We start from the raw sequence: 65,392 nt of genomic DNA, 5'->3' as shown, positions 1-65,392 counted from the left end.
TATATATGGACAAAGATGACTATCGACTGACTACATTCCAGAAACAACACAAGCACAAATCCAAGTGAATGCACACATCTGGGTTCTTGTTTGGTGGTACTGTAGGGAAAGCATTTCTGGGTAAGAATAAGCCGTTCAGAGAGCCAGGACTGACTGAATCTGTGGTAAGGACCTTGCTATCTGAAATGTCATTTGAACCTCCTTATAGTGACACATTAACTTCAGTGCTGTTGACCAGGGCACGAACCGGTTTCCTTCACTTCCTGTTATCTCTCTCCCTACTTTATAGTGAGACTCACAGGGTATTTGAGAGGAGGGACCATTGTGGTGCAAAGGTAATTGTCAAACAAGAAAGGCAACCGGCTCACTGGCCACAGGTCGATAAGGACAACCGGGAAATGAGCTTCTTAGACCTCCGTTGGACTGGTCAACTTCCCTAAGGGTCAAAGGGTTATAGGGCAACTTCAGTACAAAGAAAAGTCACTTCTGGACTTAAAATAAAGAAAGAATTCTTGACTAGGTTGTAAACACTGCAGACATGCCATTGTCACCTGGGGTCTGCTGGCTGCGCAGATCAGCTGCCATCTCTGAGACAGAATAGAACTTTGTGAGCCAGGCCATTTTATAGGAATAGTTTGGGGCTGCGAGGAAGAGAATCTTCCGGAAAACTTCTGTAAACTGTATCCTCTCTTTAAATGCTGAGGCAAAACAGGCATTTACACAAAGAATTTGTATGCAAGAGACCAAAGGCGTAATTCATACAAGAAAGGATTCAATTGGTCTTTGTCAGAGTTCAGACTATGTCACAGACCAGAGGAATGGCTTGGTGGTAAAGAACATGTACTGCTCTTGCGATGAACCTGAGTTCACTTCCCAGGACCAATGTTGGGAGAATCACAATAACCTGTGACCCCGGGTCCAGAATCTAAAGATCTCCATGGGCACGTGCACTTATATATTCTATATACTCCACACATACATGAATACTATATGATAAAAATACAAATAATTTTAAAAGATATTTTAAAAGAATAGAAAATTTTGCTTCAATAGAGACTCACTAAAGTGATGGAAAGGTAAGGGGTAGGTTAGGAAATATATATATGCAAATCATGTGCTAGACAGTCTTGCCTCTACAATATATAAAGAACTCTCAAAGTTCAACAGCGGGAGAGCAAGCACTGAATGAAAAATGGTGAACATGCACTCACAATATGTGAACATGTGAACAACATGTCCTTTTCTGTTATATTTGCTTGTGCACCACCATCCTGGAGCTGGGGACATGACCTATCATTCTGAACTGTGTGTTCCACACAGATGTTGGTCATAAAGTCGAAGCACCACTATTGCTTATATAGAGGCTAGGATAAATGGTACTGAGATCTCTTGAACTGTTTCTAATGGAGCAACACTCTTAGACCGTTTCTTAAAAGACAGAGGCAATCCTCTTCAGAGCCCACAGCCTAGTTATGTGGAAAGGGAGCCACTTCCTCCTCATAGTCACTTACTCATGAAAGAGGAGAAGCGGTGCAAGTTGGATTTTGATGTCTAAGATACCAAAAGAAAACAGTACAAGTATGATCCATGTTTTTCTTTTTTGCAAGTTCATTATCTTTAGTGTTCTGTGGTTTGAAAAGAGGTAGATTAACTGTGTGGCTGACCTCAGAGAAGAGTATATAAGCCAGGATTTTGGACCTGGGATCAAGAACTGTAACCATAAATCAGGCATAATGGAACATACTTAAAAATGCCAGCATCTGGGAAACTGAGACAGGAGGATTGGGAGCCCAAGACTGAACTTGGCTGCAAAGTGAGCTCCAAACCAGTTTTAACATCTCGCCACCTTAAAAAATAAAAATACAAAAACAAACAAAACAAAAACTGGCTGCTGCATGTCACTTGTCTAGACCCTCTGTGGCTCTGCACCATCTGAATGAAGTTGTTACAGTAGTCAGAGTTGACTTTAGGGATCACAAATTAGCTTTAAAACAGGAAGTTTATAGTGTATGGGGATCAGTTATTCAGATGGTTGAAGCTATGGGAAGCTTGACAGAACTGTTCATTAGGCAGCTCTGAAATTAGCAATGCTGGAGTCTTTTACCATAGGAACTGGAGGAACAGGAGGAAAAGAGGGTCTCATTGATGCTTAAGTATTGGAATCAATTGATGCAAAACAGACCCCTTGCAGAATACAGAGAAAAATCTTGACCTACAAAAAAAATCAGGTATGAGCAAAGATGAAGGTTATAGTTGAAAAGAAGGCAAAGAGGGAAGCAGAACACTCTGGTTTTCTTTAGTTTTCTATCTTTTACCTTCCAGGATCTCAATAATGCCTCCCATTAGCTAAACCCACTCAAAAACCAACTTTAAAAAACTCACTCAGAAGCCATCTTCAGTGGGTTACTAGAAAATTCAACCAAAATGAGATCAACTTCCTCTTTCTAAGATGAGAGGCAGATCAAGGGGATTGTAAAAAGAAGGGGTCTGTGGGAAACAGGCCTTTGACCATCTGGGTCAACATGACACTGACCACAAATCAGTGTCATGCCTCGAGTTGGGACTGTTGGGCCTAGCACTTAGACTCTTCGTCTCTCTAGCAGAGCACGTTTAATCAGATTGCAAAGCCCTCTGTCTGCTACGCACAGCAGTTTCAATGACGGCCATGGGAGCCTGGTGTGGGGAGCTTTGTAACAGCATGTTCAAATTCCAACTTTGAACTACTTCAAGGAAATGTCCCTCTGTGCTGCCTGCTGCAATCCTGCATTCCCCTGCGCAAGACATTCTCTTCCCGCATTTCCCAAGTGTGTTCCAAGTCCCTCTCTGTTTATGCCTCCCAGTGTCACTCACTTTTACGACCCTACTTTGTCACCCAGTGGTATCTACAATGGGCTACTTGTTGTAGGGCGCCTGACCCTTTTCTCGGTATAGGAAGAAAATTCTAGGAGCTGATGGCTCTGTCTTAGAAGGCTGCCCATTCTACCTAAGGACCGCCAATGCCTCTCCTGGCCCTATCTTTGGGAGATGAAAACCATTCTTGTGGAATTCCTCAGCCCTTCTTCATGTTCTGCTTCCTCCCATAGTTGGATTGGCCAGTGCTCTCTAGTGCAGCAGGGTTGATGGAATGAGTATTTATTAAAAGGGAACGATTAGGTGGGGTTATACAATGCGGTCTGGGTAGTCTAACAATTACTGTCTTACCATAGAAAGAATGAGAACCCATGACTGCTCAGAGCACGAGGCTGCATGACTCCAGCAGCCCCAACATGACCCTGAGGGTCTAGGCGATCTCTGGAGAGCCACTGGTCATCTGTCCCTGTTGGAAGGCTGCAGAAGCTGGGTTCTGATGGTCAGCAAATGGCAGCAGCGGTGGCAACAGGAACCACAGAACAGATGAATTTGCCAGTAGGACATGAAGGCAAGCAGATGAACACCAAACTTTCCTGTTGGGTCTCCTTCCATCTGGGCTGCACAGACATTTAGGGTAGGTCTTCCCTGCCAACTCACCTAATCTAGAAAATCAATGACAAATGTGTCTAGAGGCTTGTCTCTTAGCTGATAACAGACCCAGCCAAGTTGACACAAAGATTAATCGTTAGTAACTTCCGGTGGGAATCCTGGGGCTGCATGGCCCGGTAAACACGCAACATACGGAAGAAGAGGTGCTCCCTGGGTGTATCAGCCCATGTCCAGGCAGGCCATGCTGCGGGCCTCAGTAGAAGGAATTGGAGGTAGGGAACCAGCGGGGGGGGGGGGGGGGGGGGGGGGGGGGGGGGGGGGGGGGGGGGGGGGGGGGGACGTGACAAAAACACCCAAAGACCAGAAGGGGAACAGCTTAAGAATCCCAGACTTCTAACAGGACATGCAGGGTGGAGTGAAGATTGGGCGTTATCAGAACCCAGGAATCAGAACCACCCACGGGGCACAATTGATAACAACAGCAGAGGTTTCCTGTTGGGAGTAAAACAGAAACAAAGAAGACCCAGCTACTTCCAGGGCCCCTGCCCACCCTGGCTTCCTCTCCCATCTCCTTATTGTCTCCGTCCTTTTCATTGACTAAGTTCCCATAAGCAAGTCCAGGAGACTGAGTTTGCAGAGGAAGAGTTTAAGAGCAAATAAGTCACCCAGCATGAGTTGTACCATCAGCAGTTCCGAAGGCCTTACGTGTTCCCCTGTTCCCTATGAAAAATAAAAAATAAGAAGTCCTTACTATTCCTCAAGGATTCCATGAGCCTGGGTCTAGGCATTGATCTAATTTTTTATTCAATGTTAAGGGGACAGCTTAATAATCAGTTGCAGATTTTCTCCTCCAATGCCTACCTCAGGTGTACCATTCCCACCCGATTATAATTCTGTGTTTATGGTCACAGTGTGTGAGAGCAAACGGGCAGTAATGCCTTACAGGGCATGGACGCGACTTGATAGCAAAGACTGTGCAACTTAATGGCACTGTCTTCACGTTTTGTCGTCCATGGGTCCCCCTGAGGTCCTCTTCCACTTTCCTATGTAGATTCCTTCTTTTCCTTGATTTACCTGCCGAGGACGCTTCCTTGCCAGTTCTGACCCACATCTGTGGATCAGGTACGGCCACAGAGGTGATTCATGCTTACTACGAGGACTTACTGTTTATGAATGATTAGTGTCCTCCATGGATTCATGATTCAGCCCTCTCTGTATCTCCTACTCTGAGTGTGTGGCCTTTTCTCCCATCAGCATGGCCTAACCTTCCTGGGCTGATTCTGTTTGCTATTCAGGAGCTGGTTTTTTTTTTTTTTTTTTTTTGACTGCGCTTGTTAACTTCTGCTTAGTCTCTTCCGTGTTCTCTTCTTACTGAACCGTGGGCTTCTCTGGCAGTGTGCCTCCTTCCCGCAGAACAGAACACTGCATTTAGTTGCCTACCAGACAACTCAGGACTTGATCGACAACTTGAGCGGGAGGAGTTAGTGCCAACACAAAGGCTCTCTGACCCCTCTGCTGTTGTCTGGCACTGACCGCTTACTTTCTGCTTTAGCAATAGGAAGGTGTGCAGCCTTGTGTTCTGGGCCCGCAGACTCTTCCTAGGGGAACCACTGGGTTCAGCTGTTCACTTCCATTTCTAGCACTGTGTCTGGTCCATTCTATAAGACACTCCTGTGGCTTCCTGTCGTCATGACACTCCTGTGGCTTCCTGTCGTCACACTGGAAGTTGACTAAAGATTCTTGTCTAAAGAGAATCCAACAGTCCCAAACCAGCCCCTTAGAACAACGTTGTCTCTGCCTTGACACTGCACATGCCGGAAGCCACCTTCTAGGGACCAGCAGCGGCAGTGCCCTTCTTCTCTTTGCTCCGTGTTATTTCAAGGCTTTTGCTTGTTTGAATGGATTTCTATTCCTCGCAGTTAAGCAAGCCATGACTACGGGAGATAACGAAGCATGAAACTGCCCTTCCCAGAGAAACCACAAGTATGGAATAAGGAGTCCCTGCAGAGGCCTTTCCTGTCCTGCCTTCGTCCTGCAGGGACATTCTTTTCACAGTCAGTGAACTCCTGAGCAAGGGCTGCGTCTTGTTGAGTGGCTTCACAGTGTCGTGAGGCAACTGCCTCAGATCCTGGAGCCAGGATGAAGGATGACAGTTTTTATCCTTTCCTGCTCTTTTGTCCAACCTTGGGAACCGTCTCATAACCCTGAGACTGCGCAGATCTGAAAATCTTACACTCCAATCTTTGATTAGCCTGAAGCCATAAAACAGCAACCCTCTGCATGCTGTAGTGTGGAGAGGAAAGCTTGCTGGTTTTTTCCTGACATTCTCCAAGGAGACGCACAGCCTAGAACCATCTTACTTCATTCTGTTTAATATAGTATCCACAAGCATCCACTGTACCACTGCCCGTGTTCCTGTGCATCCAGCTACTATGGAGAACTAAAGTCTTCTGGCCTCCTTTCATAACTAGTTGAAATAATTAAATTGGGACCTGCTGAGGATACTGTGATGTCACTGAGTACCTGCTACTAGACGGATGATTCTGCCTGGTCCGAATAAAAACGTGCAGCTAGGATGCACTTTCTTTATGCACTGCTAGCTCGCTTCCCCTGGCTAACAGCATTTGACAGAGCAAAAGCAGTTAGGAAAGGAAGTTTTACACCAAACAAACCCAGAACCAGGCATGGCGGCGCACACACTTGTGACTCCAGAGCACATGAGGCTAAAGCAAGGGAATTGCATTGAACTTGAGGCCAGCCTGGGCTGCGTACTGAGTTCCAGACTAGCCTGGGCTAACGTGTGAGATCCTGTTTCAAACAAACAGAGCTAAGAAAGGAATTCTTCAGAATGAATGGAGAAGGAGGTAGCCTGCCATTCCCAACGCCACTAGAAATTGAAGATTGGAGCTGCTGTATCGATTTATTAGACCATCGTCTTACACATTTTTATGGTTTCTCTCTCTCTCTCTCTTCCCCCACTACACCCTTCCCTCTTTCTTTTGTAAAAAATCTCCTATGACTGTCACTCCCCTTGCACGATGTGCATTATCTGAGCCACTCTGGCTGGCCAATGTGGGAAATGGACTTTGAGTTACTGGCCCATCCGACCTATGGACCAAGCAGAGTGGATGCAATTCATTTTTTTTTTTTTTTTTTTTTGCATCAGGTATGAATCAGCAAGATGCGCTCAGGCAGACTTCTCTGCTTCTCTTAAGGGAACATCAGAAGGAAATCGTGAATGATCATTTGTCTGCTAAGGAAGGAAAGAGTTTAGGACAAGAAGAAAGGGGAGGGAAGAGAACAATGGGTGGGGCAGATATGGTCAGAATCCATTGTGTACTGTGAAAATGTTATGAAACTCGGTACTTTGTACGATTTATTTGTGCAAGTGAAGAGAAATAATATTAATAAAAAATGTTCTAGACACCTAGACCCTTGGCTTAGGGTCTGTCACAGCTCTAGACAGAAATCTAGAAAGGACTACGCCTGGAAACTGCAGTCAAGATTTCATGACCCCAAATAGTAAGCAATTATTGTAGTTGAAATATATGCCAACTCTGTTGCCGGTCCCGGTTTCATTAGTTTAAAGGTACTGGCCTGCTCTCCTCCCGGAGCAACAGCCAATCAGCTCTCAAGTCATCTTCTCAAGAAAATTAAGTCGAAACAAAGTTACTCAGAGGTCAATGACAAGGGACATTTACCAACTAACTCCTCTGGGGCTGGCCTTTGTCTTTCCAGAGCCATTTTCCCTCCTTTTCTGCTTTTCTTGTTCAGGCTTCCTCTTGCTGCTGCTGCCTGTTTGCGCATGTTCAGATGGGCACATGGATCTTATAATGCTCACGTATGTGTATGGAATTCTCTTACGGTGCTGAAGAAGAGGAAGAGATAGTTATGAAAATGCTGCGAACATGTACTTGACGTGAAAAATTAAATCATCAAAGACTGTAAATGTTAAAAAGTCAAAATTGCAGCATTCATGTAACCTCACCCGGCATGCCTTTGTTTCTGTTTTTAAACACCTTGTTTATTTCCCCCTGCGTGTCTGTTGTGTTTGCTCTGGTTATCTTTTCATTTGACAACTAGGGCTAGGAAGTCAATCGAAATCTTCTTTTATTACTCACGAAATGCACAAAACACATCCCTCGTAGGGGTCTATATACTTCCTTTGAACTGCAGCGAATATATGCCCTACGAACAAGGGATCTTTATGCATTCTGCTTTATCCATTTCCTGTTAACAAAAAGAAAGGAACAAAGAAGGGAAGAAAGAAAGAAAAGAAAGAAAGAAAAGAAAACTCGCACATGGAGCCTTCTCAACTTTACAGCTGGGAAGGAATGTCTTCTGATAACATGACTTTTGCTTTGATAATTTATCTCCATTCATTCCCAGCTCTGCAGACCAGCTTCTAGATTCCTCCGTAGAAGCTTTGTCTCCGCTCCTGGTGCAGCCTTCAAATCCGGAGCCATAGGACCCATTCACATCCTGACCTCCACCATTCCTGGCTGTCACCCTAGAGACCCTGACTGCCACGGTGGTGGGTGCCGGTCGTCCCTATGCTGGGTGGGAGACAGCAATGCACAGCACCCAGTGGCAGAGGCGTTCTCAGGCTTGGGGTGGAATGGTACGAGATGTCCTTAGGTCCAGATGCTGCTGGGGAGATAAATCTGACCACACAGAGAGTTGGGCTGGGTCTGGCCTTTGCAGATAAGGGAGGTGAGACTGATGGCCACTGGAGGTGGAGTTTTGCATGCCTGGTTCTTTCTTTTAGCCCATGGATGAGTGTGAGGGATGGCAGCCAGTGTTTGAAAGTTAGCTGTCCAATTCAAATGGCTAGTACGATTTTCCTATGCATTCACTCCTCAATGTCTCCTCCTCCCTACCTTCCCCCACTCCATTGTTGTGATAAGAAATAGAAATAAAACCTTGAATCCTAGCTTTATAGATACAGCTTAGTGGTGCAGTGCTTGCTTAGCAAGTAAGAAACCATGGGTTTAAGTCCTAGGATTACAATAATCTAACAAACAAATAAGCAGGAAACAAAAATCATGAAGAACTTTCTTTGGGCTTGCGAGATGAGATAGTTCAGCAAAAGTCACTGTCTCCCAAAGCTTACCGCCTGAGTCAGATCCCAGGAACCCATAAGATGGAAAGAAAGAACAGGTACGGATTTCTACACGTTTTCCCCTGATCACCAATACACACACACACACACGTATGAATTTACACAAACAAAAAAAATGTGGCTCCTGGGTTTGCTCTGTTCCGTCCTGCGTAGCTGTGTGCCCTAAGTGATCCTCTAATGCCTTTGACTTTCACTTCCGCCTCCCAAGAGCAAGCATGGCATGCAAACTTGAGTTTCTGGGCCCTAACATCTGGTTTCTCTAAGTCTCGAAATTATGCTAACTTTGTGTATCGTGTTGAAATCGGTGGAGCTTCATTCTAACCACTAAGTCATTTCCACTGAAACTTAATAAACAAATTAATCCATCAAGTTTGTAGAGTAAGCCTGGCTGACAGAAGGCTTAGTGTGCCTAACTTAGGAGGTTTCCCAACAACTAACGTCTTTGGGAAAATGTAGAGATTATTTCAGCTGTTTCAGGAACCATGAGAAACTCCTCCAGCAAAGCCTATATCATGACATTGGGCAAAAGGGCCACAAGACTGAACAAACTCTTCAACTGTGTTCCAGCCAGGGCCTTTGGATGAATAGCTACTTCTTCCTTCTTTAAGAAGAGAAACTCAAGACAGGAAGTTGGAAGGAGCTGTCAGAGTCATCTAGCAACATACATACCAAGCCATAGTCACTACCTCTAACTCTCTCTGTGCCCAGAGGAGCAATTAAACTATTTCCTGGTGTTATCCAGCCCCTAGATGGCAGAGATAGACGGGGATTCCATTGACTGAAGATAAAGGGACCCTCCTGCACTGACCCCACTAACACAAGACTCTTCTCATCTGCCAAGTGTAGCTGGAAAGAAGGTCTCTAGAAACACCTCCTTGCTGTTAGATTTTTGTAATGTTAGAGAGAATGGAAGGGCTGTTTGTATGAAGAACTAGGAAATAAAAAAAACTTGAGATTTTTTTCAGATAATCACTTTATCTTTAAATCTTATTTTTATCTGGTGATATTTCAAAGATTATTTGAGTCAAAAATATCTAGATAAAACTGCTTTCCTGATATCAAAGATAAAATATTCCCTATTAACTGGTGTTGCCTTTGTTTAGGCCAAAGGTATCGCGACGCTCCACCAGGTGGCGCTCTGGTGAAGACATGGTTCTCTTAAGGTTCTCCACCCCCTTGTTTCTATGCTTGGGAATACTTTTTAATAGATCCGGTCATTATTCCTAGGCTACACAGTCAAAAAGAAAACGACTGATCATCTTAGAAAAATAAAAAGATGACTTGTATACAGAAAGATGAGACTCAGCAGTCCTTGTATGAAGAGCAATGGCCCCAGAAAGTGTCAGGTCCATTCCTAAACATCCAAGGGTCAGAGAGCAGGGGTCTTGGACATGAGTCCCCGGGGGACTACAGTGAGGAATTTAGAGCCTTGGCATGCTATGGAGAACCTCATGCTTCTCTGGACCATCCATAGCGTAGGCGTGTGTCAGTCAAGCGGGGTTCCTTAATGGGCAACCAGGTGATTGGGATCCAGCCTCCTGACGCTGTATGAAAACCTGCGTGTACCTCTAGGAGGTCTCTTTCGATAAATTGGAAACAGGCGGCAGCGAGTCCTCAAGTATTAACGTTTGAATTAGGTAATTTCTGGGCTTTCTCCGAGTTTCAAGAACCTGTAATGCCGCAATCAGTCTTGCGGGTATCTGAGTCCAGAGCTGCCAAGGGAACTGGATTGCGTCTCTGGCTCTGTCCTGTCTTCGCATCTTCAGGCGTTCCTAATGGTTTTGTTGCAGCAGTCACACTGAAGTCCAGCAACACCCTGCCTCGATTAGGTGGCACGGCATGTGACCGGGTTCATTAGGCAGCCGTGGCCGAGACAGGCTAGAGAAACAGCGAGAGCAACTTGCCAAATCCCACAGGAGCTCGGCGGTGGAAGCAGGTGCTAATTATCCCTCGGATGAACAGGATATGCATTTTTTGGGAGTGGGTAAAATTTCTGGTTAGACAAGCTCCAAGTTCTTTGGCCTACTTTGAAGGCACTGCCTGTGCCATCAGGGAGGATGAGACTTGGTGCCCTGATGAGTACCTGCTGGGCCAAAAACAAAGCTCAGCCAGAAGGTGGGGGAATCTCGTCGGAGCCATTGTCATGCAGATAAAGGTTCCTTTCCAAAGTAGGCCACCGGGGAGTGTCAGGTCCCTCCTTTCTGGTTCAAGAAGAAGAAGTCTCTTTAAAGGCCTTATTTAGAAGACTAGGTTCCATGGCTGGGTGATGTAATTCGATAGGTTACTGGCAGGAAAGGAGATTTTAAACTGTCCTAGATAGACCTTGTTTAGGAGGGGAGGTGCTTAGAGAAGGGCGGAGATTCTGGCTGGGAACGTAGCCAATGGGAAAACCCCGTTATTAAACCGAGCCCAGTTCACGCTTTCATAAGCAGGAGGATTTAAATGTGTCGCCATGCTAGAAGCGGAGATCAGATAAGCGCTTGGGAGCTGGAGGCAAGGCTGTCCTTCCAAAGTGTCTAAGTTGGAGTGCTGTTCGGGATGGGGTTACTGTGCTGGGAGAGGCTTTCTTAGACTTGGAAGATCTGGCCTCGTTACTTTTTATAACAATCTGACCTATTACCTAAACCAATGCTTCTCAGCCCTGGCTACATGTTAAAAATCACCTTGAAAAACTTACTAATAGTGTCTTAGCCCCACCCAAATCAATAAATTCGCGTCTCTGAGGTAAGGCTTAGACATCGCTGCTCAGGAGAAATTCTGTCACGGTGACTTCATCGTGGTGAAGAACCACTACTCTAGAACAATTATCTCTAAATATGGGGCCCACATGCTAATAATCTCCTCCCAAATTCACAGCATCTGTTGGACAATTGCAACATTCTTTTTTTTTAGGGCATGTCTAACTTTAAACTTTCAGTTAGGAAGATGAAAGAAATAATTAGACTTGCACAGGGTAATTTCGTTCTTCTGGGATTCAGAGACCCAGAAATAAAGTATGCCTACGTCCTTTGTGTTAGAGATGTTTTCGTACCCATCACAATCAGCCTCACTCACTGCCCTCTGGAATCCATGCAGATAGAACTGTGGCTCCCCGATGCCTTACATATAATGCCACTGTAAGTTATAGCTTACTGAATGAATAAACAAATGGCTAAAACTAACCTAGTGTAATTGCAAGAAACTGATAGACGATTTGGGGCTTTTTCTGCCCTGTGTTGGGGCTGGAGTTAAATCAATAATGAAGGACATTTATTGTTTTCCTGCCGAGCACCTGAGTTGGACAGCCAACCTCCACAGGGTGGCCTGCCAGTAACTCCAGTCCCGGGGGTATCAGATTTCCTTTTCTGACTTCTATGGCCACTGGGCACACAAGTGATGCATGCTGTGTGCGCGCGCACCCACCAACCCACACACACAAGCAAAGCACTCTTACAGACAACATCATAAAAGAAAGATATCTTTTACAAAGTTATTTGGCTGTGTCAAAATTACTAAGTAATCACCCAGACTGTCTTTAATGCTTTATATCATCAAACAAAAATCCTCATAATATTTGTTATTTAACATTATTATTTATTATAGCATGATGAAAAGCGGTGGGTAATGAATGGTAATAGATTTTAGTTATTATGTACACCTTCCACACAAGGTAGGACAGAACTGACTGCACACCATCCTCTGACCTCTGTGATGCTATGGCTCACACATAAACACTCATACACATACACAGAGGAGAGAGAGAGAGAGAGAGAGAGAGAGAGAGAGAGAGAGAAAGAGAGAGAGAGAGAGAACCTAAGATCCTAAGTCAAAAGAGACCTTTAACTCTTCTTCTTAATTGATGAGTTGTGGGGTTCTTTTTGGATAGTCTATTAAGAAAGCCAAGGGAAGCAATTTTGAGACTTCTCTGCATGTATCAGGGTGCCCCGGGACACACAGAGAGATAATTATTAAAAGAGAATACCTTCTAAAATGATATTGAGAAAGAAAACTGAGACACACATTGTCATGGAAACGGAAAGTGTGAGCTCCAAGGCAGAGAATGCTTTGGGTATGAGACAAAGATGGATGGGGGCAAGCAGGGGGCAAGCAAATGAAGTGGGTACAGTGATTTGGGCCATACAGAGGAGGCCTGCAATGGGGCAGCCTGTGGAGACAGTAAAAATGGACAGATAAGATGAGAAGGACCCAGGACACAGGCCAAATACTGGTGAAGGATGAAGGATGCTCTGAGAGTAAAGGAAGGAAGACTGAAATCCCCCAGCTAGGGACTGAGAAGGCCAGGCCAAGCAGGGCTAGGGAGTTGAGTGGGAGGGAATAAAGGAAGGGAGTGGTCAGTAGTGTCCAGTGACATTGGGTATTGTAGAAAAGACAACAGGGACACAATGGTGACGGGAGGGAGGTCATGGGTGAAAGAGATGCGAAGTGATTCTAAACGCTTGACGCGCAAATCAAAAATAATTACTTGACAAATAAAAGAGGGAGCATGATAGCTGGAGGGAAACCTAAGACCAAGATAGGACTTTTATCTATCTGTATTATAATTTTTACTTAGCATACAGAATAACACGTCTCTGAGACATTTTCATACATGGCAAGCATCCTCCAAGCTCTCTTCCTCTTTTTCTTCGCTCTAAATAGTGTCTCTTCTGCTTGAATTCCATATGTTTTCTTTCTTTCAATCTATCTTCTGCATAGGAAATAAACACACAGTATTTATCTTTCTGAGGAGATAAACACACAGTATTTGTCTTCTCGAGTCTGGCTTATTTCATTTAACACAATAACCTCCAGTTCCATTGATTTTCCTGAAAATGATACAATTTTATTCTTCATTATAACTCAAAAAACAAAAAACTCTATTGTGGATCTATACTGCACAAAGTGTAACTTTTAAAATGGAAGAGATAAGGCGAGCTGCTCTGGCCCCTTACCTGGTCACAGGGATGCTGACTCCGCTGGTCTGGATTTGAGAAACCTGGACGGATTAGCCGCTTCACTACCCACCAGGCCCGGCCAGATCCAGGGCTTTGAGTTGACTCACCCCAATATCTTCCCCGTCTAGTAGCTGCTGCCCTTGAAGGGGCTGGGCCTGTAACTACATAACTGATACCTGAGAGTTTCTATGAGAGTTCAGTATTGATGTTGTAGCAGACGACAGAGGCCTTGAACTAACCTTCCTCGCAAGTAAAGCTGTTTAGTTTGGCTGTGCAAAAGGGTAGATGTGTGACACATGGCAGCTTCCAGTGCCGCTACGATGACCGGATATGTGATGGGGGTTTGGGAAAGATGGAGGTGCACACAGAATGCTACGGGTGATGGAGGAGCCTGTTGAACTGTCACCCAGAGGGGTCAACAAGATGGTTTTTCTTGTTTACTTGTTAGGTGTTTTCTTTTTTCTTCCTTTTCTATTCTTTATTTTAATTTATTTTTTATTATCTTTTGTGGGGTGGAGTGGATACAGAAGAACTGGGAAATAGTGGGATTGGGGTACATGATGTAAAATACCCAAAGATTCAATAAAAATTATGTTATTAAAAAAAAGACTTAAAGAGCTCTTAGCATTACATTAAATTTCTTAGCTAAATTTATCTACAACTTGGAGCTAAGAAATAAGTTTCATTGTTTTCTTGGAATCCCATATATATCTTTTTCTAAATTTTTCATTTTGATGAACTATATCCTGTATATTCTACTGAATGAGGGTGAAATAATTCTGGTTAGAGGTAAGATTCCAAGTTCAAAATAGTCCTATGGGACATTTTTTGTTTGTTTATTTAGTTGGTTGGTTGGTCTCTTTTTTGGGCAGAATCTCCTAATGTAGCAAGGGTTGGTCTTCAATTCATGATCGTCAATTTACCCCGTGCTGGGATTATACACATATATGACCATGGACATTTTAGAACACTACACTACTGTCATACAATGTTTAGAAATACGATTTTTATTTCTTTATAAATAAACAAAACACACTTTTAGAAAAAATGAAATAAAATAGAGGAGAATTTTTGTTTGTGTAGGTAGAGAGTAAACATTCGGGAAAGGGCTTAAGTGATGAGCATCACTGTTCCCTATGGCTCTCCATTGCAAGCACATTAGTTACTGTCCCCGTGGACCCCTCTCCCTGAAGCGTTCTGAATCAGACTGGCAACTTCAGGTATTGTCTAAGCAAATTTGGCCCGTTGTTGCTATTTAACAGGTTTCAATAGCTCGGTTATTTTGTCACTTGGCTAAGAACATCTTAATCTGATCTCCAAAGATTTCCTGGAGGCCCTAGATAAAAGTAAACCTTCGTTTCTTCCCTTCGCGACCCTGTGATTTCTGGGTTCCGCTGTTGACAGTATTGCTCTCAGGAGCAGGCACTGCCTTCCTATTGTGTGGGGAAGTCCACAGCACACAGACGGCGAAACCCTTCACCATACACATCACTGGTAGCTTTGTCTTTATAAACTAATACTTGCTCATTTTGTCTACCACTCATCCCGTTTCAGGTTGACTGATGAATCACAAAATCTAGTAGGCCATAACTGTCTTCTTTGAGATGGTAAGTGTTGGGGCCAGAGAGATGACTCAGTGGTTAACTCAGATAAACTCATGCCAAGGACCTGAGTCCAGTTCCCAGCACCGGCATCAGGCAGCTCACAATTCCCTGTAACTCCTGCTTCAGGGGAACCTAAGGCTCTTTTGGCCTCCACAGGCAACTGTACTCATGAGCGTAAGCCATCCCCACACAATCCACATAATGAAAAAAGAAACAAACCCTTGTAAAAAAAAAAAAAAAAAGAGAGAGATAATGATGACATCATCAAGAGACTAAAGACCATGAGATTTCAGTCTGGTGCTCCATTGTGGGCGAGGGGTGCACCCATACAATGAGACAATGGGGATGTTCTATCGGGAACTCACCAAGGCCAGCGGGTCTGGGTCTGAAAAAGCCTCCGTTAAAACCGGTCTCGCTGAACATAGTGGACAATGAGGACTACTGAGACCTCAAGAACAATGGCAATGGGTTTTTGATCCTACTGTACCTATTGGTTTCGTGGGAGACTAGGCAGTTTCGTGGATGCTCACCTTACTAGACCTGGATGGAGGTGGGTGGTCCTTGGACTTCCCACAGGGCAGGGAACCCTGATTGCTCTTTGGGCTGACGAGGGAGGGGGACTTGATTGGGGGAGGGGGAGGGAAAGGGGAGGCGGCGGTGGGGAAGAGACAGAAATCTTTAATAAATAAATAAATTAAAAAAAAAAAGAGACTAAAGACCAGATTGCAAAAGTCTACATCTTGACATCTGACCCTGAAAGCGCCTTACTTAATATCTTCACAAAGGAGATCAAGAATTTGTAGTTTTCAAAAAAAAAAAAAGTTTTATGAAAGTGGCCTTTGACCACAGGAAACATATCACTCACCTTGCTGTTGTGATTTGCATGTGAAATTCCTTGCATGGACTGACGTGTTTGAACTCTTGGTCCCCAGCTGGTGTTTCTGTTTGGGAAGGATGTGAATCCTGTGGGAATTGGGATTTAGTGTCAGGGAATAGGTCACTGGGTGGTGGTCCAGACCCTGACCCAGCCCACCCTTTTCTCTGCTTCCTGCTTGGTGCCAGGTAACAAGCAGCTGCCAAAGTCACAGAGCTATCAGCCACCATATTGCCCCCGCAAGAATTCTATCCCCCTCAGTGAGCCAAGATGCACAGCTGTTCCTTTAGGTTTCGTTTTTCTCAGGTATTTGGTCACAGGAATAATACAAAATTAGCAGACTTTCTTTTCATCTTTCCTCTTCTCTCAAACATTGGCATGTCCTTTGACCAATATCAAGTCTTCAAAATTAAAGCAGCTATTTCAAATTTCCCAGAGGAATACCATCATGTCTAAGATTTGCACAAGTGAATTGGTGTTTGCCTATATATTCTTGGAGACTCATCACATTATAGCCAGAGAATTATGTGAAAGGTCACTGCAAAGAGAGGGTGTGTGGCTCTGGTTAAGGAGCCTGTTAGGATGGAGGGTGAGAAATAATCTCGGAGGGGAAGAGTTTAGTATATAACTCTTATAAGTAGCAAATGTTGTAACTATGAGAAAGGCTATTGAAAGTCCAGTGGTTCACGATGTGGCCAGGGGAAATAGAGTCTAAATAATACTGTTTATAAGGGTTTGTTCCCTATGAGACAGCCACAAGCCAAACCAGGAATCTCCTATAATATGAAAACATCTAGCAGGTCACCCAGGGAGTTATCTTGTACAAAATTTCAGGTAATCAAAATGAATGGGCACAATCAGTGTATAAAGATGTCTCATTCTGAAGTAAGCTTGGGACAGCAGAGCTCTTGACAATGCCATAGTCACTTTGAGCTAGTGAGCAATTTTTCAGATATAGTTAATGGTCTGGGGGGGGGGACAATAGAATAACTTAGTTTCCAAATCTGGCAAAACTTTTAGAAAGGTCTTCATGGTTCTATCCTTCCAAATCCAAGACAAAATTCTTCTTTGATCTCAAAGTCCATAGTCCAGGCAGCATTTGAAACATGGCGGATGACGTAGATCAGCAACAGACCACCAGTACTGTAGAGGAGCCCCTGGATCTCATCAGGCTCAGTTTGGATGAGCGAATTTATGTGAAGATGAGAAACGACAGAGAGCTTCGAGGCAGATTACATGCTTATGATCAACATTTAAATATGATCCTGGGAGATGTGGAAGAAACTGTGACAACAATAGAGATTGATGAAAAGACGTATGAGGAGATATATAAATCAACAAAATGGAACATCCCCATGCTCTTCGTCCGGGGAGATGGTGTTGTTCTAGTTGCCCCTCCATTGAGAGTCAGCTGAGACAGAAGAGGATCCTGTGTAGGAAATGGAGACTTTGCCTCTTGAGATGTACAGAACACTCACAGAGAGAAGCTCACATGCATTATGATATCAGAAATGACCCAAGGATCCCTCCACCCTCAAGGAAGTTCATTTCCGAGTAACTTATAGCCTCTCAGCTAAATCCCATGTTCCTTTTCTCCAGCCTCCTGTCAGTGTCGCCAGCCTCCTAGCTCTTCAGGAGTTGTTTGCCCATTGTTCTTGCAGTTACTTTCAGGTTGTTTTCTTTAAATTAAATTTGATGTCCCTTTTTCCATAGTCCAGGCAGACCTCTGGTCAAATGCCTGCCAAGAAAGTCAAAACAATATATCTCAGCAGCCTGCACCTTAGCAATGAGTTTTTAAACTATAACTGAAAATGGGTTTAATCAAGACAGAGAAAATAAAAGATACCATGTCTGTCTCTAGCACAGATACTTAAAGCCCATATTCTAGTCATGAAGGGAATCTGGGCTACAGGCCTATAACTTACCCATATCAGTGAATTTCAGTATAACATGTAGGCATCCTCTATCAATTTACTAAGTAATCCTGGACCCCAAACAATGTTTGTCTACTCAGTAATACTCACTGGCTATTTTTGTTGATTTGGTCCTTGAAGCAGCTTTTTCCTTTATAGAGAAGCATTAGCTAAGGCCTGGAAGACTTTTTTTCTGGATGGAATAGTCATTCTGCCTCAGTAACAACAGCAGCAAGCTGATGGGCTGAAGCCATAAGTTAAGAGCATCATCTCAATATTCAAGGTCATCCATCAATCATGTTGGCAGCGTTCCTATAGGACACCGGATGTACTTATTAACAGAGATTTTTATTTTACCAGTGGAATTAGGTTCTCTATGAACCAGGGAAAGTTCTATGCTCTAACAGAACAATGGTGCATATATTTTAATGAATCTTTCCAAAATAATTAGTGAAGAAGTGCCAACTAAGGTCTTTCTGCCAGACATTGCATGATAATCAAGTGGCCACTTCCCTGCTCTTCTAATTCCTGTAGAGCCTTATTGCAATCCTTTATTATACATATAAAAATCATCAGGACCAAAATTACTAAGCCTTTCTCACAGGCAGGGCGAGGGCACATGGTCATGCGCTGGCTTCTGGGAGGTATGGGGAAGGCTGCAGAGAAGGTCCCCAAGAAAAGACTTCCTTCTTCAGTGACAGATTAGAGCTTGAGATGTAATCCCCATGCCCCCTCATCTTTAAGCTCAGCTCTAAGAGTATGTGTGCTTATGATTGTGGCAGCCATGCGTGTGACCCTGAGGGCAAACCAGGAAGCAATGAAGAAGATGCCGCACCAGTCATGGCACCAGTGCTCCTGGGAATCTTGGTGAGTAGAGACTGATGTTCTGTCCTTTACGAAGACTTCCCAAGAGTGCTTCGCTATTTTCCTAAATCATTCAGTAAGACCAGGTTGTGAGGTGCTGGAGTTCTCGCCATGAGTGTAGACATCACTGCTGCCCTGTGGGAAGTCCGGTGCAGGGAAAGACAGAAAATAATTAGAGGCTATCAGCCATTTATCTTGACTCTGTGGGAAGTCTGTGGCCACAGAGGCTGCCTTGTGAAAGTGAAGCCTGAGCAGCTCTCTGGAAAAGGACTGACAGGAAGGAGGCAGGTGAGGAGGGCTTTGCCCACTGTGCGTCTGTGAATGGGTTGATAAAAACAAATGCCCTAAGAGTACAGAGTCAGAGGACAGAATCACAGAAGGAATAATGGCTGACCTTAGCCGACTGCACAGCCATGGTCTCAGAAAGCAGAGTGAGGCCAGCTGTATCAGAGGGAGGCTGCCGAGCCCCAAGCTCACCCTCCCGCGGTCCTCATGATCAGACTTATAAATAGAAAGAAAGCATCACCGCGCTTGCGGTGGCTCCGACACAGCCAGCAGTTTTCATTTGCTCGCCGCGCTCCTTGTTATAAATGATCTAATGACTGATTCCTTTCGGCTGAGAATTCTCATAATTGGTTGCAGCCTCAGGGTGCTTTGGGTTTGTTTTTTAAACATTCAGCCATCTTGATTTATGTTGTTAGCGTGAACATACCCACATTTTGCGTTCTCTGGTGCATCCGATCTACAGATGATTATTTACAATGAAGAAGTCTCCAAGATAGCTGAACCTTCCCACTTATTTAGATTTCACCGGAGTCCCCAGGCTAGCATGAAAACATCTGCGAGTTAAGGTAATTTTGCAAAAGCTGCTTACGGTCCAGCAGCTATTTCTGTGCTCTAGGAATTCTGTAAACCTATGGGGGAAAAAGAAACTTTGTCCACAACTATGCAGGTGTTGCACTGGGCCCGGATTCCCCTATCCCTGCATTGTTGGGAAGGACCAGAGCCACGGGCTCCAGGTGGAGGAAGAGACACCTGAAGATCTTCACCATTCCTTCTGCCTTGTTAGGCAAGCCTCCCAGCCTTCCGTAGAAAGAGGCATAAGGGCTATTTTCTTCCGCCATGCCCCCTTCTCATCCCCTTTTCTTTCCTATCTCCTTTGTAGATGGATCTCTGCCTAATTTCTTCTAGCCCTAGGTTCATCTATCCTGGTAGTGTGGACCTTCCAGCACACCTGAGATGTTCACTTTCCACAACCAAACACATTAATAAGTAAGGGGCTTTCCCCAAGATAAGGCGGGTGTGGACATGGTTATTATAGAAACCAACAGTGAATCAATTCAAAGATGTTGCCCTATAGTTTTAAATTTGTCTTCATTTCACACAACCCTTCAGTCTCTAGGAATCTGTAAGGTAACACATTCGTGTTCTCTTGTAAATGTCACACTGCACTGTCGAATTAAAAGTACCACCATGCTCAGGGCAAATATGGAAAAATGTTCTGCAATTTTAAAAGCTGAGAGATAAAATTTTTATTGTTTACTATTACAGGAACCTTAAAAACTCTGGCAGATTAGATGTTTCTTGACTTTTGGGAGACCTCGTCCTTGTCAGTTTCTCTAGGAAAAGTCCTTTTTTGCCATGTTCTTTATGATCTCACATCCAGGAGTTGTTATCAGACATTAACTTGGGTCTTTTCCCATTTGAAGTTTGAAAATATTTGGGTCTGTTGTTTACTAAGGCACGTACCATTTCTTCCTGTATGCATTTTTTTTTATGAAGCTTGAGCGTGGGGTGTGGTGTTTAACATATTCTGGGTGCTTGACAGCGCTATTAAAAGCAAAGTTTCAAGTAAGAGAAATAGCCTAGAATTGGCAGTTTTCTTGAATGAAAAAGGACTTGGGGGAAACAAATGGAATCTCAAGTATGTATCTAATATTTCTGAGCCCAAGAATTTATTTTCTGTGGCAGTATGCAGGACAGATATTTTTGATTGAAGTACATGGTTCCTCATATAGGCTCACAGAGATTTTAACCTTCTTTATATTGCCAATACAAGTCTCTTGCATGCACTTTATGATGTGCAATGTGTTTCATGGGAATAAAGCTGAGTCTTAAAACTGTAGTCATTGAAATATGGACATATGTATAGTCATTTTAATATGGACATATGTATTATCCATAAGCTCCTGAATACTTACTTGCTCTAAAAGAAAAAGAGTAACCTAGCGAAGCTAGTGAGGATAGGCTGAAAAATATCTATTCTCGAAGGAAAGACAATGCTGGTAACAATGGAGGATTTGACTTACCTAACCTTGAAGTCCACCTGCTTGAAAACAAAACCCAAGGAAACTGTGGCCAGACAGCCCCGTGCAGAATCCTACCCACAGCTGATGTATAGATCACAGTTGCTACCGTTTTTGTGACGTTATCCTTCGTTGTCAACTTGTCTAGACTGAGAGATTGCTAGCAGCCTGAGAAAGCATATCTCCAGGTGTGTCTGTGAGGACATTTCCAGAGACAATAGGCTAATGACAGTCTGACTTAATGAATGGCTTAATTCATTTATGTGTTCAGTGTTTCAGTAGACTGCTGAGAGGTAGTGGAATGGCAGAAGTTAGGGCCAACTTGGAGGACGTGAACCATTCGGGGTGTGCTTTTGGGGACTGCTGTTTTGCTCTTTTCTCTGTCTGCCATGGAGGAGATTCTTCACCACACCCTCCCTGCTTTGCTGACAGAAACCATGAACAAAATGAATCTTTCCTCCCCTTAGTTTGTCAAATGTTCTTCCACAGAAGGAACTTAGCACATTTATCTGGTATCTACTCTTCTCTCCCCAGCAGATGCATTTTTATTTTCACCTCTTTTTTTTTTTATCAACCATCAATTATCTTTCCAGCTAACTCTCTATCTGTTGTGTATTGCTCATCCAGAGATGTAGATCTAACCAAGAATCATGCGCATCTGGAAATGCCAGAGGAAAAGAGGTCTTAACACAATTGTTCTCAGCAGAGGAATGTCATGGCTTCACCCCAGTGTTATTTCATGCTTTCACAGCGGTTCCATCTGTTTTCTCCAGAAGGGCATCTTATGCTACAGTCCCCGAGGTGGGGGACACTAAAAGTCACAAGCACAGTTGGAAGGGAGGCACAGGGGCAGTGCTCACAGCCAGTGGTGAATGGGGGTATTTCTTGATTAATACCTATCCTAGACACAGTAGAGAAAATGGTTTTAGGTTAAGCAAAGCTGCTGAGAACTGTATAAAACATTTTCTAAGAATGTGAAACCGAGATGGTCAGAGGACCACTGTGGTGATGATTACAGCCCCAACTAAAATTTTGTGCAGAATTCCAAAACATCCCACCTCTTGGTATATACACATCCTTCTACTATCAAGGCAAATACTAATACCAGTGCAGCCTGAAGGCGTTTATAGAATAATTAAGGTCCTCCCTAGATGGGCTTTGAGAGCAGGATTGTTTAGACTAAGTCTGAAGCTATTGGATAAGTCCCGCAAAGGCATAGGAATCTTCCTCACAAGAAATACTGGGGACATGAGAGATCAGGTTATGATGGCACTTCCCACTAGTAGCTGTGACACATGTGTGCCTCCAAGAGTGGCCCACACAAGGAAATGGGATCTTAGACAATGACAAGGAACCAAATTTTTACCCCATCTAAAAGATCACAGAAACAGACTTTGCCAGAGTCTTCAGATACAAACCTCTTTGATAAATCCCTCCAAACTTTGCCAACCCTCCAGACTTCTTATTCCAAAAAATGTGGGGATGTGGTCATCAAAATCTATTGTATGCATGCATGAAATTTTCATAAGTAAATATAAATAAAAACACTTCTAACGTGCTAAATTTGATGATTTATGATGTGCTGTAGAAGTCTCATACCAGCACAAAAAGAAAAACAATTCTGGACTTGAATTTGCTTTGTTTCTTTTTTCAGTTTTGTTACTTTTGAGATAAAGCTATTTCATAAGCAATTAAAATACAGTCAGTGCTGGGGAAGATTCCTAATCTGATGCATACACAGTCCAAAGTCACTGGCAGATGCTCGGTAAGGAGGATGCAGAAGAGTGTGTCCCATCTGGAGGGAGGTGTTCTTCACTGGTCTGGTCAGCTCCTCTAATTTTCTGTGATAAGGGCAGTGGAGACATACTAGATGGCATGTCTTATGATCGTGCCCCTTTTACTTACAGTGAAATGATTCTCAATGTCTGGCTCTGTCAAAAGCGGTAGCTAGCAAACAAGGCATTAAGGCCAGTACTTCCGATTCTGAGCCTATGACAGACATCACCATCTCCTTGTTTTCCTCTCTAAACTGGTATACTTACTAAGTCTGTGCTCCCATAGCAACTAATTGATTACAATTCATATACATTTGCCACCTTGGTTTAGTTTTGGAAACATATCTAGTTGAGAAAGAGCATTGTGTTTTTTTGGGGGGGAGGGCTTGGATTTTGTTGAAATTTGAAAGATTTTGTTGGTTTCTATTTGTCTGCAAAGATTGGATGAGATTAGCCAGCCCACTGAGAACTTGTTAAGAAGGCAATCTGCAGTTCTTGCTGCCTGAAGAACAAATGTTGGAAAAGCAACACAAGTTGGAGTTCATTCACCTCTTTGAATGTGGCTAAATGGAATTGTGTTCACAAGTTATGAGACTTAAATATTATAATTCCCAGTTCCTATCCTGGGAACTAGGCACAGTCCTTATAAGACAAGGTGGCCTAAGGCTGAGAGTCAATGTACAGGAATTGATCTCTTTCCAGGTCCAAATAGGTAGAGCTTGCACAAATCCTTCCTGACTGATGGTTGCCTGTCCGTGGTATCCTGTGGCAGCATCGGGAAGGACATTAAGATTGCTAGAACCATGGTCTGAGACACAGTTTATATGACCCAGCCTGAAAAAGGCTTAAGCAACTCCCCTTCTGGATCACAGGGTGTTAACAGATTAGTCAACCCGTAAAAGCTCCCACTGGTTTATATGGGGTTGGAGTATTGCATCACGGGTGGAGGGGCCCAAATTGTTTTTGGAGAAATATAAGGCTCTGTCTTCAGGATCATGACCCAAGAGTTACACCCAGGTTCCTCAAGCCAAGTGGGGACATGGAAGAACTTGGCTGAGACACAGGGATGTGACTCATCAGAAAAGATGAACTGGTTTTGAAAAATAACAAGAACCACCTTCTATTCTCTGCCTGCCTGCCTACCTTCTTTCTGTAACAAAGGAAAGAAATGGAGGAGATTGTAAAAGATGCACTAGCCGCACAAGCCCTTGTTACCTGCGTCTGCTTTTAGAGTCCCTGGTCCATTTTACCACTGGGCACATTGCTCAGTTATACTCAGAGTGGATGACTGGCAAAATGACACCTGTTTTATTTTATTTTTATTTTTTAAAGAAGCCACTTGCCAAGTGTGTGTAGGAAAACGATTCCTATGGTATGACATCGAGATCCTGTGTTTTGATCAGATAAGGGATTCTGATCTGCAGTTTATAAAGTTCACTAGCAGAAAACCCAAGGTCATTGATGACACAACACCGTCCACACAGCAACAGACGGCCTGCACGCACAGTGACAACATGAGTGTGGATGGCGGTGATTGCTGTGTCGCGAACCCATACGCAAGAAGAATGTGTCCTCTTTTGAAAGGTAAGGCATACGGATTTGCCAAAGCATGGCGATTCCAAGCCATTCACTTTTTTTTCTTTCAGGCTTTTCTTTTTCCCGTCCCCTACTGCCCTATTCCTTCCCTCCACTCTCCTCTCTTTCAACACTGTCTCGAAAGTAGTGATCCCCTACCTCAGCCTTCCCAGTTCTGGGATTACAGGTATAGTCCACGCTGCCCTACTTTATTTCATGATTTTAAGAATTTAAATTTGAAAAAAAAAATAGTATTTTTGTATTTATGTGTCTATTTTATAAATAATTTTATTCTGATGTGAGGAACTGTAATTCCAAACATCAAGGACTTGTCATTCGCTTCCTTTTGGCCAAGGAGAATCACAGTGCAAACTGAGACAAAGGCTGAAATCTCACAAAGAATAGCACACGTGGACGAAGCAGTTGGCATTCTGGATGCTTCCACAGTTGCTTCTCTAGTGTCAGGTGAGTGAGGGGAGCATCATGTCTCAGAAGCAGCCCACCTATAGCCACCCCAGTAATGAACATTTTGGAGTCTCCCCAAAATCTCCTCAATTTCCGAAGTGTCCACTCTGCAACAGACACACATTTTCTTCCTTTTCCATTAGTTTGTTTCCCCCCAAATAGACTCCATTATTCTCTCCTGCAGCGCCAATCCACTATGCAGCTCTTATGCATCAACCACCTGCACTGAAAGGTCCTAGCTCATGTGACACCGCCATCTTGCCAGAATGAGAGCCCTAGTCATCTCCTGGCTCCTACCACAGTTACCCTGGGCTGCTCTATACTAGATGCCAGTAGCAGAGTTCCAGAGGGTCCTCACTGGCATGCCTCTTCCCGGCTGAAAACTGGCAGTGTTTTTAATCACCTTCAGCAGAGGTACGAGACCTAGAATGTTTGGCACCACGGGTCATAAAGGTGTTTAGACGTCATTTGTACATTCTGCTTCCTCGTCAAGCTGGTAGGTCAACCTTTTGATCTGGCATTATGTTTCATGCTAGAGCAGTAGTTCTCAACCTGTGGGTCGCAACCCCAAAGAGACTATAGGAAAACACGGATATTGACATTACGATTCATAACAGTAGCGACATTACAGCTATGAAGTAGGAACGAAGCAACTTTATGGTTGGGGGTCACCCCAGCATGAGGAACTGTATTAGAGGGTCACAGCATTAGGAAGGTTGAGAGCCACTGCTGTAGAGTGACGTTGTCTCTTTTGTCTGCCTTCCTAGGTGTAGTGAAGGAGTGAGCATGCAGAGTGAGCCTGTGTTATAGGGTGAGAGTGGACCATGCCACAAAAGAGGTCCTCTGTGAATATTTCACAAGTAATCCTGGAAATACGCTAATTGATAACTTTTTCAACATTCTATTTGTTTTGGGGTTTTTTTTTTGTAGTTTTTTCAACATCATATGTGTTTCATGTTCTTTGCCAGCAAAAATGGTTTCTGATGTATTTACTTAGCGTTCTGTTCTTGGTTCATACATCATGTCTTTCTCAAGTAATGACCGTGTATGTTCTCTGTCCTATACTAAGATCAATATACATAACTCTGTTTTTTTTATGCACTGAAGATGAACTCCAAGAATGGTGACCATCTTAGGCCATCTATAGACTTTTGTATAGTATTTTGTGCTACTTGGGTTTTCAATAATATTTGTTGAGGGGATCCATAGCAGATGGAAGGACAGGTAAATGGATGGAGAGATAGGTGAATAAAGAGATGTAGACATGAAAGGATGGAGAGTAGACAAATACACTGAAGAATGATGTTCTGTATTATAAACCAAAGTTTTTAGCCCATTTATCTCTAAACTATTTTTCTCTTTGTGCGAATGAATTTGCTGGGCATTTTATTCCCCAGGGAAACTGTTACATGATGCTCCTACTAGTTCCTGAAGATTAACAGAAGCTTGAAGAAATAGCTGCAGACACCTCTAGCTTCAAGGCAGCTTTTAGAGGAATCAGTTGCTTTCTGTTTCTCAATGCTAAGTTATTCAAGGAAAGTTCGTGTGATCAAAATTGAGTGACAACCTCATCACATCAGTCTCTTAACTATTGCTTTGTGCAGTTCCCTACCCACGGGCCCATGGTCCTCCTTTAAAAGGTTGCTGTGTTTTGAACAAGACTTCAGATGCTCTGTCCTCTTGATTCAAGGAGTCTTCCACAAGCATGGCTGGTATCCGAGAGAGGTAAAGACCCTCCAGTTGCCCCTCTCCTGACTAGTGTGGAAATCTGCCCCTGGTGAGGGTTCGGCAGGCCTCTTTCCTTCCTCTGTTCTGGTTTCCAGTTTACTAGGTCCCAGTCTCCTTCAGATTTGATCTTCCCCCATTGACTCTCACTTGGCATTTCTGGCAAGGTTCTGAATACACATTGAGCCCTGAACTCACTGCTTTTTTGGAAAAAAAAAAAATAAGAGAATGGATTTTTCCATGTTCACAGTTTCCCACAGAAAAGCATTCATAAGCTTTAAACTAGCCCAGGCTATGTTAACGTATGTGGTTGGCTTCTGTGCCAGTTTTCATTGTGAATATGATGCTAAATAAAAGAGCTTTTGTTTTTCCCTCTCTTCTCCCCTCCCTTGATTTTAAGTTCAGAAACCCATTTTGTGAGTGAATTGGGTTTTAGCAGAGTCAGAAACAATTCTGTTCTTTTAGCCACTCACGGTGTTTGCTTTAAACCCTTGATAGGTACGTGGAGCTATGCGAGCAGCAGCTGATGTAGACAGATGAGTACATGATGCTGTCTTACACGGCAGTTCAGTTCATTCCTAACATTGATTTGGGCGTCATGGAATCAGGGGAATTCATCTTCCTTGGTACCTTTTCTCTTCTAGGAAAGAAACGTTCACGTTGTCTTTAGCTTCACAGCTCTTCCCACAGTAGCTCTCACACAGCACAGGCCCAGAGCCCAGGGGAACCCCAGGCATTATTGTTATTTTGATTTTAACCAGGTGATGTGAGCATTCACCATGAAAACCGTAGCCTTTGTAAGTCATGAACTGGCATGTCCTGGCACATCCTGGTTGTCCGGTTTCTGTGCGTTTTGGTTCAAATGTTCCCTGCCTTATTTATTCCTGACCACGCCACACCTCCTGGGATTGTCTTTGCAACTTTTGCTGAGCTGCTGACTCAAGTTGCAGAAGGCATAAGGGTTAGCAGAAGGATATTTGCCCACTTCTATGCCAAAGTAAAGCCCCAGAGACTCCACAACTCTGAGACGTTGAAGCTGAGCCCCCTCCTCCTCAAATTCTTGGAAGGCTCCATGACCCCATGACTGAGTCTCTAATTCTAACTAGCCAGGAATGTGTAGACAAACATTGACCAATGTAGCAGTGAGGACTAGTCACCCTGAAGGCAATTGGGGGTGATCATGTGCTTTCTGCCACAGAGGCTTGCCCATACACCAGGCTCCCCTGAACACACCAGGCTGTTGACTGAGTTTCTGTCCTGCCCAATCCCCTAGCCGTTTAGTCCCAAAAGAAATCACACAGAGGTCTACATTAGTTATAAACTGATTGGCCCATTAGCTCAGGCTTCTTATTAACTCTTATAACTTATATTAATCCATTATTCTTATCTGTGTTAGCCACGTGGCTCGGTATCTTATTTGGCAGGGGAGTCACATCTTGCTTCTTCTGTGGCGAGCTCACACTACAGAGAAATGGGCTTTCTTCTTCCCAGAATTCTCCTGTTCTCATTGCCCCACCTCTACTTCCCGTCTGGTTGTCCCACCTAGACTTTCTGTCTGGCTACTTGCCAATCAGCATTTATTTAAAACATAATTGACAGAATACAAAATTATCTCACACCACCAGGCTTCCCTGCACACACCAGTCTTCTCTGCACATAACAGGCTTCCCTGCACACACCAGGCTTCCCCACATACAACAGGCTTCCCTGCACACACCAGGCTTCCCCACACACACCAAGCTTCCCTGCACATACCAGGTTTCCAAGGGGATAATTAGACTTTGCTTAAGACTTCTCCATGTAGAAAATAACAAAAGTAGTCCTATTCATTTAGCAGATTCTGTTGAGATTGCATGAAATACTGAAAGGAAAATCCACGATCCATGATCTAGTACGTAACAGGATTCGGTATTGTTATCAGTACTAATCACTATCGTGAAGTTATTAGAAATTAACCATGAGCTGTAATTAATGTAATATAGAGGACAAGCATCACATTATTATCACATTATTCATACAAATCATCTGTAATTGATAATTACTAGCACTACCAATGATTGATAGATGTTAACATATACTGATTTGTCTCAGTTTCCTTTTCTTCCTCTGAACAATGGATGCACTTATGCTTACACTGGAAACAAAGACCTCTGAAGTGTGTAAGACTTTTTGTGAAGGTGGAAAAATGACTTTAGATACTTCCTAGCCCATTAGCTTGTACTTCAGGGCTTCTTTTCTGGTAGCCTCAGCTTCTTCCTTTTTGAGAGAGAGATTAGGCAAAGGGAAGCAGGTTGGATCTCTGCGGTGGATCAGCTTGGGGGGACCAAGCTGGCTTGTGCCACAAATTGCCTGTCTCTTTCATCCAAGCTCCTGGGACCTAGACTTTTGATAGTCTGGAGTAGACTGTGTTTCCCTTCTGAAGACTATGTTAAAACCATAGTAATGAGTACATGGCATTGAAAAGGAAATCGAAATATTTTAAAATTATAATAATACATGTGTTCCTCTAATAGTCAATCAAATAATACATAATAGCAGGAAACCTAAAACTATCATCATTTGGAAGTAGTGATGAGTAAAAAAAATTATCTGGGGTCTAAAAATAACTATGATTTTGTTTCTTACGGACAAAGTAATGTTTCTTTCTATCCATTGCTACCGTGGTTTGTTGTGTATATCCATAATTAAAGGAAAAGAAATGTTTCAGATGGCCATTAGTTCATAGACAATATAAACTTCTTCCCAGAGCTTCGTCCACAGGAGCTGGGATAAAGAGCCTGCCTCAGCTTGCCCTGACACTGCTGATCGCCCAAGCTACGCTGTTAGAGGCACTAACTGCAGCTTTGCAGCCCCTCTTGGTTCTCGTGACTTTCTATGTACATTTTCTGACTTCATTCCTGGGTGACAGACTTTCCCTTTAGCTAGCTGAAGAAGGCCAGGATGATGTTCAATACTGTAGTGGGCAATAGCACCATTTGAAGCGCCTAGTGAAGGCCAGGCTGTGTTGTTCTTGGCTTCCAGGTTGAGTGGACAGGTCTGGAGAGGGGGCCTGGTTTCAGCTTTTCTGAAGGAGGTGCCGCCTCTTTAAGAGGATGACACTTCTGCTAAGAAAGGAAGCCTTTGCCCGGTTTAAAATCTCTTACTGTCCTATATTCAGAGTTGGGGGTGAATGGGTAGCCACTGTTCAGTGACATGAAAAGACAGACCCAGCTGTAAAAGAACAGGAATTGGAAGGAAGGACAGAGGGAGAGACGGAGGGTGGAGGAAGCCACACTGCCACACTCAAGTGGAAATGCAAGTGTCATTTTTTTTATGGTATAGAGTGATGAGAGCTGCGAAAGGCCTTTAATTATGTCACACTGGTGGATGATTTAAGGCCACTATCACTAGGATGGGTAGCTACAAAGGGGGGGGGGAGATATGTTCACCCCCTTGCTATCTTTCCCTTCACGATGCTTCCACAGTGCTATGGAAGATATGCTAATGAACACAGAAATAAGACCTCACCGCAGCCTCTGCAATCATAAACCAAGTAAAGTTTTGCTGATTTTAAAGCACTCTCATCTTAGGTATTTTACTGTAGCATCAGAAAATGGACTAAGAAAAACAGAAGGAAAGAGAAGAAAGGATGGAAAATGAAGAAGGAACAAAAGAAAACATGGAAGACTTACACTCTACTAAACGTGTGGGAAAGTAGATCTTTATCTCCAAGAATACAGAGATAAATATAAAGTCAGCGGGAAGAATGGATGGATTTCGAAATTCAACAAATATTTATCGTGTGCTTTCTCTATTCCAGGGCAAGGGTTGCAAACTTCGACACATAAGGAACCAGGCAGGACGGTGCCGACAGATGAGGTCAGAACGTTCTCTGCCCTCTATTTCCCCCTTGAAAAGGAAACAACAGGTGATGTTTGACAATGTGCCAGCAATATTCAGCCTGCAGTGTTGAGTATGGCTCTCTAAACCCTGTGTGGATCTCCAACTTCTGTCTGGTTTTGCCCTCCAAACTTTCCAGGAAATATGGTACTTCCTTTTAAGAAAAATATGGAAACTTCTATCATTCTAGTTAAGTAATAAATTCCTTCATACATAGCCACTTAGCAATCATCCTATTGCTTCTCATAGATTCTTCAGGTTGTATTCACAGACACAGTGGGAGTCGCCTTGAGTCTGCTCTTCTATGTCTGAAGGAAGTCTGAGCTGATAACATGGAAAGGCAGAGACTGAAACCATCGGAATGACTACTTAGAGATCTTTCTGGAAAGACTCAGTGACCAAAATTGCCAACTGACCAAGCTCTCTGTCTCATCATGGTAGCCTCAGAGAAGATGGGCATTGTGTTGGTTTGGATTTCTGACGCTGTGAGAAAGCGGTCCATCCAAAAACAACTTGGGAGGCGAGGGTTTATTTCACCTCACCCTTCCAGCTCCTAATCCATCATGGGGGAAAGCCGCAGCGGGAAGCCAAGGGAAGAGCCAAAACCTGAAACCATGGAGAGATGCTGGTTATTGGCTGGCTCTCTAGCTCTCTCACTGGCTCGTGCTCAGCTAACTTTCTTATACAGCCCAGGGCCACCTGCCGGGGCAGGCACTAACCACAGTGGGATGGACCACTGTGTATCAAGTAGCAATCAAAGAAACGTACCACAGAAATGTCCACAAATCAGTCTGGCGGATGCACTTGTTCAACTGGATTTCTCCTTCCCTGGTGACACCAGATTGGTCAGATTGACTGTAAAATCTAACCAATGCAGACATTTTCCATGGTGACTCAGAGCTGTGTGCCTGAGGATTCCCTCAAACAAGGAGGATGCTTCCTGGCCTTTTAAGATCTGGTCTTAGACGTCGTAAGGTGTTCCTTCAGTCTTCATCTCCGGTGTAAACAGTGGTAGACCTATCCAGACTCCAGTGGAGGAGAATTAAACTCTGGCTCTTGCTTCAGGAGTGAGTTTCCACCCCAGAAAAACATGGGGAGCAGGAGTTTTTACGCTCTGTGTAGCTATATCATCTATTGCAGTCCCCGAGTTGAAGCTTTGCCTTGGAGCTGGGGCCGTGGCTTAGTGGGACAGGACTTGTCTACTATATGAGGCATAGACTCTAATCATTCAGCCCTGGAAATACCAATAAACACCCTTTACTTTAAAAACAAGTCAAACTCGAAATGTACAGTATGAAACACATCTGTAGGTTGGACATGGTGCAAGTGTATATGTGGGGTGGGTGCCAGCTTTTTACGTTGGCCTTAGAGCATAAAAATTTAAGCATGATTAAGATTAGGCTCCTCTTGCTCTGTGTGTGTGTGTGTGTGTGTGTGTGTGTGTGTGTGTGTGTGCGTGTGTGTGTGTGTGTACATATTTTTGGAGAGAGTAAAGGCTCATGCCGTGGCTCATGTGTGTGTTTCCCTCTCCTTTGGCCTCATTTGAAACAGTCTTTATTTTTTACTGTATATTCCAGGCTAGCTGGCTCATCAGCACTCATGGATATTCTCTCTACCTTCCACTTCCCCACCTTATGGAAGGAACACTTGGATTACGGTTGCGTACTGCCACACCCAGCTTTACTTGAGTTCTGGGGATTCAAGCTCAGGTCCTCATGTTTGCACAGAAAGCACTTTCTCTACCGAGACATTCCGGAGGACTCTCATCTCTTGGTCTCCATGGAGATGGGATGACAGGGCTATCAGTATCTCCATATCTCTTCTGACTAATGATGGCTCCCTCGCTCTACCAAGCACACTTCTCACTGTGATCTTACCTTCCACCCACTTCCCACCTAACACGGTGTGTCTTTGCTAGGTCTGTGCATTCCATTGTGCTATTCAAAGGTTATACCCGAGCCAGGGTATCTGTACCCTTTGCCGTGATCCTGCGTGTCAGGGTGAGTTGTGCTAGGGAGGCTCAAGTTTACTGTCCAAACATTAACTGTGTAAGTGAGGTGCCAGGCCTGGAAGTCCGATCCCGGCCCCAGATGCGTTTGGCAGGCGTCCAGGTAGGTATGCGTTCACAGCCTCTGTCTGAGCTCACCTTTACAGGTAATGGGACAGGCATGTGGCATTAAAGAACAGGAAGGCCATCAAAGGTTGGTAATTGTTTAACTCTTCCAGCACACACCTCTGAGTACATGACCACACCCAACAGCCTGGTAGGACGTGCGGTGCATGACTGGATGGAGGTGCCTGATAGACTCTGGGCAAAGGAAAGGGTTTAGGCAGGAGCTCGGGCCTGACACCAGAGACCCAGCCCATAGCTTGCCTAAGATATTAAGACTCAAAAACACCTGTCTTCGGGGAGACAGCGTCTCACAACCTGGCAGAATCAACTATCACCTCACTGTTTGCCACCTCAGTTTCCTCAGTACTGAACATGTCACCCTCAAGACTTCTCTCATCTCTGACATGGTCTGGTGTGGTGGCTCTCAAAGGACAGGGACTAACAGCTTAATACAGAACAAACCCTGTTCACGGGGTTGCTGATTCAGAAAGGGAGGCAGAAACCCGCTTTCTAGTAAATCCCCAGTGATACTAAGCTGCTGATCTGGGAGCCATACTTTGGGAACCACTGTTAGCCTCTCTGATGCCTGGCTACGCTTGGAAGATCTTTTTGGACTATCTTACATACCCTTAGCACCACAGGACGAGGGCTCCTCTTTTGCATGAGAAGATTTAATTTCTTAAATATTCCTGGTCCTTTGCTTTGCTTTCTTCTACTTTCAGATCAGTTATGTTGGGAAACACTAGAGTTTGAAAGGAAAAAAATAAAATAAAATGAACACTGGGCTTTGGATCAACCACAGGGGTATACTTTACCCAGCTCTATGTCATATGACTTGCCTAAGATTGTTTGTAATACACACACACACACACACACACACACACCATAATAATGGAGATTAGGGAAAGTGTTATGTGAACTTTAGATTGCCACTGTCAATGTCAGGGAGTGCCACATGCAAGTCATCCAAGGGACCAGACCAATGATATCACAATGTGCACTGGTTTTATGAGAAGTAGCAGCTAGGTGAAGAGGAGAGGACATCCATGCATAAAGAGCCTCAAATGTTTTCAGCACTTTATTAGCCAGGTTGAAGTTTTTTAGCTACCAGCTTTCAAACTTTAGATCCTTCTTTCTCAATTTTGTAATCCTAAGGGTAAGAAAGGGAGAAGTTACAAAGCATTTTTAGATTGTTATATGGCTTATAATTTAATTAGGAAAAATATGTTCATCATGAGCGGTATGGCATCTCTTTTATATGCACAGCCTTCTATCGCTATCCATGTGGGATTGGTTCTAGGACTCCCACAGTTGCCCAAATCTGAAGATGCTCAACTCTCTTACCTCAAAGGTCATAAGGTTTTCCTGGTATTGTTCAGCAGCTCATAGCAAGCAAGCAATAGATACACAGTTAGTACGGGCACATTTCTTTCAAACATGTTCTTTTTCAGGTAGGTTGAAGCCAGAGAAGTGGAGCCCATGGGTACAGAGAATTCACATTGGTCTAAGATCTCATGGTATGTTGCCTCACAAACAGCGGCCTGGGATCCATACCTGCCGGTCTCCATGATTTTGTGTATTTCCCCTCTGAATGTGGGCTGCTATGGCTTGCTTCTTCCACAGGTAAAAGGATACAAGTGATGAGACTTCCAACTTCTGCTCATTGCTCCCACCCCTCTTTCCTCTAGCTGATCAAAGCCACACAGCAAGCAATTATAGCAGCCTCTAGCTAACTTTCTGTGCCCTCTAGATGGAGTTTGGAAGTTTGTCCTTCCCTAGCTAGGTCTTCAAAAGAGACCATAAATATGGCCAACACCTGCATTGTAGCCTCCCAAGACAGAACCTAGCTGTCATGACAAGATTCCTTAAATGTGTGTTGTTTTCAGATGTTAGTTAGGTCAGGGGTCACTGTTTAAGCAACATGAAATAATTGTCCTGAATGAAATCTGTTAACACTAGACATTTTTTTTTTTATCAGAACTAGGTAGTGGGCATTTGGAAAATTCAAATCCTAAAATCATATTCAACTGTGATGCAGAGCTAACCTGAATCAGCTCTATACCAGGGATGCCCAATTCTTTCTAAGTCTGCATTCAAAAACTGCATGTTCTTAGCATGAAATCGGTGTGGTAGGAATATTTACACAATGGAAATAAAAAACAATACATTTTGTTTGAGGTATAGTTTACTAGCATGCTACTGTACTTCAAAAGCTCAACCAGAGTCCCTACAGCTCTTCCTTCTTGACCTACATTAGAAACTTAGCAAGAACCGAAGTGGTCTGGTGTTGTCAGCACTGGGGTTAGCTAAACCCTGGGTACCATGTGGGGTATTGCGCTACACCATCCTTTAGTGAACAGAGTGTTGACTCCAAAGAGTAAGTAAAATTCTAAACAGAATTTCAGCCCTTGACTATGAAACGCTCCTATCTCTAATGACTGATGGGAAAATTCTGCTTCCCGTCTTGGCCTAAATTTTGCCCCCTGGAGAGGTTGGTTGTCTGTTACAAGTGAACCTTCTGAGCAAGACAAAATGGCAGGCCCGACATCCCGGCATGGGGTACCTGTTTATGACAAATGTTTGCATTTATGGAAATGTTCTCTTTGAACTTTTTTTTTTTTTTAATTGTTTTCATCTTATCTGGTAGGGAGGTTGATGAGCGGGTGCCTCACTAACCCCTCACTGTGAAAATCTGCCAGCATCAACACAAGGGAGCTGGTGATGATAAGGGACAAATTTACCAAGGTCAATTTGTACTATGGATTGTATGCCTGGGGGTCCCCCGAGTTTCTATGACTTACTCTGGACAAGGCTAACTGGTTTCAAACCAGTTGACTCTAAAGCGTGCTTCTTTCCTCTCAAATGAAGTTCACCTATCCCCTCTTCTAATGTTGTACTAAAGAAAATCTTAGAGGGAAACTCCAGGGGAGGAAACCCCACGAGTTACATTCCAGAATGTTCTGTGAGGAAATGCTCACTGACCTTGTCCTTACTTGTTATCTGCTGTGGTTTAGGGTCACATTTCCATTTCTGTCCACTTATGTCATACACTGAAAACATCACCATGCTCTGAGCTTGCTGCCCGAGAAATACATTCTACCCGAATTACAAGTCTTTCATGGTCTGATGACCTCGACTCTCTACTGTCCTGCCTCAGAGCACAAGAACAGTGACCGCCCCCACATCTGGGCCCTTGGCTAAGCTTATGGATCATTTCTGTAGAGTGGACCTTGGAGAGGGGAGACTATCCACCAATCTTCTGTCAAGGACACTTCCTAGAAAAACACTGGGGGAGGGGTGAACACGACAGTTCCAATCACAGTCTTGTCTTTTGCAGCCTAATATAGTCTTAGGAGAGTTACTCAGCTTTATGATTGCATTTGCTTATCTGTGAAATAGAGTTTTAATAATATGATCCACTTTGTAAATCCTTGTAAGGATGAAGTGAGTTAAGACACACAGAAGTTTTGGAGCAGTGCTAAGTGCACAGAAACACTGAGTTAACGTGACTCCTTGTAGTGTATGAGCCAGCTGTTAGCCCTGCTTCCTGGAAATACCCTTGTAAGATGGGATGGATGGTTTTGTGCTATTCAGCTTGTAGTCGGCCCGCTTTTAAATTTATTCAACATGTCTTTCATTCATCAAAAGCGTTGTATTTGCTATCTCTTATTGTGTAACAAATTTGCCCAAACTTAGTTACTGAAAATGCATGTTTATCATCTTCGTTTTTAAAATGCAGAAATTCAAGAGTAATTTAATAGTGTAGCCCTGGCTCCAGTTCTCTTGTGAGACTGCAGTCACTTTGTTTGCTTGGGTAAGTCACCCCTGGACTCAAGTGGAAGATGATAAACTTCCAAATTCACTCACAAGCTGAAGGCTAGCCTCAGCTCCTCACCATAGGGGCCTCTTTATAGACTGCTTAGGTCCCTCCTGGCAGGATAGCTGGTTGTCCCAGAGAGAGACAGAGATGGGGGGAGGAGAACCCAAGGCAATCTTTTTATAGCCTAACCCTAGGGGCGATGTCTTATAACTTCTGCCATGCATACCCTATTCTCTAGAAGCACATCACAAATCTAACCCATTCTGAATAGGTAGAAACAGTCCTCAGCATAAATGGGAACAATTATTAGAGAGATGATTGTAATTGTGACAGCTTTCAAACTATCACAAGCATCTTTCACAGTCTAGAGTCTGTGGGTATTTCAGTTTCAATGGATTCTATAGACCAGTTGTTCTCAGTCTTCCTAATGCTTCAACCCTTTAATACAGTTCCTCATGTTGTGGTGACCCCCAACAATAAAATTATTTTCATTGCTACTTCATAATGAATTGTAATTTTGCTACTGTTATGAATTGTAATATAACTGTCTGATATGCAGGCTATCTGATATATGATTTCTGTGAAAAGGTCGCTCAACTCCCAAAGGGATCGTGACCCACAGGTTGAGACCATTCATTGCTGTAGACCAGCTAACACAGTGCCAAATGACAGACAGCAGAATGAACTGGCATCCCTGAGGTCACACAGCTACCTGGGCACAGAGAGCAGAGTCAGCTCTCCTAACTCTTGTCTCTGTTGTCTCTTGTTTCTCAGTCATGTTGATGGAGTCATTCCATTGATGTGTGCTGGTTTGTCCTAATACACTAGGTTACTGGGAGATTAAAATCCATAGTCACTTTCTTTTGATACTGTTCTGTCCAATATAGTAACCAAAAGTGTGACAAAGGACATGTCATGTAAAGTTCTTTTATAAATAAATACAAATGACTTCATTGGTTACATTTTTACTGTTTATATGTGATAATAATAACATTTGTGATACAATGGAATAGTTAAAATGCACTATTCAAATTCATTTTCTTTATTTCTTCTTACTCTTAAAAATATGACTCCTAGAACATCTGAAATTACACACACGTCTGGCATATCCTTGTTGCTGCTCTAGGTTGGGCAAACAGCGAGCTGCATTTTCCACATTTTGGTCAGCCATGGGCTTACATCTACTTCCTGCCTTATTTCCAGCCCTAGTGCGTGAGTTACAACAAAATACGCTGTCTGAAGCCCGTGTCCTCCCAGTAAACGTGGGAGTCTGCAGAATGCATGCAGGTGCTGTTGGTAGTCTGCGCCGTTGGGTCTTAACACAGGACAATAAAAGCTGAGATACCTTGGACCACTTGTGGCAAGGATTGCCAGCTGCATCTGTTGTTGGCTAAGCTCAAAACCCTCGCCAAGTGTCTACCCAGTTACTGGGTCCTAAAACCACTTCCTCTTCTGAAAGATGGCAGAGTAGAGCCCTCCAACATTGTGTTCTACTCCCTTGCACCTTTCTGTTTCCTCCCCTTCTTTACTCTCACCGTGGCTTTCTTTCTTTTCTTATGAATCAACACAGGAAAATTGAAGCCCAGATTTGGCTTTGAACGTTACTATAAAACAAAGTACAAGATCCCATGTCCTTGGCTAAATATTTGCCTGTATATGTGCAAGATTGATCAGTGAAGGATACCAAACAACAACATTTATGGGATAGATTTTCCCCCTCTCACTACACAGTATTCAGAAGGCCTGTTTGCTCAATTCTTATTTAGAATTGATTTCATGCTTGGGAAAGAGAAATGTCTCTTGCATGTTAATTCAAGGAGCTTAGTCTGCGCATTCTTTGCACACAGTTTCTAGTTCTGTCTCTGCTCCATGCCTTGATCAATGAGTGGCCACAAAGCCTCCTGCAGGCCTCTGCCCCTAGTCACCCTTTGTGTTGACATTCCAAACTGCTAAGCTCACAAATGTACTGGGAGGACAGTAGCTCCAGGACACTTATTCCCTAAGAGAGAATCCTTGACTTTCACGGTATGTGACTTAGCTATTTTCCCATCCTTGTAAGGGCTTGACATTGTTTCAGAAAATAGTGTAGAATTGGAGAATGTCGTTTCCAGTTTCTTTCTCACTGACCCATGCCATTCAGTTTCTTCGCTCTCCTCAAAACCTTTTTTGGAATGAGGCAGGATTTAAAAAAATAAACAAATAAAGCTGTCCCTGAAGTAAAAGGCGGTTGGACAAGTCGAAGATTAGTTTCTCTCAAATACTTGAAGGAAGCTGATGCATTGTAGTCTTACACAAGGACAATAAATACGTCTTAAGAGAAAATCGGTGATGATGGAGACACAAGCCATTACTGCTGTGTGTTTTGCCAATTGTATCCAGCACACAGATCTCAGAACATCCAAATCTGATATTCCAACTCTTCTTGAAGCTCCTTCCATAGCCTTTATCACTGATCCAACCCATCTGCACAAGGGATGCTGAGATCTACTAAGACCTAATTTTAAGTCAGGCATCACTGGAATCAGTAAATGGAAATGGCACTCTGTTGAAACAGAACATGCCATGGAATGGCATGTCATTATAGTAGTACTTTCACGTACAAACATATGTAAATAAGCAACGTTGTTCAGATGGAGATCCTAAACACTCTTTGAAGGCCTGTGAAGTAAGCTGAGGGACTCTGGTCTTTTGTTGCTCCCTTTTCTATATCAGCCATAGGATAAAAGAATCTGCTCTGCTGCATGTTCCTGCTAAGCTGTTTGCCCGGGCACAGGCCCAAAATAGCAAGGCTAATAGGTGGCCTTCACTTCCGAAGCGGTAAGCCAAGGATGGGCATTCTATCCTTGCAACAGTACCACCTGTGTGTCGGAGGGCTGGACATTGCTAAACACTGACTACCTCAGTGGAAGAGGGCTGACTACAGCGGGGAGTGAATTAAAATTGGGCTTTGCTGTTTCAGAGATGAACACAATAACAGACAACGCAGGAATCGCTTGACTGTGGGTAAAAGACAGTGGGAAATAAGAAAGGGTCGAGACAGAAAAGATATTTCCTCTCAATGGACTTTTCTAGAAGAGAGCATTTCTAACAATAAGTTGGGATCTACTTTGTAAATCCTTCTATTACAAAAACAGAATGATGTTGTTGTTGAGTAAAAGAGGTTGTTTTAGACAACAAAATAGACAGAATTAGGGCCTAGGACAGCAGCTCACAAGCAGAGAGGTGCGGGTAGTGCAAACTATGTCTGGGGGACATTTGGACATATCTGCAGCTGCTTTTGGTGTGTAGTCATAGCAGAGCATCCTGGTACCTAATGTCTAAAATCCGGGATGTTTCTGAGGATGCTAAGAGTGCTTCAGTGCAAAGTCAGCTCCTAGCAACAAATAATTACCCAGCATAGAACATCTATGTGTTCTATGTGCTGAGACTAAAACACACTGAATGACAGCAAGTTGGGCCCCCTGTCTATGGGTCTGCAGGAGCCCATATCAGACATCCAAAGACAAGGGCAGTGAAGGTTTTGTTTTTATTTCGCACGTTCATAAGACAGGTCTGTGCTTGGTTAGACTAAATAGAGTTTGGAGAGAAGAGAAGCTGAGTAGAAATTAACAACATGGCTACTGTGATAAGGCTGCTATAAAGGCTCAGGAGAAGACTCCAGTAAGGCGGGCCAATGAAGCGTTACTCCTGAGAGTGAAGAGGGTGCTGTCATTCCTGAAGTTCCCGATTATATGCAGACACTGCTCCAGAAAAACGACGCTGCACTCTTGAAATCATGCACATTAGTGCCTTCCAGTCTATCTGGATCATCATTTTGTAATAGCTTGTATATTAATTTGAAGGAACCAAAATGTCTTTGAAGGAATAAATGAATGAAATTAGGGCTGTCAATCCATAAAAAGACACAAAGGAAGCTCAAATCCATCTTTAGTGCTAAAGGAAAGAAGCCCAGTTTAAGAAGGCTAAATACTCCATGGTTCTAACTGTGGGACTTAAAATGTAAAACAGGAAAACTCTGTTGACAGGGAAAGCATCAGTGGTCACGTCAGACAGGGAGAAGAGAGAAAGGGATAAATAGGTGAAATCGCCAAAATTTTAGGGCATTGAACTATTGAGTATGACACTGAAATATTGGAAAAAGTTATCGTGTACAGGTAAAGTCTACAGACTGACTTTTCATCGGTATGACTCTCATGCTGTTGGTAGACATTAGTGGATAGTAATGGATAAATAGTTCATCATCTGTAGACATGGAATACACCAAACACAGTGTTAACATAGGGGAAGGTGGGACTCTTCATTTTCAGCTTCCTCTTTCCGGGACCCTGAACTGTTATTGACACAATGATTTTTCATGAAGTGTAAATTGATTTTTCATGAAGCGTATTAACTGCATACACATGGAGACAAAGCCTCCCCACAACTGAGTAGATAGGCCCGTCTTTGATTTCCCTCAGCTGCCTATACTTTGTTAGAGGGAAATGCTTTCTCCTGGTCAGTCTCTGAATGTTGTTGTTATAAGACATACAGTGCAAAAATTACAACAGCTGATAAAGTACTGGTATTGTCATAGCCTTGCTGCTCATAGACTGTGCATCAGTGGCTCTTCAGTTGACAAACTAAAGGGAATAGAACTCTTTGCTCCCTTGGTAATCTCTAGGCTTTAGATAATAATGACCGAGTGTCCTTATTTACTTTGGATGATTTTGGTTTGGCCTGTTTTCTGGATGGAATTACTAGCAGTGCCCTGTCCTGGACTGGATATGGAGACTTACCTGGACCAAAGGTTGTATAGTAGAGCAGAGTCAGAGGTAACCTGGTTACCTCGGGTTGTCTGGATCGTGTTTGGAATAGACAGGCCAGACTGAGAGCAGAGGTGTGCGTGCCAGAACCAAATGTTCCCCCAAATAAATGGCTTTATCAGATGAAACTATAACCCAGATCTGAAAATGACTGAATACAACTTCTGTGGTTAAAAAGAAAAAAAATCCACTTTAATAGTAGGAGGATTGGCTAAAGTTGAACTTCAGGCCATGAGAAATCCTCACAAGCTTAAGCCACAGAAGGGAGATACACGAAGCTTTCAGAAGTCATGTTTCTACCACTCAAACCGCAGCCAAGGCATAGAGCACAGAGCCCTTGCTTCTAAAACTACATAACTGCAAGACAATGCTGGAAGCCAGTTTTCTACCTGCCAGCACAGCGACCTTCTAATTATTGTCCATTCATCCAACAAATACTTACTCTTGTCAAGCTTGTATGGGTTTATAGTGAACGACAGAGAGCACTAAATAATTGAACTCTAGTAGGCAGATGGTAGAACAAGAATAGAATCCTGTGAGGGGAATTCTGACTACTTATGAGAAAACTATAAGTAAACAAGACAAGAGTCTTTTGACCCCAGTCTCCTGAAAACTGTAGAATTGCTCTTAGAATGTGTTTTCGTGCTCCTTCTAGGTGTAGCAGATAGGAGTGAGTTTGCTTCCGATTGTTCATTATGACTGGCCATTGTTATTATTCATTACAACTGGTTATTCTTATTCGTTTATATGCCTCTATGAAAAAAAAACATGGTTTTTGCCATGAGCAGCTTGCCCTTGTGATTATATATAGCCTAAACTCATGAGAGCTTTACTCATGTGACCTCAGAGTATAAACTGTCTGATGCTCTGGATAAAGTTGGCTATTGCATGAAACTTTGATCCAATCTCATTTTGTAAGCTCTATTCTCCCAGGTTTCACTACCTTTAGAGTGGTAAACAGGCAGAAACGAACAATGAACAACCAAACAAGTCACTGAAATAATCCATATATGATTAGTATTCTCAAAGACATTGTTTTAGTTTAAACAACCTCATTCGGCTCACTGGCTCCTATAGCTATGTCATAATGTAACATGAGTTTAGTCCAGCTTCTAAATTTCCCATCATCTGTAACAGTCTTGACACTGTTTAAAAGTTCAGTGTCTCTTCTGAGACTCAAGGCAATCCCTTAACTGTAACCCCATGTAAAACCCAAACAAAAAACAAACCATGTATTTCCAACATACAGTGGCACAAAATATACATTATCATTCCAACAGTGAGGAAAGGGGGCCCAGTGTGCAGTTCTCCTCAGCAAGTACAGTAGGCTCAGAAATCTCCAATGCCTTGGGTTCTCCAACACAATCCAGCCTTCTCTTTCGCAGCTTCGCTCAATGGCCTTTCTTGGTGTCCGTGAAGGGACACCCCTGCCACATGTTAGCTAGCTGCTTTCTTTAACTGGGGAGGACGATTCCACAACTCCTTTATTCCTCTATCTTTCTTGACTGGAAAGCCAGAGCCAGGTGTCCAAAGTGATCAAGTGCTTTTGCTTGCTGGGGCCAGAACCTTGCTCCTTCATTGAGTTACATTTGCATATGTTTTCCATTGTTGACACTTTCCTTCCTTTCTTAAGCTTTCCATTAATTGCTTTCACAAGTTAGAAGCTGTGCTGCGTGGGATCAGACCCTGAGGGTACCACTCTCTTCATTCTCTCTTGAATCAGCTTTTTCTTCAAACTTGAGCACAGGACTTGACTCCAGCATTACAGTCTTCCGGGTTCCTTTTCTCCTCATACTGTACACTTTATATCTCTTTGCTCCACTTGCTCCTCTCATTGATGACCTGCATAAGAGCGATCAATAATAACCACATGATCCATTCAATCCTAAGCTGTCTTGAAATGTTCTCTGGCAACGCCATTAATCCAAAACTCTTCAATTTTACCTTAGAGAGATTTTTTAGGGTAACGGCAGAGAGCAAACACATTCTTTGCCCAAAGATTACGAGAATGGTCTCTAGCTTAGCCGATAATATTCTTCCCCTCTGAAACTTCTTGGACTGGGCCCCCATAGTCCACATCACTCTCGGCACCACTGTTCTCCATGATTCTTCTAGGATTGACCATTAAATCCTGCTTTTGAAGCATCCAACTGCTTTAATAGTCCAAAGCCCTGAAGTCTTCCTCTCCCTCCAACAAGCAGCCTGGTCAAGCCAGTCACAGCAATACCTCATGCTGGGTACCAACTTCTGTCTTACTTGGGAGCTTGCCTACAGTTTTGGGGGATTAGTCCATGATCATTGTGCTGGGAAGCAGACAGGCACTAGAGCTGGAGTGGTAGTTGAGATTTGCATCCAAATCCTCAGGCAGCAGAGGGTGGTGGTGGTGGTGGTGTGAGCTTTAGAAACCACTGCAAAGTCCCCCTCCCAGTGACACATCTTCTCTAACAAGGTCACACATACTCCAAGGAAGTCGTGCCTAATTCTAATTCTTCTCAGTTTCACTCCTTGATGGCTAAGCATTCAGAGCTATGGACCCATGGGAGCCATCATAGATACACAGAGGAAATCTCTGATCCAAAGCATGGGAGGGTGTTTCTGGAGGTGAGAGCCCAGGACAATGCTCCAGCTAGTTCTGAGAAGGCACAAGAGAGCCAGCCTTGTAATAGCTACATGAAGGTCCAATGCACAGCTTCCTTGGGATTAGTGAAGTGACTGAATCACATGCCAGGAGAAAAGATGGTAGATATTTTTAAATTTTCTTAATAAGCAAAAAGGAAACCGGAACCGTGAGTATTTTCTGAGAATCTCAAAGAAAAGAATGACTTTCTTGTTAATAGTTGTTTATTTTGAATTATTACCCCATCAAAATATACTCCTAAATTAAGTCATGTTTAATCCCCTCCTTAGTTTACAGCTCTTCCTATTTACTATCACACATAAGAAGTTACCACAAACCTTAGTGGCTTAAAAGTGATGCTGATTTTCTTTGTCTATTGTTGTACGATAAGGCAGAGATTAATGGGAATAGCTCGTTTCCTTTCCACTCAGGGTTAACTAAGCAGTTCAAGAGAGGAGCTTACTATTGTCCATTAGCACAAGGGATTCAAGGGATTGTCGCTGGTGTAATTTTCCATGAGAAAGACTAGTCCATTAAAAAATATCTCGAGATGCAATGGGCACTAGGAAGTCCAGCCAGTGAGTAAGGAACGTAGATGCTTCTGACTGCCTGACTTCACTTGGCCTTGTTTGTCCGGGTTCACTGTCTGAGAGCAGTAGAGGCAGAGAGAACACTCTACCAGGGCAGCAGCAATGGGCTAAGGTCTGTAGGTGAGAAACCTGACCAGGCACAGAATGCCAAGATTCCACTCAGAGGGAAGGGAAATACATCTGTGGAAATTAATGAGAAACACAGATATTCCATTGGAGTTTAAAAAAAAAAAAAAAACTAGAAACCAGTCAGCCAGAAAAAGATCTAGAGAAATATGGCAGGGGGCAAATTTCACAGTTTGCAATATGATATTTAGAAGGGAAAAGAATTTGTTTTGCTTTCTACAGCAGGAGAACAATCTTTATGTTACACAACGAAGGATGCAACCCGATTTCCCCAGATCCTGGTGGGACAGCACCAGGACCGCCCCCTTTACACGTGACACCTTCTTGTAACAAGAGAGAAATAGTTCTAAACTTAAGAGGCAATGGAATGCCTTTGGACCTGGATGTTCTGAGTAAGTAAATCAAATCATTTTCTCCTTCTGGCTGTCTTTAATCCCGATGATCACCTTAGGACACATTAGGAAGACCATGAAAATTTTGGAAGGATCCAAAGGAAGTGTTTTTTCCCGTAGTGTACGAAGGTTGAACCAGCCAAGCAAGGAAGGGAATGTTTGCGCTGGGAGGGTGTAGAATTTTAACCATAGACCAGAGAAGGCACTCCATCCTCGAAATGCTTGAAGTTTTATACAAGGCCGTTCGTGGGTCGCTTGGACTCCTTCTGCTTCAGGATACATCAGGCAAGAACTAGAGTGTTTGACTGTGTTTTCAACCATGACTTTTCTCTGGCCTCATCAGGCAGGCATGGAAAAGATGAGACACCATCATCTTTTTAATTTTGTAGGCAATTGGTAAAGGATGCTCTTTCTTGTCAAGAAAAATTGTCAAAGAACAAAAGCGTTAAACAAAAACCCTTGCCACACCTTCATGTACTGTTTTAAGGCTGCATGTATCCTCACTGCTGTCAGGATCACACTCATGCCCACATGTCTTTTAGCATCGTTAATGAACAGCCCTGGATGCTGAAGTGGAGACATTACTCCCTTCTGTCTTCCTCACCTCGGTCTTCTTTCTCACAACTCTGGATAAGCAGTTTTGATTATTGTTTGTACTCTGAGCTTCTGCTCCCTGCTTGCTCTCCTCACTCTCCTGGCTCCCCGCTTCTCTCTCCTACAGCTGTGTCTTAGCTCAAGCTGCTGTTAGAAATAGCATACAAGAGGCTCATAAATGATGCTTTCCCATGGCTTTAGGCCTGGAAGTCCTAGTCGCAGGTAGTCAGATTCTTGTGAGGGTCTCTTCCAGGTATAGACTGCTGTCATCTCTACACACACTCACAAGATGGAAAAGCAAGGGCTTTCTGAGAGCGCTGGCACCATTCCCAACTGCTCTTCCTTCACAACTCAATTTCCTCCTCCAATTTTTGTTGTTGTTTTGAGACAAAGCTTCTCAGTAGCAATGGAGCCAGTCCTGGAACTTGCTCTGTAGACCAGGCTAGCCTCAAACTCAAAGAGATCGGCCTGTCTCTGCCTCCCAAAAGCTAGGATCAAAGGTGTGCACCTTCAGTGCCTGGCTAAAATCCCCATTCTTAATACTATCATGTTAAAGGTTAGAATTTCAATATTTAAAAAGAGAGGCCACAGAAAGATTGAACCCGTTGTGACCACAGTCCTTTTTCACTCACAGTTGCTTCTTCTATTGTAGACTGTTCCACTCTTTATGAACCCTTTTGGGTTATAGTCATTCCTTTTTATTCTCGTTTCCTTGTTTTAAAACCATCATTTAAACACAAGAAATTCTTTTTCATTGGGAGTGTGCAAAGTGATGTTTTGGTCTAATGTGCCTCAGAGGCACCTTTTTCTTTTTAGAGGATGTATTCTGCGTTTGCTGAACCGACAGCCAGAATCACAGCTGTGCTGAGTTTAGCCACTACTTATGTCCTTTTCTACTCCCTAGTCTCTTGTGTTATATCTGTTGGTTACTCTGAATGCTACTTTAGATTTATTTATTGAGACATAGTTGCAAATAGCTTAGGCAGTCTTCCAACCTGCTAGGTAACCTAGAATGACCCTTGACTCCTGATCTGCTTGCCTTTACTTCTCTTACAGGATGTGCCAATAAGCCTGACTTGAATACTCTTTTAAGGACTTTTTAAATTAATAAAAACTCTGGGAAAGGCATTTGTCATCTCTATCGCCTAGTATTTATGCCTTTAAAATAAAAAAAAACTTGGATTAAGTTAAATCAAGTTTATTTTTTTTTATCTCTGATACTGTGAGATTACATGTTTAGAGGCAAGATTGTCTGTGAATGATGCAAAGTTTAATTCAATAAAACTTCTCCAGCAGTAGACTTAAGTGCACAAAGTACTCAAAGTCTTTGGGGGAGAGCTGATTTATTAGAAGGTTTCAGTTTGGGCCATTTCCACTTAAAATAAGGCACCTGCTTCTTAATAAGAGTGTTAGGTCTTCAAATGAATATGAGCATAAATATTATTATATAGAAAATATATGGTATACCAATTTTGTCAACAATGCATCTCATTTGCAAAACTCCTTAAAATATACCTAGTTATTAATTTATTTATTTAGTCAATATATTGCCCTGACTGGCCTGAAATTTTTCCTTCTTTTTCCTTCCAGAGGCTGGGATTAAAGGTGTGCACCATTGTGCCCAGGTCATCCCCAGCAACTTTAAACACTTATCAAAAATATTAAATGTGTATTTGTAAAAAGGTGAAGAATTTTCTTAAAATAGTTAGAACCCTAAAGAGTGCCCTAGCCTTGCATCATCAGCCATGGGCATTTATGAATCATTAGGGAAAGCTCCACAAACAGACAGATTTGGTTTCCTAGACATTTTTTATTTGGTGGTGGTTGAGTGGGAAGAAGAAAGTGGATGTAAGATTAGGGAAAGAACACGACTTATAATAACTGTGGATATTACTAAGCAATAATTCTTGGGGACTGCAGAGCTCATCAGTCCTGCAATAATCTTCTAGCAACTCTGCTGGGTGATGGATGAAGCGTATTTTGGTACTTCATCATAAATTTCATTCTGATCACATTTAACTTAATGATATGCTTCCTCTGAGTGTAATTCAAAAAAACAGCCATGAAAGACTGTTTCAACGCCAGCTTCCTAAAAGCTAAGAAAAGGCATAAATTAAAAATGGGAAGTCAGGGAAGAAAAGAGAGCTATAGCCTTGACACCCAACTCCACCCTTGAGTGACTCGCAATTTGAACATATTATTAGCACAAAATTAAATTTATAGTTGCCCACATCAAAACTGAAATTTCTGAGTTAACTAAGGAGGCTCCTCTGTGAGTAGCAAGTATGGAATTTTATCCTCTAGAAATAGACTGATTTTGATCATTTATATAAGAACAACAAGAGCTATCGTGTTACAAAAAGTTCATGAAATGTTAGAGGCAATAAACAAGAACAAGAAAACAACCTCTATAATAACTTGGGATAGAATCATTGATTGGAGGTTTTGGTAGGCGGACAAAAGTTATCTTTCTGAATGGAAGCATCACAGATAGGGTGCCCGACCATATCTGCATCAACCCTTGGGTTGAGGGTGATGCTCTTTCAACACGTAATAAATGTTTCCATATCTGTGTTTCTTGGAAGTAAATCAAAACAATTCTTAAGCTATGCCAGCGAAGAGATAAGCATTGAAGGCATCCTGCTTCCGTCAGCTCAGTCTTGAAACTTCCTGCTTGCCCTGTTTTTACTAGTGCACTCATCTTTTACGTTAATGATTAAACAAATTAGCACACCATAATGGGTAATGAATGGTGAGCTTCCAGAGTTATGCTATGACAAGGGACAGACAGTTTCACAATGTCAGGTACGGTGATCATAGGTGTGATACTAGATTTCCACTACTGGGTATGGCAGTAACAGAGAGAAAGACATGAGCTTTACGATCTTCATGGGTAAAATATTTTTATTTAGTATAATTTCTATAATTTCTTAATTTATAGAAGCAATAATTGCTCATTTTAGAATGTCAGACTTTACAAAGGTAGCTAAAGCATAAAGAGATGAAAATCTCCCACCCTCAACCACTTCAAAATATAAAATAAATAACGTCTTAGTTATAGTCAATTCAGTTTTTCTTCACTGACACCAACAGTTTATAGTTTTAAAAAATGTAGAACCAGTGCCAATCTACATTTTCTGTGATTTCTCCTACCTCCTAACAGTGCCTTAGGGATTCACAGTCCTGGTCAGTTGAAGGTTTTTACTCATGTAAACCCTGGCAGCCACCTTAGTGCGAATGCTGAAGATGCTGAAGACAGCCCGCATGCAATCCCCACCTCTCACACTATGTCTCGTTCCCTAGTGGAGCTGTTCACATTCATTTCTTGGGCTCTGAAATCTGGACTGAGGAACGTCTCTTTTCTACTGAGAAATCAAGGCGGCAGAAAGGTGTTCCACATTGTGCCACTGTTTGAGCTCGGTGAAAGGAAGGCAGGCCTCAGGGAGCGTGGGCACCCAGAGACACAGGCAGAGGAGTTCCTTTCCTTGAACAAAGTCATCCTTTCCTGGAGGCCAAAGGGGGAATTTCACTTAAAATCCCCTTGCTGGCCACAGAAAAGGCAATAAAAATTGTTAGTGGTGCCTGGTTTCTTTTGATTTATTCCTTGTTTACTTTTGATTAACATTTTAGTTCCTTACATTTGTTTTTAATTGATTAAATCTTGCTAGTACTGCTACAGCTTTACAGGTTGATAGGGAAGCAGCAAGACATAGTTTTGATTGCCCGAGTCCTTCCTTATTCAGTGACTTGAAACCATTATATTCTCACGCTAGTGTGGTGAACACTGACCTCCCTCTCCTATGACCAAGAGAATAAGAAACTACATAGATGTTACCCATCTCTGGATCCTACTAATACAAAACAGCTAGAGTGGAGTTCACCTCAGAGAATACCCAGACGCCAGACTTCTCTACCCCTTTGATCTAACCTCCTTTGCCACACAGTAGGCTTGCTGCTATGCCATTGATCTACTTGAGTTCCCTACCCATTGACTTCTCATTGAAGCTGGAATAAAATTGCCCCGGTACTAACATGCAGAACTCTACAAGAGCAAGCACTGCTTACATTCCCGAGTAGTGGAAGGGAGAACAGACTCCTGCAGGCTGGCTTCTCACCTCCATGCTTGTGTGTGCACACGTATATGCACACGTATATGCACACGTATACACAAACACAAATAAATGTAGTGTTAAAAAATGAAGTCAATTTCTATGTTTTTTCTTCTTCCCCCTTCTGTCCTAAACCAAGCACATCATCACATTATTCGATTGCACTTCGTTTCCAGAACCTGACACTGTTTGTCATTTTTTAATTTACTTATTGCTTATCTCTCTTGATAAATAAGTATAAAACCCAAGATGGAAGGGCCATCTCATTCAGATGACTCTGTCTCAAGAACTTGCAACACTATGAGGGACATAATAGGTACATGACTACTGTCCCTTCACTAGCACACTGCACCAGAAGGAGTGGCCTCTGAAAGTCACTCTGTATGGCTGCTCTTAATCATCTTGCTGTCTCTGTGTGTTGTCCTTCCATGCCCCGCTGTCCTTATGTTTACGGCCCACACTCAGCCTACTCTTTGAATCTCATTTATTTGCTATTTCTCAACACCCCCTCTTTAATGTCCCATACATAGTCAAGTGCTTTCTCTTCACACCTTGGGGGTAAGAAGTCAAGAAAAGCGGTCACTCTGAACAGAAGAGATAGCTTTATCTCCCAAGTTCTGGACTGCGCAGCATTAGCCTTCCCCGTGGGAGCCTTGTGCCTGCTGAAGATGAAAAGAGAAAATCAAAAGTGTTCAAACATGTTGACTTTATCAGCTACCCATGTTGCCTAAAGAACATCTGCGATATCAATCTGTTGAAGCCATAGAAGAATATTAGACTCACAGAGCATCTTCAAGCATGTCAACTCTTCTGTCTGCCCGCGTTTGTACGTGAAACATGCCTAGTGCTCTCCCAGGAACGCACACGCCACCAGCTGGTACTTTTATCGCTAATTTTTAACCTAGTAATTAACTCTTAGAACCCCTGTGTTATGCCAGAGATCAGTTGAGGCCTTTGCTTGGCTAATCTCCCTCCAGCTGCTCGAGGGCATGCTGGACTTACTTGTACAAATAACAAAACTCAAACCTAATTTCCCAGCATCACACCGTCAGCCCATTCCAGGGACAAGACTTGAACTCAGGCCATGACAAGCAGTGGAATCTTAAAGAAAAAAAAAGTCCACTTCTCCAAGATTGGTAGGCAACACCCTCAGGTACCTCTTCTGCCCTTGAGACTCAGTACAGCTGCAAGTATCATCCCTTCAAAGTGTGATCGAGTCATTTTAGCATTGCTCCAGCATCATGAAGACCTGGAGAGAGTGCTCAGCTTCTCTGGTTTCCCTATCACTGCAGAGTGTGAGCGGTGTTCCAACAGTCCATTCTGGTCTCTGTAGGTCTGTCTGCTCACCTTCTCCTATCATTACATGGTGTGAATGGTGTTCCAGCTGCTCACAATCTGCTCTGGTCTCTGTAGGTCTGCCTGCTCACCTTCTCCTCTGGATTCTCCTCATCCCTCCACACTCAACTCATGCGTCCCTTCTCACCTCCTTAGAGGACTTGATGAGTACCCCGTGATGTGTCTACCATGTCGTTCACTGGACTTTAGCACATCTCCCATCATCCTCAGCTGTGTTCACTGTTTTACATCTCTCTTCTGAGAAGAACTTCCAAGATCAGGCTTTGGAGTTTGTTCCAAGGGCATGCTTGATACTGTGATACCATTCGGAAGCTTTTTTTTAAATTCTGAAAATCAATAGAATACATAGAACAGAATAACCAAAATATTAAAAATGACAATTGTAAAGCTTTTCTGAAATTGTTTGGCTGTATCGAAAGGAGGTAAGCATGATGTAAGATCTAGAAATTCTACTTCTGAGTATATTCTCTCAGGAAACAAATATTTACGATCACCCAGTAACTTGCTCTAGAAGGTTTATCATGGCTACGGTTTATGATACCAAAGACTGGAAAGCCCCCAAATACCCACAAGCGTGACAATTTACAAAGAGATAATGGTATTTATTGGCATTGCATGTGTACATAGGACTACAAAGTGCAACGGTGAGGTAACAAGAAGGAAGCCATGATAGATATCACAAACAGCACTGAAGACCATAAAAGGCCAGGCACAGAGGGCATGTCTGTGTAATTCCACCTCACAGACAGAAAGGGGAAGAGTGGATCTTTGGCTTCGCAGTGTGGTGCTCTGTATGGAGGAGGACCTGACTGGAAGAGATCCCATGGTTTCTCCCTGGCTGTTGCTGTGCTTTGTTCTTCTGGGATCTGGCTCTGAAGAGTTCTCACTGAGGGCACAGCGTTTGCTGCTCTCAGATCTGATTGGTGCTGTGATAAAGTAATGGAGATGCAGTATGAGGAGAGGAAGGAGGGCAAATAAAGGAAACCCAGTGAAGAGACACTGTTTTGGAAAGTGCAGTGAATTAGGGGGAGAAAAAAAAAAAAGGCTCTCCATCCATGAAATTCCAGGTCTCACAATTTACTTCAGGGTTGTCTCCAGAATGATAGAATTGCATCCAAGTTAGCATGGAATCTCGCTGGGAAGCTAAACCCTGTGTGTGTGTGTGTGTGTGTGTGTGTGTGAGAGAGAGAGAGAGAGAGAGAGAGAGAGAGAGAGAGAGAGAGAGAGAGAGGGAGGGAGAGAGAGAGCAAAAGCACATGGTATGGAGGCCTAAAATCAATCTGGGGTGCTATTCCTTAGGTGCTGTCCAGTTTTAGCAGACAGAGTTTCTCACTGGCCTGGAATTTGCCAAGTGAGCTTATTCTAACTGACTAGCAAATCCCAAAGATCTGCCTGTCTCTACCTCTCAGGGGTTGGCGCGCTCAGAATGTGGGTTCTGGGGCTCAACCTCAGGTCCTCGTGTCTCCAAGGCAATGACTTTAATGACTGAACTATCTCCTGAATCTAGAAGTTGGAGTCTTGCTCTATGTCTAAAATTTTAGGTCACTTTCTGTCCAACTGAACCCTTACTCTTCGTCAGGCACGATGTGGCATCCTTAAAAATGGGCGTGTTGGACCCAAGCATCTGTGTGGTCAACAGCGAATGCCCAATTCCAACTCCTTCAGCTTGAACAGTTTTACTTGGCTTGGAGAAGGTGGCGATTGTCAATTGTGCATGAAGGAAGTGGTCTGATTACATGTAGGCATCTCTCCTTTCCGGACAGTGGAACTGACGGGTGTTCACAGCCCCTGCTAATTTGCAAAGAGTGGATTCTTTTCACAAGCCCGTGGCTCTGTCTGGCAATGTTCCACGGCAATGACACATCCATGCTGTTTCTTTAATAAGTTCAAGGTTATATTTCTTCCCTGTCACAGGACTAGGATTTGATCTGTGTTTCTTGGCCAGGGTAGGTACATGAAGATCAAACACGAGCTTTGTCAAACGAGACAGTGGTTTTCTGCTGAAGAAAATGAATTTTCCCCCTTTTCCTAAGGCAAGTAAGTGAGAACATTGGGAGCGATGATAGTGTTGAATTTCAGATTCTGTAAACTAGCAAAAGCCCCACTACGACACAGTGTTTCTGTCTATACATTTTCACGGCTCCTGACCACTATGATGGATACTAGTCCCTAATACTGATACTGGATATGAAAAATGTTGTATATTTGATTTGAAATGCGTACACTTGAGTGTGTGTGTGGGTGTGCATGTGTGTCTCTCTCTGTGTGTGTGGTCCATACATTAGAGTAACTTGAGGACACAGGGAATCACAGGTCATAAATTAGTGAGTAAAACTGTCTGAATGACACCCCCTAGCTGCTCCCCTTTTCTAGAGAGGTACACACCTTTACTTTTATGGACAGTTAAAAGCAATTGTGTCCATCCTATATGCTTGTAAGATTTATAATTGTCTTTGGTCTGCATGTAAGATTTGTGTTCTCATATAAACTCAGTAGCCAGAGTCTCATCTACATGATGAAACACACAGGCACTGTTTTATTAGAACAATGGTCGTCACTTACTGGCTTCACTATTTTCCTTCCTACTTTGACTGAAATTTTCCCTTATGGTACCCAGAATTCTTGGGATTCCTCGTACATAGTAGACCTACCTCCTCAAATAAAAATATCCCTGGGTATTTACTGTCTTCATTTATTATAGATAATGAGAAGTTGTGATCAATTAAAAAATAGTGTGTATAAGTTTAAGTTTCCTTTAGGCTGATTTCAATAGCAAACAGGGTCATATTCAGAGGCTCGTAGAGGACATGAGTTATAAAAAGAGAAAGAGAGGGGGTTTTCATAGGGTGGAAGCACGTGTCCCTTATTACGATTAGCATAGCATCTTCTGATGCTTCAACTGATAAGCAAAGTGGTTGGAGGAGGTGTGGAAGCAAATGCCAACCAGGTACCTGAGCAAAGCAACTGGGGCCCATTACCTCAAGATCAATTCCTAGCCCTATGTAAAGTGAAGAGGAAGCCACCAGAGGCTGTATGCCCCACAGGGCTGGTAGGGCAGGGAAACTCCAGGCTCCTCCAAAGGAGATTAGGGATTGTGTCTTGCTCCTGCCTCTGGCCCTTGCTCTGTTCATTCTTCTACCCCAGTAGCTGGCAGAAGCCCCCAGTCTGGTCAGTTATTTGAAATGAATCATGCACTTATTTGGGAAATCTTGAAATTCTTTATATGCCTTAAGGGGGAAAATGTGTGTGTGTGTGTGTGTGTGTGTGTGTGTGTGTGTGTGTGTAAACAAGGGTGTCTGTCTAAGTTGAGATTTCCTAGAATGACACCCACAATGAGGATTTCAAGGAAAGCAGTTTATTTGCATAGTATAAGGGACAAGGGGTCACTCAAAGACTCATCCTAGACCAATTTCTTAAGGAATTATGTCGGTGGGGGTGGGGCACCTGACGGTAATGTAGCCCATGGGTAGATGAATGACTTTGCCTATTAACACCTTTGAGAAGGACCAAGTTGCGTGTTCGACAATGTTCTCAGCTTGGAAATTAGGCAAGAGAGAAGGGAGTCTGTGAGTCACTAAGCACCTTCAGCAAGAGTCCTGGGGACTCTTCAAGCTCTTCTGACTCACTGTGTCTCACAGGGCTCGTCCATGGCTTCTCTTTATGAGAGTCTCTACCTATGGACTGGCATGACAATGGCCTTTGTCACTCTTGGGAAGAAAGGTGCGCTGGCCCATGATGCCATGACACTAGGAGCTCTAACTCGGATGGGACGCTCCTCCAATTTTGTCCCAAGCAATGGTTGAGTCAATAGGGCAGTTCTATCCCAGACTTTAGGATACAAAGTTTCATCAAGCCAGTGTACTAGAATTATGAGTCACCATGGCAGTAGGAATTAGGTACCAGAACATTTACACACCAGGTCATTCTTCAGCTCTCCAGGTCTTTTCATCTCCTCCAGGAAATGGAGAAACTGGTGCAAAAAGGCCTGGTTCTTTCATGAGCCAGAAAGACTTAGTCATATATAACCTGGGGATAAGTTGACCCTTACAGGCCATAGTGCTATGGCAAAGATAGTGTTATGATGCCGGAAAGTTGTAATATCATATATTCCTGGACCTACAGAGGAACAAAAACCCCCTAAGGCCATTGCAAATCAAAAACCTTTAAGTCCAAAGTGCATTGAACACAGTCACTCTGTTGAACATAGTAGGCATTTACAGCCACATCACCTGCCTTAAATGGGCTCACAACACTTGTAGTAAGGTTGTTTCATGCAAAATTTACTTTATTTTAAAATGTTGGACACAACAGATGGGAACAGAGGTAATGACTCACATCGGAGCACTGGACTGAGCTCCCAAGATCCAGTTGAAGAGTGGAATGAGCAAGGAATTTAAGACCATGAGGGGTTCATCCACTGAGACAGTTTGCCTGAGCTAATGGGAGCTCACCAACTCCAAATGGACTGGAAGTGAAGGAGCATGGGAACAACCAAGCCCCTCTGAAGGGGGTTGACAGCTGGGACAAACTGTGGGGCCACTGATAGTGACACTGAGATGTGTCTCTACTGCATATACCGGCTTCATGGGATCCTATTCTCTTGGAATGTAAACCTTGCTCAACCTAGATGTAGTAGGGAGGGCCTTGGACTTTTCACAGGGTGGGATGCATGGCACTCCCTTAGGGTTGGAGGGGTGTGGGGGAGGGTCTGTGGAGGGAGAGGGAGGGGACTGGGAAGAGGGGAGGAAGTGAGAATTTGGATTGAGATTTTTTAAGTAATAATAAAAAAGAAATAAATAAATAAAATAAAATGTTGGACATTTCGCATGGTAAATTGGATCCCGTACTGAACGTAACAAATGGACTGGTCGCATGGGTACACAGTTGCCTGGTCATACAGACGCAAAGGCAGGGACCCTCTGCAGCTCATCTACTGTCCTGTGTTCACTGAAGTGGGGTCATGATTCTGTTGACCCACCAGGTTCTCCTTCATTAATAGGCAAGACCAGGGGCCCTGCTGGCTTTTTAAAAAAACTTTACATAAGTGAATCATTATAGGATCTCTTTAAGCATGGTGTGGCATATCCATAATATTAAATGATACTTGCTATACAAAATGGGAATCCCACGTCTAAGTTTTGACTCAAGAAAAATTAAAATCGAGGTTCATGGACAAAGTTACGTGTAGTTGTTTGTAGCAGGTTTACCGATAATTGATAAAATATAAAGAGAACTAATGGATGAGTTAGTGGCGTGCCGACAACATGTCGGGGGTGCACTGGTCAATGAGCTCCTAAAAACCAAAAGCAACAAACTAGTATCCTGAGCAGCAGCGTGAAGGAATCTCCATGTGGTGTTCCATGTAGGAAAAGACTACTGACTACACAGCCCCCCAAATATGATGAGACCTATGGAAAAGCGAAGTTGTGAGGGACAGAACACTGGTTGCAGTTGCCTGGACTTTCCTAACCCTAACCTTAGGAAGAGGGGACATGGGAACAGCTCAAGGGATTTTGCAGGGAGAGGAACTATTCAGAGCTGCCTGAAACACCTGTCAAAACAAGCTAAATAAATTATACCTCAGTGAACCTGCCTCCCACAAAATAAGAAAGAGAAAACTGGTAGATCTATATTAAGTCACTAAGATAATGGTGACTTGGGAAGGAATAGAAAGGTATCAGAAGTGTCATAAAAGCCACAAAGAGGTTTGGTAGTGGGGTAATAAGATATTAGGGTATCTCTTCCAGAACTCAAAGTTGCTAATAGTTTCCTGGGGCCATGAGTTCTGGTTGTGACCCCTTCTTTCAATTATTCTAAGATTATCAATATCAGTGCTCCCCCCTCTCTCTCTCGCACGCTCTCTCTCTCTCTCTCTCTCTCTCTCTCTCTCTCTCTCTCTCTCTCTCTCTCTCCTTCTCTCTCTCTTTCACACACACACACACACACACACACACCTGACCTACTCACATGCACACTGACCCCCCCTATGTTGACTAGACCACACACACAGACATGAACACTGACCTAACCCATTCACATGCACACTGACCCAACACTCACCTGATCCCTCTCCACACTGATCCAACTCTTCCACACACTCACTCACTCACTCACTCACTCACTCACTCACTCACTCACTCAACCCCTCACACTCATTCAGACTTCCCCTGATTCACTCACCCAACCCACTCAAACACACACTGACCCACCCACGCACACACACACTAACCCAACCCACTTACATATACACGGACCCACAGATACTCACCCAAACCCCCCACACTCACCTGATCCCCCACACTCAGCGGGCCCACTCAAACACACACATTTACATATACACACCCCCAACCCATTTACATATACACTGACCCACATATACTTACCTAACCCCCTCACAGTCAGCCATACACACACTCACCTGATCCTCCCACACTCACCTCACACACACTCACACAACCTAAACATACACTGATCCCCGCGCACACATGCACACACACCCAACCTACTTACATATACACTGACCCACACATACTTAACCTAACCCCCTCACAGTCAGCCACACACACACACACACTCACCTGATCCCCCCCACTCACCCCACACACACTCACACAACCCAAACACACACTGATCCCCGCGCACACATGCACACACACCCAACCTACTTACATATACACTGACCCACACGCATACTCTCCCAACCCCCTCCACTCACCCCCCCCACTCACCTGACCCCCCCCACTCATCCCTCCCCACACTCACCCGACCCACTCAAACACACACTGACCCACTCACACACAGAACATAACAAGCTTTGCAAAGTGCAAACATTTCCATTGCTGCCAAAGGTCAGGCTGAGGATGCAGCTTAAGACCTCGAATTTGTCCAGCTGTCATCTCCCAGTCTCGGTCAATACTGTGAGTGTCCAGTTCTATCCTGAACGTACCTGCAAATACATCTACTTGGAAAATACTGGCAAATAAATTTAGAGAGGTTTAAAGTGGAATGAATACCTCAACCTACGGGGTGGAAAAAACCTGTGTTCTGCTCCTGTGGGCAACCCAACCTGTTTAAACTGCTAAAAACACTCGGGCAGAACAAGAAGAGCTGAAAAAATAAGCCCTTAAGAAAACAGTTCCCTCAATATTCCTAAGTTTAATGGCTCAATATTTAGCACGAGTTTCATAACTCTGGCTTTTTTTGGGTGAAGGAAGGCAGGGGAAATGGGAATACAGTCGTGGGTTTCAAGACACTTGCTGTTTGTAAGGCTTCTTTTTTATGTACCGTGATACACACAACCTTGCCAGGCCTGGGGTCAGGCTGTTTCCTCGCAGTTGAACGCTCAGGGGGAAAAGAGGGAAACTGGGTTAGGCTACCGGGGAAAATATGAGGAGTCTGGAAAACGTCATCCCAAAGTCTGACCACAATCCTCCATGACTTTTGCCTTTGCTCTCTATCCTTACACACCTAACAGGACCCCAGTGCGGTGACACCGATGAGCAAGAGAAAGACACAGAGCCACTGGGGACAACAAAGCCGGGTGAAGGCTGTAACCTGGGGCCAGACAGGCTGAGACGCCAACTAAAGTGAACTTAGACAATTCGTTCCTTTTTGTCTTTGTCTCTTACTTACGAGCTGGGCAAACCTGGCCAAGCTTTTAAGCCTCTCGGAGGCTTAAACTTTCATCTTAAGTGGTGGTGATAATAACACTACCTAAAATATGTATTTGAGAATCAAATGATAAATGTGTGCAAAAACCTTGGATGTCACCTGGCACAAAGTACTTAGACACAGACGAGAATAATAACAGCAGTAATCGCATGTTAAAGCGGGGGGGGGGGGGGGAAAGAGACTCCAAGACAGTAGTGGTACTGTATGAATCAGTGGGTGCTAATATAACAAATAGCTGGATTAATCATCTTACTAAGGGAAAATGCTGATTTTGCTCATGGTTTCAGAAGTTTCAATCTAAAGTTGGTTGATTGCATCTTACTGGGGCCTGTCGGGGGAGCACTCAGTAGGGCAAGCTCCTCACCTGATCTTTATTGGAAGTAGAGAGATAAGAGGGGGCCGGGTCTCAGCCTCTCCTTCAGGGCTCTATTCCCAGTGACCTAACACTCTCCCACTGGGTGCCACCTCTTCCAGGTTCCACCCCTTCCGACAGTGCCAAAGTCTGGGCCCGAAGGCTTCCTTCCACACAGGGACCTTGGTTGCATACGGGACTCAAATGCAAACTCAATCCTCGAGGAAGAGTCAGAGCGGAGCAGGTAGCAGTCATTCCACTTAGGGGGCAGGAAGGATATGGCAATGGTAAGCAGAAAAGACCGTGGCACACTCAGAGCAGAGTGAGATCCTGGCGACCTAAGGTGCTGTGACGGTAAAGTGGCTGTCCCAAACACAGCCACGTCTAGACTGAATCAGATCCTTTCTTTTGAAAAGATAAGCATCTGATTTCCTCTAAAGACTGGTACTTGAGCAAGCACCCAACATGCTGCCCCATTCCTGAGGGTCAGAGGAGGAGGACCACAGAGGCAGAAGAGGGTGGAAAGGCCAGAGACTCGGGGGGAGTGAAATGGAGAGAGAAGCCAAGATACCAAGGGTGGGAACTTGCAGCCCTCTATAAAGTTGAGTAAGAAAATTTGGTTAAAATTTTCATATGGTAATTCTCTTACTTTTAAGGAATGGAATTCAGTGGCATTTCCTAGTGGAAATGCAGGGAATTGGTGAACATGGAAATTACTTTTTAAAAAGAAAATGTAGTAACCCTGGTGCTTAGTGAGACCGTGCTGGGAGACCCAAGGAGGAGAAGGAAGGAACAGACTCTGGAGGCGACATTACTAGAACTCTGATGAGGAACTGGTCCCTCCTTCACCTTCTTTCATTCTGTCTACATTTATGCCAGACTGAATTCCACCCTGCCCTGCTGATACGTAGAATACAGGCAATTCTGCTTTCCTTAGGAGTATTCTGAGTGACTATGACACTTACGTCAATCCTTAAGCCTGACACTAATTTCTGTTTCTCCCTTTTGAGGTCCAGAATTGTGGCATCCTAAGGACAAAATACTCAGGAAACAGTGAAGGATGTCAGCTGGTCCACACTCGGTGCTGTGTGAGATCTTGTCTTCCCACTCCCTTGCCTTCCATGAGGACGGTGCAGCTGCATCTAAATCTGGTGCAAATATCATTGCTTTTTTTCTGATTGCTTGAACCACCATTGTGGCTTTTGGCCTCATCTTTGTTTACTAAGTAACAACACACACACCTTCATACAACGCACACTGGTAGTCATACAATGCACATGCACACACAACGTTCACACAGTGCACACTGACACTCATACATGCTCATGGACAGATACACATAAACATTCGCACATGTGAGCACACCTACTCAGGCAAGCACACAGGGACACAAAATGGGTGAAATCAAAGTCAACAGAATGTGGTTACCAACGTTTTCAGAGGCTAGAGGTAGCCAGCAGCCTGCTAGGTGTGTGATTGGGTGGTGGCCTCCAGTTAACTTTTCTTAACATGAAACCATGTGTGGTATAGTTCTGCTGCAGGATTCAGCAGTTGGACATCTAAAGCTTTTTAGCAGAAAAAAACGAGACTATTTTTAAGAGCTGGAAGCATAAACTTTTTGGCACTGTCAGAACTTGACCCAAGATGTCCTTCAGACACCAGTGCCTGCCATTCATCGTTCTTCGCTGTGCAATTCGGGAGGCCGTCATTGTCCAAACTTTTATTCAATATCTCATTTGACATTGGTAGCTTGCCAATTTGGTATAGCTACACTAATATGTAAACGTTCTATGTATATGTTGAGTTTGGAAAACTTTTTAATTCACAATCAGGGAGATAACAAAAGCCCATTAAAACGTTGGGTTTTCAAATTAACAAATGCTAGGACTGTTTTTGAAATCAAACTTTCCCAAGATAGACACCATAAGAATAAGTAAATAAACCTTGTTGGCGGATGCAGCTCTTTCAGCTTCCTGTGTGTGTAGGCAATGTATACCATTCAAGAGAAAGCTCTAGGGCATGGCTTTCCTACCTTTGCTTATGTGCCCAGTGCTTGCTATGGAAGCATTTCTTAATAAAGTTGCTCATCTGATTTGGGGTTTTGGGGCACAGTTATGAACAACGCCTACCCCACTTTTTAGAACTTTGTACATACTCTATTTGAAAGAACTTGTTCACATGTAGGACATCCCAAAACACCTACAAGTTCATGTCCTCTGAGGTAACCTTTTAGGCTCATAAGTATTTGCAGGCCTTAGTTTCTCCATCTGTAAAACAGGAGCAATCCCTACTTCATAGACTTCTTGTGGGACTTACCCAAATTTTCCACGCCCTCGCGACTTAGTAAGTAATAAATGATCCTGGGTTTCATTTGTTATTTTCCTTTTAACCAACAGACCTCCTGGAGAGTCCACAGTCCAGCACAGATGCAAACACAAGTCTACACAAGTCTATGTGCTACAGTAGGTCCTGGTGGAAAGAAAGGGCACTGGAATCTGAACAGAGGAGGAGGAAAGCCTCCAAAGGAGAGGCGAACCTTGATTCATTTCCTCAAGAAGGAACTCGGTTTCCAGAGAGAGATCAAGGAAGGCACAGGCATCATGGACTGAGGACAGTATCAGCACAGAGTTGGATGTCTGGTGAATTCATGGGGAGAGATGTGGGTGAGGGGTGTCTTGGGGAGACCTAAGACTTCAACGCGTGCACACCTTTGTGTGTTTGTAGATATCAGCTGGTTTCTTTCTTGGAATTTACATTCCAAAGTTCAACATCACTCAATGATTTATGACGAGCCTTCTAGGCATGGTCCTTCCATTACCACGGCCTGTCACCTTCTGTTGACTCCGAAACCCACAGACATGTCTCCAGTGGGCAGACGCTTAAATGCAATAGGGCCACTGTGAAGCACGTTGAGTTATTGTCGTGACACTGACAAGGACAGCAACAATCACATGGCATTGGCTGGTAGGGAGATAGGATTTCCTGAACTCTAATGGTCAGACTACGGTGTGAAGAGTGCAGTTTTGTTTTGGACACCCATGTGGCCAGCCAGAGGTGCAGAGGGATGACACACAGAGAGCCCTACTACAGTCCCCTCTCTCGGTGCTACTTGCCCCCTGTTTGGTCAGTAGCCCAATTAGATTGACTAAATTATTTCCAGCCTCTTGGCCACCAAGGCCAGGCAATGGGAGACTGTGGCAGGATGCAGGGGCAGGAAAAGGGAGTGGAAGGCCCTTGGTTTATTCCACTTATGTCTGGCCTCTGTCTGGTTCTTGTGGTGGCAGTGTCCATCTGTGGCCCCAACTCTTGACAGGTACCCCATCCTCCTGTTCATCTCCTTCCAATGCCTTCTTCTGCTCCCCACTACTATTGCCAGTCCTGGTGAACATCCCTTCCCTCTTGGCTCCTTTTTCTCTGTCTACATGCCCATGCTGAGGCCTATACTAAGTATACACAGTATAACCATTTGGAATAAACCACTCCTTTCCCGTAGAGACACCAACCAATCCAATTCCTTGCTAGTCCATCCTTTATCCTGAGGTTGCTTGAAGGAAACAATGACATCATTGTTTTAATTAGTTCTTTGGTAACTTCAAACCGTGAGTCTTGACTATATTAACCGCCTCCTCTAACTTTTCCCAGATCCCTTCCCTGTCTACTTAACTTGGTGTCCCTTTTTTCACCTGTCAAATACAATTTGTGCTGTCCACAGACTATGAGATGTCTGGCCTTCCCTAGAGCATGTTCTACATACTGAGTTTTCCTCTCCCAGCAGCTATCAGTTGTTCATAGCTCCTGTGGGACCTTAATGCATCCCTTCTCTCTGCATATTGGGATTTGCTCTGGCTTGCCTTTCCAAGGGACTTATACATCCTGTTATAACCATGGTGAGTTCATATGTGCAGAGGACTGGAGATGTTGTATTTGCTCACTGCTTCTGGTTCTTAACAGTCTTTTCCATCCCCTCTTCTGCAGTGATCTCTGAGCCCCGGGGGGAAAGGGCGCATGCAACATAGATATTTAATTTTAGTCTGAGCATTCCACAGGCTCTTATTCTCTGCACCTTGACTGGTTATGGGCCTCTCTGTTAATCACTGTTTACTGCAAATAGACATTTCTCTGATGAGAGTTCAGAGTTTCTCCATAGGTATGAAGATAAGTCTTTAGGAGTTGGTTGAATACTATGTCCAATTAGCAGAATAGCAGTAGTAGGTTCTCCCCTGGCTACTAGTCCCTGTCTTCCACAGTTTCTTGGACCAGCATTGGTACCAGGCACAGATTTCATCTAGTGAAGCAGGATTTAAATCCCAAAGTGCTTGGTTACCCCTGCGATGTCCCTGACGTGTTCGCACCAGTGAGCATGTCCTGTCAGGCAAGTTCTTATTGTTCATAGCTAATATTTATGATTCCTTTCCTCCTCTGGTAGTTTTCATATTACCTTCCAGTACTAGGCAAGCTAGCTAGTCGGGAATGACACTTCCAAGGTCAGTACTAACTTAAAATCGCCATAGTCTATGTTCCAAGTATGGTGTGTCTTCAGCAACCGAGTCTTAACATCAAATTCTGAATGGTAACCAGTATCTTTGGTAAGAGCTTGCAATTTTTGAGGGTGTATGGGACCTCAATTACCAAAAATCTGAAATAGGAAGGGTTAAATTAGAGCTGACAGGTAGGGGAGGTGAGAAATAAATATGAAACGAAGAATAAATAACTCCAACGACCTTTTGAAAAGGTCACATGGGAATCTGTCTGATGCTGAAGAAGCTTCAATATTATATATATATATATATATATATATATATATATATGACAGAAAGATAGACAGAAAGACAGACAGAATGTAGTTCTATAATGGGTCAATAGTGCCCTGGCTAGATGCCACAGCCTAACACATAAAAACTCCAGTGCCAAGAATGAACAGGTTTCCTCCTTTGGAGCTGTTGTCATCATGTGTCTTGATATATAATCTTCTAAAGATTCTCCTGGGGGCTTATATATTAGCTGCTATTGTCATTACAGTCATTGTTGAAGTGCTAATTGATGCTAGAATTAAGAGATGCTAGATCTGGAGAGCGCCTAGGGGATTGCCTCAGACAACCCTTACTTTTATATTCAAAGAAAAAGGAGGCCCACAATGCTGTCTCACATCCACACAGCTTCCAGGTAGTGGAGCTAAGGATAGCATCAGTCCGTATTGTAAGAGGGCCAGCTGTGTTTACATCTTTAATTAAGCTGTTGATTCCCTCGATGACCTCATCCACTTGTTTTAGAAATGAGTTACGTAAGCCCTGGCTCCTCCACGAACACTTTATTTGCTCCCTCTGAGAAGAGCATCATGCCGTCCCAAAATAAGCAGGAGTCCAAGAGAATACCCCATTTCATTGCTCCTGTGCCGGCGGCTGACTCATTTACTCCTGGGTCTGTGAGCTCGCGCTCATCAATCACTCATCCTCAGAAGAACTCTCCGCAACCACTGTCCGGCCTCCCCGTCTCCCAGGGCAACACTCACCCCGCACCGCCCCCCAACTAGGTTTCCCTGTTACACGGTGGAGGAGGCCACTTTTGGGTTCTCACCTCTGCACAGAGAACAGAGTCTGCTTGTGAAGGCTAAAAAACCCTGAAAGCAACGGAACGAAAAGTGGACATTTTTGTCTTGTTTTGTTTTTAACAGACGTCGGGTTTTCCCAGATTTTAAACAGGTACACAAACAGGAACACATTTCAGGGGAGATGGACCCAGGAGAAGCAGTCAATATCCTTCCCAAGTTCAATGTATAAGAGACTTAAACATCATCTCCAGCCCCTCACAAAATGGGAGCAAACTTTAAATTACCTTCTTACCATGACTCCTCAACACTTATCAGCTTGGAATCGTAGCCACCTGATCTTAAGTCGTAGAATGCCTATGTTTCTATGTTGTCCATGGAAACGGCTGATTGGGCAGTAAAGTATTAGCGGAAACATTTAGGGTCACCGGGTTAACAAATCAAATCAGGTAAAGCAGCTGGGTTGGGAGACCAGAGCAGGTAAAGCTTGTCCTCAGGTGATCTTTCCCCTCCACTTCTAGGAGCGGAAGGTGTGGGGGAGCTGTCACAGCAGCTGCAGGTGCAGATGGCAAACCATGATGCTTTGCTTTCTCTCAGCAACTTCATCCCAGGGCTCTGTTCACTGGCCCCCTGAAGCATGTTCTGAGCGCTCGAAGCACGCCACAGACAGGCTCACCCAATCAAACTGACCAGGTGGAGGGAGAAAACGGAAGACTCGAACTTTCTTCTGTGCCCTTCTTGATATGTAACACGTGATGGATCTTTATTATTGTGATGGAAACTTCCACATTCTTAGCACCTTCTGCAGTC

The 65,392-nt window shown here is 43.5% G+C and overlaps 1 protein-coding gene and 1 long non-coding RNA gene across 2 annotated transcripts; both read left to right on the top strand.

Annotated features, from left to right (window-relative positions):
- The first annotated feature begins 16,998 nt into the window (after positions 1 to 16,998).
- LOC126496803 (U6 snRNA-associated Sm-like protein LSm3) lies at positions 16,999 to 17,513 on the top strand. The gene has a single exon (XM_050134434.1). The coding sequence runs from the start codon at positions 17,100 to 17,102 to the stop codon at positions 17,406 to 17,408; it is 309 nt and encodes a 102-aa protein (XP_049990391.1). The 5' UTR covers positions 16,999 to 17,099; the 3' UTR covers positions 17,409 to 17,513.
- A 6,423-nt stretch (positions 17,514 to 23,936) lies between these two features.
- Positions 23,937 to 25,379, top strand: LOC126494587 (uncharacterized). The gene is made up of 3 exons (XR_007590038.1): positions 23,937 to 24,435; positions 24,782 to 24,891; positions 25,076 to 25,379. It is a non-coding gene; the product is annotated as an uncharacterized lncRNA (long non-coding RNA).
- Positions 25,380 to 65,392: the final 40,013 nt, after the last annotated feature.

Source organism: Alexandromys fortis, unplaced genomic scaffold (assembly GCF_014885135.2).
Source record: "Alexandromys fortis isolate MF-2015 unplaced genomic scaffold, M_Fortis_MF-2015_v1.1 scaffold_6, whole genome shotgun sequence".
NCBI classification, from domain to species: domain Eukaryota; kingdom Metazoa; phylum Chordata; class Mammalia; order Rodentia; family Cricetidae; genus Alexandromys; species Alexandromys fortis.
Note: the sequence above shows the minus strand (reverse complement) of the source record. Positions and strands in the feature narration are given on the sequence as shown.

What these genes read in the sequence shown, in the direction of transcription:
- LOC126496803 (XM_050134434.1), top strand. Translation starts at nt 17,100, where the DNA reads ATGGCGGATGACGTAGATCAGCAACAGACCACCAGTACTGTAGAGGAG.